Source organism: Triticum aestivum, chromosome 6B (genome assembly GCF_018294505.1).
Source record: "Triticum aestivum cultivar Chinese Spring chromosome 6B, IWGSC CS RefSeq v2.1, whole genome shotgun sequence".
NCBI classification, from domain to species: Eukaryota; Viridiplantae; Streptophyta; class Magnoliopsida; order Poales; family Poaceae; genus Triticum; species Triticum aestivum.
In genome coordinates this window covers 322,708,936-322,780,791 of record NC_057810.1, presented here as the reverse complement: position 1 = coordinate 322,780,791, position 71,856 = coordinate 322,708,936, and the positions used below count along the sequence as shown (strand labels likewise).

Here is a 71,856-nt window from a genome sequence, read left to right as displayed (position 1 = left end):
ATTTGGAGTTACGGTTAATTTTCTATGAATTTTAGAAGTTTATACAATTTTCTGGAATTTTCTGATTTATTTATAAATCCAGTAATTGAATTAATGCGCCAGCCTGACGTCATAGTGACGTCAGCAGGTCAACAGGGTGCCCCCAGGTCAAACCTGACCTGTGGGACCCATATGTCAGCGTCACAGGTTAACAGGGGGGGTTTATTTTAGTTTAATTAAGGATTAGGGCACTAGGGCCCACATGTCAGTGGCTCTGGGGTTAGATTAGGTGGTGATTAGCTTAAGCTAAGTACCTGATGGCGGGGGCCCACCTGTCAGTGTCAGCAGAGGGGGTGGTTAAAATAAAATAACTAACTAATTAGCAGGGGGGGGGCTGGCCCCACCTGTCATCGACCCAGGGGGGGTTACGCCGTGGTCAAGTGGTCAACCCCACCGGCGGCTTGACGCCGGCGAGGCCAGCCGCGGTGGCGAGCCTCGGGTTTTGCCCACAGGGCTCAGTTTGGCGCGCGGAGCACAGCTTCGGGATGCGGACGCTCGTCCGCATCCAACTGTGGTGGTGGCGCGGCCGGGGAGTGGCCGGAGTGGTGCCGGCGACGAGCTCGGCGGCGGCCGAAGCTCGGGTGCAAGTGGGGATGGGGCTGCGGTGCGTAAACGAGCGCGGCGAGGGTTCACGGAGGCTCTACGCGATGCGGGGAGCGCGTTGGGCGCATGCCCGGGACCAAATGGTCACCGGAGCTACGCCGACGTTGAGCTCAGGCGGCGGCGCGTTTCGGCCATAAAGGGGGCGACGGCTACGGCGATCAAATGAAGCGGGGAAGAGGGGAAAAGGGTGGAGGAGCTCACAGCGATCACGAAGAGGGGCTCGGCTTGCTCGGGAACGGCCGGAGTTCCACGAATTTGGGCGACGGCGACCGGCGGGTCTGAGGTAGGAGATGAGCTCGGGGAGGATGTTCGGGGCTTCTGGAGGGGCGTGGCTCGGTGGAAGAGGAGGAGGGGGTCGAGGCGAAGCTCGAGGGCGTGTCGGAGAGGCTGCGGGATGGCTGCGGCCGCGGTAGCGGCGTCGGCGGCGACGAGCTCCGCTCGGTCGCAGGAGGGAGAGGGAGCAGAGGAGAGGATGGGGACGAGAGAGTGAGCGACGGGTTCCAGGAGGAGTGCGTGGCGTCGCTAGAGAGGCCGGGGGGGGGGGGAAAGCAGGAGGTGGCCGGAAGCAGGAGGTGGCCGAGGCAGCGTCGGCGAGCGCCACGCCTCGCCTCTGCTCGTCCTCCTGGCAGAGGAGGAAGAGGACAAAGGAGGAGGAGGTGGGCTGGGCTGGGCCGCGGGAGAAGCTGGGCCAGGCAGGTAAGCAGGTAAGCGGCCCAGGTGGCCTCTCTCCCCTTTTTTTCTATTTTGTTTTATCTTTTCTATTTCTGTAGTTTTGTTTCTGATTTAGTTTATAGCCCAAATCATTTTAATAAATCCTGCAAATAATTGTGGCCATTAAATGAATTATTACAGAGGCCCTTAACTATTTTTAGAATTGTTGGAGCATTTAAAAATATTAATAGTATTTAAATGCCCCAATTCAAATACAATATGGATTATTCAAAAATCCATAATGGCCCAAAAATATTGGCATCATTTTTAGTAGAGGTTTTTCACCTTTGTCAAAAATCATGAACATTTTTTAAAGCCATTTGGACTTACTTGAAAGTATTTTAGGTGAACCTAGTGAGTTCCTTTAATGCTAGGGTTTGAGCAATCCCCATTTCAAATTTCTTTGGAATTTAAACATGATGGCATGATGAACAAGCAAAGTCAAGCAAGGGCTGAACTGGGCTGTGACAGTGAGATGCCAGTCCGCCATCCGGGGCCATCGTCGTCGCTGGCGGCAAGTAGGGATCCTTTGCGGTTAGCACGGCCCGCGTCCGACGCGTCCAAGCCCGGGCCTAAGTTGTGGCAGCTGCTCCCATGCCTATGTTCCCCTCAGTTCGAGCTCAGAGATGATTCACTGGTGAGATGCGGTCTGCCGTCTGAGGTCGTTGCCGTGGCCGGCAGCAAGGCGAGAGCTATTGCGGATAGCACCGCTTGCGTCTGGCGCGCCAAAGCCCGATCCTAAGTTGTGGCAGCTGCTCCATGCCGCCGTTCCCCGCCGAACAGCATCGCGTGCGGGGGCGGTCAGCTGGTACCCCAAGATACAGCACAAGCTCATGCAAACTCACTTGAAGTTTGGAGCTCGATGCAAGCTCAAAGGGAGAGGTGAGTGCTACCCCCATATACTACTTCATGTACCTATAATTTCCCTTTCCTGTAGCTCAAAGTAATGGAAACAGAGGATGGGCAGAGTGTATGCACATATGCGTGTACTCTAGTTTGATGTGCAGCTTCACCTTTCCATTCTTAGTTTTCAATCACACGAGCGCAAGACTACATTTAACTGGAAAACTAAATCATGAAGGAATAACCAGCAACTAATTTGTATTCATATATATCTTTATTTGAGCATAAAACTGTTGCTCGACTTCTGAAAAATCCATATACCATGTCAATGTTACTACACCACACCCTGAACCATGAGTATATATAAGCAAAAAAAGTCTAAAGAAATATGAGTTACACGTTCAGTTGTCCTCACTAAATAAAATTATTGGCATGAAGGATATGTCAAAGTCTGAGGATCACAACGAATGAAGCTATTGGTATCCTTCAAACCATGCCATGTTACAATCTCTGATGAAAATAATTATACACTAACTTGACACATCTTCAATGAAAAAAATCAAGTAATAAAAGCGTGCAAGAATATTAAAGTACATATGTGCCAAAAGTTCTAAATTTATGTCGTATCAACATATATTATTCATGAACTGAGAATTACAAATGACTGCAAGCACAATTAAGTAGCAAAAAGTGCTTATTTAGGCTTCAAAGTTAAAGCCAGAAAGAAGTAACCTGTCAATGTCTGTTATGAACTGAGGGCACCGATCAAATCTGATTCTATTCTAACCTAAATACTACATGAGTAAACATAGTAAAGAAATTCTAAAGCCGCCTGACTTGAAGTAGCCTCTGCAGGCTTGTCAGTGTGGATTGCACACAGAAAATGCCATGCTCTACTTGTCCAGTAATTAACCATCTGCTTGACAGGACAAAAGACCATATGCTTGACAAGACAAAAGGATGTGATAATTGTATTAGGTTAGTATTACTATAGCACCAATTGAATCAAATGGTCCCTAGTGCTGCACATCCGAACTACACTGGTGTGACGCCCGGATAATTAAGCTACAGTAACCCTCTGCTAATCATGCCATGTCACATCAATTACTGTTGCTAATCTCGCGTTAGTTTGAAACCGATTCGAATCCAAATTAAAAATCAAGCAAACAACAAAAGTTTTCAAACAATGAAACTAAAATGTTCGGGTCATGCGAGATAATGCATAGGTGATTATGGTAGTGAAACCAAACTTTTATGAAATGCTTAACTGCACTAAAATTGTTTAAGTAGTATAAAACCTAATTATTTAAATGCCTTTACTAATTAATAAAATATCAAACTAAATTATTTGGGGACTAGACTTTTTGTGACAGTGGCCTAAATTGAAATACTAAATTAGAAGCCAAGTATATATTTTACAAAAACTAAAACAATAGGAAACAAAGAGAAAATAGAAAAGAAAATAAATAAAAAGGAAAAGATAAAATGAAAAACAAAAGAACTGATCTACTGGGCCTTGGCCCAGCTAGCCACTCCCTGTCAGGCCAGTCCACCTGACCCAGGTTGCCCTCCCTTATTCCCCACCCCGATCGAACACTAGGGCAACCACCCCACTTCCCCCATCGATCCAGATCTGGATCGGGATCATCCCCGTTGCCCCGCACGAACCCCCCACTCCTCCCGCACGAACCCCGCTCCTCTTGACCGAGACCCCCATCCTCTCCCGTTCTCCAGCTTCGGCAAGCACCCCGCGCCCGACCCCCTTGCCGCGGTGGAGCTCCACCTCACCGGCGTTGTGACACCCGGATAATTAAGCTATAGTAACCCTCACCAAATGATGCCACGTCACCTCGATTACTGTTGTTAATCACGCATAGTTTAAAACCGATTCGAAATTCAAATTTAAAATAAAGTCAAACCAGTAAAATTTTCAAATGTCAGAACTAAAAGGTACAAACGGTGACAAATAAAGCATAGGTAATTATGGTGAAGAAACCACCCTTTTATAAAATGTTTGAATGCTCTAAAATGATTTAAGCAGTAGCTAAAACAACTAAATAAATGCCTTTTGTATTTTATAAAATACTAAACTATTTTATTTGGGGGTTAGACCTTTTTGTGGCCGAGGTATAACTAGTAATAATAATTTAGGTGCAACTTTTATGTTTTATAAAACTAAAATGATATAAATTCGTAGAAGAAAATAAATAAAAGAAAAGAGATAAAACAGAAAAACAAAAGACAAAAAAATAAAGGAGAGAAGGCCACCCCCCCCCACTGGGCCAGACGGCCCAGCCGGCCAGGCCCCCCCCCCAACCGGCCCAACTGGGCAAAGGCCCAGCCGGCCGCCCCCATTCCCCATACCCCCCACAACCCAAACCCTAACCCCCACCCCGTCACCCACTCCCCCACTTGCCCCCTCCCCCAGTCGCTCTTCCCCCCTCCTCTCGCCTCCCGATCCGATCTGGATCAGGGACGAACTGCCCCCCTCCCGCGACGCCAGCGCCCCACTTCCCCATCGCCTCGACCCCGACGCCGCGCCCCATCGCTCTCGTCTTCCGAAGCCCGCGCCGCCGCCTGGACCTCGCCTCCTCGACTCCGCCCCGCCTCCATCGCCGACGCCCGGCTCTCCGTCCTTCGGCGGCCGGCCTCGCCCCGAGTGGATCCGGTTCGGGGCAACCGACGCCCCGACCCGTCGCGCGCCATCGCCCCTCCACCTCGACGTCCTAGAGCAGCTTCGCCGGACCTCCTCGCCGGACTGCCGCCGCCTCGTCCTCTCCCTCGACGGACCTCCTCGAACCTCCCCGAGCCCTCTGCCTAGGCCCCACGCTCCCGCGGTGAGCTTCTGCGCCGAACGCGCCGACCCTTGTCCCCCTTTCGACCTCGTCGACCTAGTCGCCGCCGCCCCTGTAGTTCGTCCCGCGCCTCGGTGTTTCGCCCCCTGCCCGCGTGTCCCCGCGGCCGCGCCATGCCTCACTTCAGGGACGCGCTTGCCGCGCCCGCGACCTCCCGTGGCTGCGCCCGGAGTTCTGCTCCCCTGCGCCGGCTCCACTCCCTCCGCGCCCTAGCCGCACCACCGAAGCCCCCTGCTACCCGTCGCCTCCGGCTGCCGCGCGCACCACCGCGGCCTCGCCCCGCTCCGGCCATGGCCACGCCGTGGCCACCGGCCTCCCCTGTTCCCGTACCCTCCCGGGTCTGCCTGCACCTGGGCGTGCGCCCGTTCGGGTCGTGCGTTGCGCCCGCAACCACTAGCGTCCAGACCCGTTATGGCCCCTGGGGCCTATGACAGATGGGCCCCATGCCCCAAAACGTTTTATAAAAAAAGGAATTAAAATTAATAATAATAATAATAATAATTAATTAATTAATTAATTAAGTTAGTTAATCATAATTAGATTAATCAAATTAACTAATTAGTCTAATTAAACTATGATTAGTTTAGCTAAAACCTGATTAGCCTAAACAGGGTATGACAGGTGGGTCCCACTGGACCCACACGTCAGATTAACCAAGTCAACCCCTCTTGACTGCTGACATCATGCTGACGTCATCATGACGTCAGCAAACACTATTCTGGATAACGTTGAAATTAAATAGTTAAATAAATCCTGAAAATGATTTAAATCTTTTAAAAATTAATATAAAATAAACCGTAGCTCAGATGAAAATACTTTCTACATGAAAGTTGCTCAGAACGACGAGACGAATTCGGATACGCAGCCCGTTCGTCCACCACACCCCCCTAACCTATCAAACACGCAACTTTTCCCCTCCGGTTCATCTGTCCGAAAACGCGAAACACCGGGGATACTACCCGGATGTTTCCCCCCTTAACCGGTACCACCCCATACCACGTTAGGGCACACCTAGCACCGCTCATTGTCACGTCACGCATCGTCGTGTTTATGTTTGCATTGTATTCATTGTTTCTTCCCCCTCTTATCTCCGGTAGACTACGAGACCGACGCTGCTGCTGACCAGTTCGACTACGGAGTTGACGACCCCTCTCTCTTGCCAGAGCAACCAGGCAAGCCCCCCCCTTGATCACCAGATATCGCCTATTCTACTCTATACTGCTTGCATTAGAGTAGTGTAGCATGTTACTGCTTTCGTTAATCCTATTCTGATGCATAGCCTGACATTGTCGCTACATCTGTTGATACCTTACCTGCAATCCTATATGCTTAGTATAGGATGCTAGTTTATCATCATTGGCCCTACATTCTTGTCAGTCTGCCTTGCTATACTATCGGGCCGTGATCACTTGGGAGGTGATCACGGGTATATACTATACATACATACATACTTTACAGATGGTGACTAAAGTCGGGTCAGCTCATTGAGTACCCGCAAGTGATTCTGACGAGGGGGCTGAAAGGACAGGTGGCTCCATCCCGGTAGAGGTGGGCCTGGGTTCCCGACGGCCCTCGACTGTTACTTTGTGGCGGAGCGACAGGGCAGGTTGAGACCACCTAGGAGACAGGTGGGCCTGGCCCTGTTCGGCGTTCACGGATACTTAACACGCTTAACGAGATCTTGGTATTTGATCTGAGTCGGCTACGAGCCTATACGCACTAACCATCTACGTGGGAGTAGTTATGGGTATCCCGACATCGTGGTATCAGCCGAAGCACTTCAGACGTCAGCGACGGAGCGGCGCGCGCCGAATTGGACTGGAACGCCACTAGGCTAGGTCTGCTTTCGGCCGCCCACGCAACGTGCAGGTGTGCTCAGGGCGATGGGCCCAGACCCCTGCGCGCTGAGGTTTAGACCGGCGTGCTGGCCTCTCTGTTTTGCCTAGGTGGGGCTGCGACGTGTTGATCTTCCGCGGCCGGGCATGACCCAGGAAAGTGTGTCCGGCCAAATGGGATCGAGCGTGTTGGGTTATGTGGTGCACCCCTGCAGGGAAGTTAATCTATTCGAATAGCCGTGATCTTCGGTAACAGGACGACTTGGAGTTGTACCTTGACCTTATGACAACTAGAACCGGATACTTAATAAAACACACCCTTCCAAGTGCCAGATACAACCGGTGATCGCTCTCCCTCAGGGATACGAGGGGAGGATCGCCGGGTAGGATATGCTATGCGATGCTACTTGGAGGACTTCGACCTACCCTCTTCTGCCTGTTGCAAGACGAAGGTGACCAGAAGCGTAGTCTTCGATAGGACTAGCTATCCCCCTCTTATTCTGGCATTCTGCAATTCAGTCCACTGATATGGCCTTCTTACACATATACCCATGCATATGTAGTATAGTTCCTTGCTTGCGAGTACTTTGGATGAGTACTCACGGTTGCTTTCTCCCCCCTTTTTTCCCCTTTCCTTTCTTCCTGGTTGTCGCAACCAGATGCTGGAGCCCTGGAACCAGACGCCACCGTCGACGACGACTACTACATTGGAGGTGCCTACTACTACGTGCAGGCTGACGACGACGACCAGGAGTAGTTAGGAGGATCCCAGGCAGGAGGCCTGCGCCTCTTTCGATCTGTATCCCTGTTTGTGCTAGCCTTCTTAAGGCAAACTTGTTTAACTTATGTCTGTACTCAGATATTGTTGCTTCCGCTGACTCGTCTATGATCGAGCACTTGTATTCGAGCCCTCGAGGCCCCTGACTTGTATTATGATGCTTGTATGACTTATTTTATTTGTAGAGTTGTGTTGTGATATCTTCCCGTGAGTCCCTGATCTTGATCATACACATTTGCGTGCATGATTAGTGTACGATTGAATCGGGGGCGTCACGAGTTGGTATCAGAGCCGACTGCCTGTAGGAATCCCCCTTTCCAACTCCTTGGCCGAAGTCGAGTCTAGTCGTTGAAAAACTTTTACTAACATGGCTGTGTGGCCCATGGGCCCACGTCGCCATCGGGAGGTATTAGGATCTTTTACTCCTCGTCTATACTCTGGGACTCTGATCTCTCCTCTATTCGGGTTAAATGAAGTTTACTAAGTCTAACATTAGGATCTCGTTATCACTTTCACCCGGAGAGCCCCTTATTACTAATGATCGTCTGCTGCACCAGAAGACCCTGAAGATACTCTCCACTGTTAACCCGAGAACTTGTGTTCATCGCGTTTGCAATTCACCTTCCACCGCAAACCCTTATGGATAACTATTTGCATTTGTTATTCTTACATTCATCCCCAGTGGTCTTGTTATTACAAGATACCCTGAAAAACTCGTCGTTGTTTCAATAATCCCTTGAGCTTACTGCCTTGCTGTTCTTTGTCACTTGAATACCCCTATGGATAATTCTCGCACTTGTCGAGTATCCGCTTATCCCCAGTTGTTCATGTGATTCATAAAAGTCTTCAAAATAATATTCGATCTTCCGAAAATCCTCTGGAGCCTTTGGCTCTTGAAATTCTTGCTTGCTTGCATTATGGTTAATCCCATAAGTCTCGTAGTCTTAATGACATTCCTTGTCATTATCATTTTGAGTCTGTTGACTCAATATGTTTGCGAATACCCACAAACATCATTGATCCTTATAAATTACCTTTCCGGCTGAGCTGCCTTTCTTTTAACTGGAATTGGTTCTCGACCAATCCAATTGTCGTTGATTGTACCCTAAGGCTATTCAACTTATCCATCCCTAATCAGAGCATTGCTTCTGATCCCTTGATTTGGAAATCATAATTCCTTTGCATTTGACAATTGAGTTAGTCAGTTGTTTCTATAATTTGATCTCCTTGCACTCTTCTTCCTCTAGTTGAGTACCGATGCTCACGTCAGATCCCTTGTGGACCATCAGGCCCATTGTTGGATTTTATCCGTCAGCATCCTTCATATTCAATAACCTTGTGAGCCTTCCCTTGGATACATAATGCCCTTGGTAATTGTATCATCTACTTTCTCAACCTTGCTCTACTTTCGAGCTTGTGTTATTTACTCTTGAAACTCGTGGTATATGTTTCTAAGAAGCCCCTATGGGTTGAACATATGCCTTCTCTAAACCGTGTGAACCCGAAAGTTTTCACGAGTCATACTCTTCTGGTGCTTCACCAGATAAAATTTCAACACTGCAACATCATCGAACGTGAGAAGTGAATGAAAGGTTATGCATTGGAGAAGTGGGAGTCGACCTTGAACTTTGTGTTCATGCCCATGGACGCGATGTATATCCTATCATGGAAGCTTCTTGTAATAATAACTATTTCCTTGATAGCTAACATATGGTATCTGTGAATTGATCCCTTGCAACCGTGGTTCCGACCATGATTGTTCTTCTTTGATTCCATTTCTCGGACAAGTTAAAACAATTGTCTTCTATGGATCAATACACCAGTCCGACCTTTACTTTGATCTTGTGTTGAGTATTACCCCCCTGGTATCTCGAGATTATCATGGTACTGCATAACTTCTTATGAGTTCTTCATCAAGTGCTACCTTACCACCGATTCCAATTTTTCATGGACTCTTAGTTATTAAACACTCAAAGACACCGATAACTGACTCGAGTCCGCACCGCGATTAAACAACTCTTGGTAACCTTCATTACTTACGAGTATGTACTCGATCACGTCATTCCTAACCTGATTGGCTATATCATTATCGTGCTAAATTTTAATTGTGCTACCGGGTCCTTCCCGGAGCATAAATTTCGACGGTGAGCTAATCTTACAATCGATCTTCCTCGTCATATCGTTTGTCCTTGAACAACAACCTTGGTTTCGAGTTTGTGACATACCCATGGTTCCAATAACTTTTCGCTTCATCATTCGTTTGACTGATGTCATCACCGATCGATTACATCTTCATGAACTCTCGCGACAAAGGTGTCGTGATCATCAACATTCTGAGCTCATCCATGATATCAATTGAATTCATGATGAGAAATACCATCCTTGCCCTTGATGAATTGTATTATCATCGACCACTTTATGGCCTTCCCACCAACACAAGCTTGTTCATGCTTGGTGTTATACCTTGAGTTCCTTGCTACCCAGCATTTGATCTTCCTTACCTCGGAAGTATTACCATCTCTTTTTGTCAAGAATGTGGTGGGAATTTCACCACCTCTTAAGAATTCTTGATATCAAAATGCTTCTTGCCATCTTCGTTCATTTCTTGGTCCCCGTGTTAATTCCAACAAGTGAACGGTGTTGTTTGGATTCTTTCCTTCTAGCAACCCTAATTTTTTTTTAGTTAATGATCGAAAGTTCATTCTTAGGCTATTGACTATTGAATCACCATTCTGACATTGGTCGTGCAACCCAACCCATATTTCGGGTGCACCTTTCAACCAATGTTTAATTGTGTATGTTTTCCTCGAGCATACATCATTATACCAGTTGATCTGACAAATGTCATCTTCTTGTTCACATTATTGTGTAAATCCATCTTTTGAAAATCTCAATGAATTGTCGCTGAGTCAATCAGCCACCTCCTCACCTCTCCTTGGTTTAATGATGAACTATTGTTTCAGGGACCCGCTCCCATAGTTCATTTCCCGAGAGTCTTGCAATGCCATTTCAACGATTTGTGTTGCGTCTTTTCTTCTCGGACATCCTGAGTCTCAGGTATCCTGACACCAATTGGATCTGAATCTCGGTCAGATATGATGGTTGGGACAACTTTCCACGAGTTATGTTGTTTGTCCTTTGATGACCCGGTAACATGATGTCATGCCTAGCACCCCCCCCCCTGGCTGGAGGACCTATCATTATAGATTCCTTTTCAGCAAGGTTATCCGTTCATCCATGGGGAAATTGTAAGACTTATTCTACAAGTTATTCCTGATGGATCCTTCGTGTTTCCAAAGTTTGATCTTCACCTGAAGACCATGTCAATGCTACCTCGAAGCATGTCAATGGTACTCCGATTTTCAACAGGAACATTTGAAGCACGATGCTAAATTTTGTTTATCATTTATCCTAACACCGTTGTATGGGTAATATCATGAGATTCCTCCCCCCTTACCTAAATGGTTGTCTACCTTATATCCTGTTATGGATATCTTGTTCTGCTTGTCCTTGGGAAGGATATACCCCTGATATATGTGTTTAAACACATTTTCCTTTCCATTATTTGGTTTAACCTTTCTTGTGATCTATATAATCTAAGCAGTAATAATTCACTACGTAGGTAAAACACCTCGGTGTACAACTCTGACAGTGAGACCCTGTTTCTATTGTTGATGGCATTTCGGTAACCGCTGATGGATGAGAACTTTGCCTCTTGGCCCGCCTCGTTCAACGAGCAGGAAAATGGTTCTCTTCGTCCCTCGCCCTTGGTACCAACGTTGTTGCCGACATAGCTGACGTGGTGCTCACTGACATGCCTTGCTATCATGACCGTGCAAGATGTCACTGCTCCTATTATAAAAAAAACCACATGGTGGGCCCATAACCCACAGTTCCACAGGATCGAAACCTGACTCTCCTATACACCCTGTTGTCGAAGTTATTCCTCGCGCTTGGCTTCGTATTTAATTCACGGGCCACCTTCCTAATGCTCTATTCTGGTATCAGACGCAATACTTACTCTCGCTGCTCTGAAACCCTTTCTCACTCTGGTTCAGACTTCGAGCAACTATCTATCCACTTGGAACCTCTTATTGTACCTTCGTACCTTACTCTTGATGTATTTGATATGTTCAACTCGAGAGATAATCTTATGCTCATTCATGGGCTGACCCCCAGAAGATTTTCCCTTGTAACATCCTATCGTTGTAGAGCTGCCCCTTACCTATTCGTAAGTACGATGGAGATCCCGAAGAAAGGATGACAAATTGATCATGGTGACATGAAGCAGTGAAATGAAGACATCAACGAAAGGGATCAACCTTTTCGAAAGGGAAGCCAAGACCGAGAAGACTCGTTAGGTTTTTCGCTACCAACACCTTCGCCCCTTACTCCACCGCTTAAATCTCGGGACGAGATTTCTTGTAGTGGAGGAGAATTGTGACGCCCGGATAATTAAGCTATAGTAACCCTCACCAAATGATGCCACGTCACCTCGATTACTGTTGTTAATCACGCGTAGTTCAAAACCGATTCGAAATTCAAATTTAAAATAAAGTCAAACCAGTAAAATTTTCAAATGTCAGAACTAAAAGGTACAAACGGTGACAAATAAAGCATAGGTAATTATGGTGAAGAAACCACCCTTTTATAAAATGTTTGAATGCTCTAAAATGATTTAAGCAGTAGCTAAAACAACTAAATAAATGCCTTTTGTATTTTATAAAATACTAAACTATTTTATTTGGGGGTTAGACCTTTTTGTGGCCGAGGTATAACTAGTAATAATAATTTAGGTGCAACTTTTATGTTTTATAAAACTAAAATGATATAAATCCGTAGAAGAAAATAAATAAAAGAAAAGAGATAAAACAGAAAAACAAAAGACAAAAAAAATAAAGGAGAGAAGGCCACCCCCCCACTGGGCCAGACGGCCCAGCCGGCCAGCCCCCCCCCCCCCCCAACCGGCCCAACTGGGCAAAGGCCCAGCCGGCCGCCCCCATTCCCCATACCCCCCACAACCCAAACCCTAACCCCCACCCCGTCACCCACTCCCCCACTCGCCCCCTCCCTCCAGTCGCTCTTCCCCCCTCCTCTCGCCTCCCGATCCGATCTGGATCGGGGACGAACTGCCCCCCTCCCGCGACGCCAGCGCCCCACTTCCCCATCGCCTCGACCCCGACGCCGCGCCCCATCGCTCGTCGTCTTTCGAAGCCCGCGCCGCCGCCTGGACCTCGCCTCCTCGACCCCGCCCCGCCTCCATCGCCGACGCCCGGCTCTCCGTCCTTCGGCGGCCGGCCTCGCCCCGAGTGGATCTGGTTCGGGGCAACCGACGCCCCGACCCGTCGCGCGCCATCGCCCCTCCACCCCGACGTCCTAGAGCAGCTTCGCCGGACGTCCTCGCCGGACTGCCGCCGCCTCGTCCTCTCCCTCGACGGACCTCCTTGAACCTCCCCGAGCCCTCTGCCTAGGCCCCACGCTCCCGCGGTGAGCTTCTGCGCCGAACGCGCCGACCCTTGTCCCCCTTTCGACCTCGTCGACCTAGTCGCCGCCGCCCCTGTAGTTCGTCCCGCGCCTCGATGTTTCGCCCCCTGCCCGCGTGTCCCCGCGGCCCGCGCGCGCCGCGGCCGCGCCATGCCTCACTTCGGGGACGCGCTTGCCGCGCCCGCGACCTCCCGTGGCCGCGCCCGGAGTTCTGCTCCCCTGCGCCGGCTCCACTCCCTCCGCGCCCTAGCCGCACCACCGAAGCCCCCTGCTACCCGTCGCCTCCGGCTGCCGCGCGCACCACCGCGGCCTCGCCCCGCTCCGGCCATGGCCACGCCGTGGCCACCGGCCTCCCCTGTTCCCGTACCCTCCCGGGTCTGCCTGCACCTGGGCGTGCGCCCGTTCGGGTCGTGCGTTGCGCCCGCAACCACTAGCGACCAGACCCGTTATGGCCCCTGGGGCCTATGACAGATGGGCCCCATGCCCCAGAACGTTTTATAAAAAAAAGGAATTAAAATTAATAATAATAAAAATAATTAATTAATTAATTAATTAAGGAATTAATTAAGTTAGTTAATCATAATTAGATTAATCAAATTAACTAATTAGTCTAATTAAACTGTGATTAGTTTAGCTAAAACCTGATTAGCCTAAACAGGGTATGACAGGTGGGTCCCACTGGACCCACACGTCAGATTAACCAAGTCAACCCCTGTTGACTGCTGACGTCATGCTGACGTCATCATGACGTCAGCAAACACTATTCTGGATAATGTTGAAATTAAATAGTTAAATAAATCCTGAAAATGATTTAAATCTTTTAAAAATTAATATAAAATAAACCGTAGCTCAGATGAAAATACTTTCTACATGAAAGTTGCTCAGAACGACGAGACGAATTCGGATACGCAGCCCGTTCGTCCACCACACCCCCCTAACCTATCAAACACGCAACTTTTCCCCTCCGGTTCATCTGTCCGAAAACGCGAAACACCGGGGATACTACCCGGATGTTTCCCCCCTTAACCGGTACCACCCCATACCACGTTAGGGCACACCTAGCACCGCTCATTGTCACGTCACGCATCGTCGTGTTTATGTTTGCATTGTATTCATTGTTTCTTCCCCCTCTTATCTCCGGTAGACTACGAGACCGACGCTGCTGCTGACCAGTTCGACTACGGAGTTGACGACCCCTCTCTCTTGCCAGAGCAACCAGGCAAGCCCCCCCCTTGATCACCAGATATCGCCTATTCTACTCTATACTGCTTGCATTAGAGTAGTGTAGCATGTTACTGCTTTCGTTAATCCTATTCTGATGCATAGCCTGACATTGTCGCTACATCTGTTGATACCTTACCTGCAATCCTATATGCTTAGTATAGGATGCTAGTTTATCATCATTGGCCCTACATTCTTGTCAGTCTGCCTTGCTATACTATCGGGCCGTGATCACTTGGGAGGTGATCACGGGTATATACTATACATACATACATACTTTACAGATGGTGACTAAAGTCGGGTCAGCTCATTGAGTACCCGCAAGTGATTCTGACGAGGGGGCTGAAAGGACAGGTGGCTCCATCCCGGTAGAGGTGGGCCTGGGTTCCCGACGGCCCTCGACTGTTACTTTGTGGCGGAGCGACAGGGCAGGTTGAGACCACCTAGGAGACAGGTGGGCCTGGCCCTGTTCGGCGTTCGCGGATACTTAACACGCTTAACGAGATCTTGGTATTTGATCTGAGTCGGCTACGAGCCTATACGCACTAACCATCTACGTGGGAGTAGTTATGGGTATCCCGACGTCGTGGTATCAGCCGAAGCACTTCAGACGTCAGCGACGGAGCGGCGCGCGCCGAATTGGACTGGAACGCCACTAGGCTAGGTCTGCTTTCGGCCGCCCACGCAACGTGCAGGTGTGCTCAGGGCGATGGGCCCAGACCCCTGCACGCTTAGGTTTAGACCGGCGTGCTGGCCTCTCTGTTTTGCCTAGGTGGGGCTGCGACGTGTTGATCTTCCGCGGCCGGGCATGACCCAGGAAAGTGTGTCCGGCCAAATGGGATCGAGCGTGTTGGGTTATGTGGTGCACCCCTGCAGGGAAGTTAATCTATTCGAATAGTCGTGATCTTCGGTAACAGGACAACTTGGAGTTGTACCTTGACCTTATGACAACTAGAACCGGATACTTAATAAAACACACCCTTCCAAGTGCCAGATACAACCGGTGATCGCTCTCCCTCAGGGATACGAGGGGAGGATCGCCGGGTAGGATATGCTATGCGATGCTACTTGGAGGACTTCGACCTACCCTCTTCTGCCTGTTGCAAGACGAAGGTGACCAGAAGCGTAGTCTTCGATAGGACTAGCTATCCCCCTCTTATTCTGGCATTCTGCAGTTCAGTCCACTGATATGGCCTTCTTACACATATACCCATGCATATGTAGTATAGTTCCTTGCTTGCGAGTACTTTGGATGAGTACTCACGGTTGCTTTCTCCCCCCTTTTTCCCCCTTTCCTTTCTTCCTGGTTGTCGCAACCAGATGCTGGAGCCCTGGAGCCAGACGCCACCGTCGACGACGACTACTACATTGGAGGTGCCTACTACTACGTGAAGGCTGACGACGACGACCAGGAGTAGTTAGGAGGATCCCAGGCAGGAGGCCTGCGCCTCTTTCGATCTGTATCCCTGTTTGTGCTAGCCTTCTTAAGGCAAACTTGTTTAACTTATGTCTGTACTCAGATATTGTTGCTTCCGCTGACTCGTCTATGATCGAGCACTTGTATTCGAGCCCTCGAGGCCCCTGGCTTGTATTATGATGCTTGTATGACTTATTTTATTTGTAGAGTTGTGTTGTGATATCTTCCCGTGAGTCCCTGATCTTGATCGTACACATTTGCGTGCATGATTAGTGTACGATTGAATCGGGGGCGTCACAGGCGTGCCCGCGCCCGAGGAACCGCCACCTACCGCCTTCGCCCCTCCGCCCCTCAAGTCCAGGCGCCACCCCGCCTCGTCTACATTGTCGGCGTGAACCAGATCAAGCCGGAGCGCTCCAGAGCCGTCGCCCTCGATCCATCCCCTCCGACCACGTCGCCTGCGTCGCCGCTCGATCTGCACACTCTCGTCGCCCCCGACGCGTCTGAGCACGCCAACAGCTCCGGGGTGAGCTCCCGTGGCTACTCCCCCTCTTCCCCTCCTCTATTCACCATCATAGGTCGCCATACGCGCCGTCCGGTCTCCGGCCAGTGGGCTCGGTCACCGCGACCGTGACCGCGCCCAGCCTGCGTCGCCGTTACCCTGCCGCGTGCGCCCCGACGCCCTTGAACGCACCCACGACCGTGCCCGCCGGCGATGCTCTGCCTGCTGCTGCTCCCCGCCGTGTGCGTGCGCGCACGCGCCGCCCGCTGCCGTTTCCGTCCCGCGGTGGCCTTGCCACGGCCCGCTGACGCGCAGCCTTGCCCCCCTGTGCCACTGCTGTCGCTCATCGTTGTGGCCGCCGGCGCCCAGCGCCGTTCCCTCCCTGTCGACCTGGGCGGGTGCCCAGCGCCCGCTCCAGGCGCCCGCTAACACCGAACCCACTATGGCCCCTCGGGCCTATGACAGATGGGCCCCACACTCAGAACGTTTAAAATAAGGAATTTTAATAATATTAGTAATAACAATAATAAAAATATTAGTTAATTAGTTAATTAAAGAATTAGTTAACTTAATTAATCATAATTAGATCAATCTAATCAGTAATTAATCTAATTAACTGTTAGTTAACTAATCAGTCAATGACATGCGGGACCCCCCACGTCAGTTTGACCCAGTCAACGCTTTGTTGACTGGTGACGTCATGATGATGTCAGCATACACTATTCTGGATAATGTTAGTTTAAAATAATTAAGTAAATTCTAAAAATGATTTAAATCTTTTAAAATTAATATAAAATAAACCGTAGCACAGGTGAAAATGTTTTCTACATGAAAGTTGCTCAGAACGACGAGGCGAATCCGAATACGCAGCCCGTCCGTCCGCCATGCGTCCCTAGCATAGTGAACACGCAACTTTCCCTCTCCGGTTCATCTGTCCGAAAACGCGAAACACCGGGGATACTTTCCCGGATGTTTCCCCCCTTCACCCGTATCGCCTCCTACTGCGTTAGGTCACCTCTAGCACCGCGTATTGCCATGCTACGCTTTGTGATACTTTGATTGCTTTGTTATTTATTGTGTTCCCCCTCCGTTACTTCTTTCCGGTAGACCCCGAGGCTGCCGACGACCCCCCAGTTCGACTACGGAGTTGACGACCCCTCCTTCTTGCCAGAGCAACCAGGCAAGCCCCCCCTTGATCACCAGATATCGCCTATTCTTCTCTATATTGCTTGCATTAGAGTAGTGTAGCATGTTACTGTTTGGTTACTCCTATTCTGTTGCATAGCTTGTCATTGTTGCTACAGTCATTGATACCTTACCCGCAACCCTATATGCTTAGTATAGGATGCTAGTTTATCACCATTGGCCCTATATTCTTGTCAGTCTGCCTTGCTATACTATTGGGCCGTGATCACTCGGGAGGTGATCACGGGTATATACTATACATATATACATAATACAGATGATGACTAAAGTCGGGTCCGCTCGAAGAGTACCCGCGAGTGATTCACGGATTGGGGGCTGAAAGGACCTTTGTCCCGACGGCCCTCTGTGTGGATCTTTGTGGCGGAGCGACAGGGCAGGTTGAGACCACCTAGGCGAGAGGTGGGCCTGGCCCTGGTCGGCATCCGCGGTTGCTTCATAATAACACGCTTAACGAGATCTTGGTATTTGATCTGAGTCTGGCCATTTGGTCTATACGCACTAACCAACTACGTGGGAAAGATATGGGCACTCGACGTCGTGGTATCAGCCGAAGCCTTCTAGACGTCAGCGACTGAGCGGCGCGCGCCAGATTGGAACGTAAGCCTGCTCTTGTATTAAGGGGGCTAGTTCTGCTTTCGGCCGCCCACGCAACGTGCAGGTGTGCAATGGGCGATGGGCCCAGACCCCTGCGCCATAGGAGTTAGACCGGCGTGCTGACCTCTCTGTTAGGCCTAGGTGGGGCTGCGACGTGTTGATCTTCCGAGGCCGGGCATGACCCAGGAAAGTGTGTCCGGCCAAATAGGATCGAGCGTGTTGGGTTATGTGGTGCACCCCTCCAGGGAAGTTAATCTATTCGGATAGCCGTGATCTTCGGTAACAGGACGACTTGGAGTTGTACCTTGACCTTATGACAACTAGAACTGGATACTTAATAAAACACACCCTTCCAAGTGCCAGATACAACCCGGTGATCGCTCTCTAACAGGGCGACGAGGGGAGGATCGCCGGGTAGGATTATGCTATGCTATGCTACTTGGAGATGCTACTTGGAGGACTTCAGTCTACTCTCTTCTACATGCTGCAAGACGGAGGCTGCCAGAAGCGTAGTCTTCGACAGGACTAGCTATCCCCCTCTTATTCTGGCATTCTGCAGTTTAGTCCACCAATATGGCCCTTTACACATATACCCATGCATATGTAGTGTAGTTCCTTGCTTGCGAGTACTTTGGATGAGTACTCACGGTTGCTTTTCTCCCTCTTTTCCCCCTTTCCCTTCTACCTGGTTGTCGCAACCAGATGCTGGAGCCCAGGAGCCAGACGCCACCGTCGACGACGACTCTTACTACACTAGAGGTGCCTACTACTACGTGCAGGCCGCTGACGACGACCAAGAGTAGTTTAGGAGGATCCCAGGCAGGAGGCCTGCGCCTCTTTCGATCTGTATCCTAGTTTGTGCTAGCCATCTTATGGCAACTTGTTTAACTTATGTCTGTACTCAGATATTGTTGCTTCCGCTGACTCGTCTATGATCGAGCACTTGTATTCGAGCCCTCGAGGCCCCTGGCTTGTATTATGATGCTTGTATGACTTATTTTATTTGTAGAGTTGTGTTGTGATATCTTCCTGTGAGTCCCTGATCTTGATCGTACATGTTTGCGTGTATGATTAGTGTACGGTTGAATCGGGGACGTCACAAGTTGGTATCAGAGCCGACTGCCTGTAGGAATCCCCCTTCCACACTCCTTGGCCGAAGTCGAGTCTAGTCACTACAAAACTTTTACTAACTTGGCTGTGTGCCTTACGGGCCCACGTCGCCATTGGGTGGTATTAGGATCTTTTACTCCTCGATCTTTACTCTGGGACTCTGAGCTCTCTTCTATTCGGGTTAAATGATTTTGCTAAAAACAAAACTAACTTTAGGTTCTTGCAAGTACTTTCTCCCGGAGAGCCCCTCACTTCAGATGATCGCCTGCTGCATTAGAAGATTTCGAAGTTACTCTACGATGTTCCCTCGAGTCTTTGTGCCATCGCATTTGCGATTTCCTTCCACTGTCAACCCTTATGAAAACTGCATACACTTGCCATTCATACAATCATTCCCCGTTGATCTTGTTATTACAAGATGTCCCGAAATACTCTTTGTTGTCCCAAAAATCCTTTGAGCTCACTGCCTTGCAGTTCTTTACCACATGAATACCCATACGGATAATTCCTTGCACTTATCGAGTATCCGCTCCTTCTCAGTTGTTCATGTGTTTCACTAAAGTCTTCGAAATACCATTCAATCTTCCGAAAATCCTAAGCAGCCTATTGCTACTGAAGTTCTTACCTTGCTGCATTATGGTTAATTCTATATATCTAGTAATCTTCGTTGGCATCCTTTGTCATTATCATTTTGGGTCCGTTGATTCGAAAAGTTGCGAATGCCCAGAATCATCACTTGATCCTTATGAATTATCTTCCCGACTCAGACGTCATTCCGGACATGAGTTGGTTCTCGGCAATTCAAACCTTTATTGATTGTCCAACTAATTGTTTTCAACTTATCCATCCTTGATCAGGGCGTCTGCTTTTGATCCTTCATTTTGGAAACCATATTTTCCTTCTATTTAAGCGTTAGACTAATCAGGTGATTCTTGAATCTGATGCCTCTGTATTCTTTCTTTCTCTGATTGAGTACCGATACTCACATCAGCTCCGTTGTGGATCGCCCGATCCATTGTTGGATTTCATCCGACATCGTCCTTCATATTCAATAACCTTGTGAGCCTTTCCACGGGTATATAATGCCTTTGGTAAATTGTATCCTCTGCTTGGCCAACCATGCTCTGCTTTCGAGCTTATGTATTTACTTTTGAAACTTGTGGTATATGTTACTAAGATGCCCGATGGGTTGAACCTATCCCTTCCCCTAATCCCTGAGAACCCGAAAGTTTTCACAAGTCATACTCTTCTGGTGTTCTACTAGATAAAATTCCAACACCACAGTTATATCAAAGCGAGAGGTGAATGAAATGATATGCATTAAAGAAGTGGGAGTCGACCTTAAACTTTGTGTTCATGCCTAAGAAAATGATGCAGACCGTTTCGGAAGCTTCTTGCAAAATGATTATCCAGTTGTATGATTCTTTCGGTATTCTTGAAATTGATTCCTTACAATTATGGTTCCGACCATGCTGTCCTGATCTGATATATCTGATGGGAATCCATTCCAGTGCCTCGTCTAATTTTGGCAATGTTGAAGTATCTACTGTCATAGGTCAATGACCTGGTTCTACTTCTATCATGTTCTACCTTCGAGTATTACCCCCGGTATCTTGGAGATGTCTTGCCATTGGACCACATCTTACTAACTTTGTTGAAGTAATGTCTTTCCTTGTCGTAATCACTCTACGGGTTTTGGGTTGTTGTCAACCGAGGACACCGACTAGTGAAATTATTCTGCACTGCAAATCAAATACCCCTAGTATTTTTACTAGGAAATTCTGAACTCAATCTGGTCATTCCTAGACTATTGGCTGCATCCTGGTCTTGCTATCTTTGACTGTGCTACCTCGTCCTTCTCTGGTGCACGAATTCTTCAGTGTGTGAGCACGACTTACGTCGAGCTTTCAACATTTTGTTACTTGTCTTGAAGGGCAACCTTGGTTCCGAGCTTGCATCTTATATATTGATCCTATAAATTGCCACTTCGCCATTTCCTTGCTTGTTGCCATTGTTGTTTGATTGCATCCTCTTGAAACCTTCCGACAAATGTGTCAGATCACCTTCAACACTTTGACTTCTTCCGAGGTGTCAACTGTGCTCATGATGAGAAATACCCTCCTTGCCTCGATGATTTTTATTATCATCGACAACACCCTTGACTTCCTTTCATCGCGAACTTGTCCACATTATGAATACAACTTGCTCTCCAGCTAGTGTTGTGTTCTGCCTCGAAGTATTACTGTCTTTTCTGTCGAGAATGTTGTGGGGATTGCTCCACCTCTTAGAAATTCTCGGTATGATGATACTTCTCACCATCACAATTTTTTCTTGGTCCTCGTGTTGATTCCAACCGGGGTACCAACAATTGAACGGTGCTGTTTGGATTTTGCCCTTCTAGCAACCCTATTGCTTTGAAGCTAATGGTCGGCCATTCATTCTTAGACTATTGACTATTGAATCGTCATTCTGACATTGGTCGTGCAACCCAACCCATATTTCGGGTGCACCTTTCAACCAATGTTTAATTGTGTATGTTTTCCTCGAGCATACTTCATTATATCATTTGATCTAACAAATGTTATCTCCTTGTTCACATAATTGTGGAAATCTCGGTGAGTTGTCGTTTAGTTCATCAGCCATCTCCTCCTCCTCTCCTTGGCTTAATGATGAACTCTTGTTTCGGAACTCGCTTCCATAGTTCATTTCCCAAGAATCATATAATGACGTCTCTTCAATTGTGTTGCACCTCTTCTTCTCAGGCATACTAAGTCTGAGGTGTCCTGACACCAATCAGATTTGAAACTTGTCAGATATGATGGTTGGAACATTTCCCAAGAGTCATACCATTGATCTTTATATAACCCAGTAAGGTGATAACATGCCTAGCACACCTGGTCGGAGGCCCTATTGTTATAGTTTCCTTTTCAACAAGGTTATCCATTCTTCCATGAGGAAATTGTAAGACTTATTCTATAAGTTGTTCCTGATGAATCCTTCGTGTATCCAAAGTCTGACCTTTGTCTGAGGACCTTGCCAATGCTACCTCGAAGCATGTATGTGGTACTCCTATCATCAACAAGAACATTTGAAGCACAATGCTAAATTTTCTTTATCAATTATTCAAACACTGTTGTTTGGGTAATGTCATGAAATTTCTCTCCCCTTACCTAAATGGTTTTCTACCTCCTATCTTGCCGGGAATATCATGCTCTGCTTGTCCTTGGGAAGGATATACCCCTGAAATATGTGTTTAAACGCATTTTCCTCTCCATTGTTTTGTTTAACCTGATGATCACTTTTTCCTTTCCTTTGTATTGTTTAACCTTTCTCGTGGTTTATATGATCTAAGCAGTAATGATTCGCTGCCTATGTAAACACCCTGGTGTACGACCTTGTCAGTAAGACCGTGTTACTATTGTTGATGACATTCCGGTAACCACCGATGGGTGAGAACTTTGCCAATTGGTTCGCCTCGTTCAACAAGCATGAAAATTGCTCTCTTTGTTCCCCGTCCTTGGTACCGACATTGTTGCTGGCATAGCTGGCAAGCTATTCACTGACATGCCTCCCTGTCGCGGCTGTGCAAGATGTCACCACCCTTCCTACTTTCAACCCACATGGTGGCCCCATAACCCACAGGTCCCAGGATCGAAACCTGACTCTCCTTTACAACCCGGATTCTAATGTATCCTTTGCACCTAGCTTCGTATGTGATTCACGAGCTAAATTCTATACCATTATTTCATCTTGGAATCAAACACTTGTTAGTCTCATTATTCAAATCCCCATTCCAGCTTATGCCTAGTCATCAAATGATTGCCTATCCGTTTGAAACTTTGGTACCATCGTATATTGCACTCAACAAATTCATTGAAATACGACTCGTGGGGTACCTTGTGTATTTCCCATTGAGTTCACCGTCAGATGCCCAACTTTGTGGAGATGCGTTCTTCCGGAGTTTTCCCCCATGGTCACGTTCGTAGGACGATGGAGATCCCGAAGAAAAGATGACGACTTGATCATGGTGACTTGAAGCAGAGAAATGAAGACATCAACGAAAGGGATCAACCTCTTCAAAAGGGCAGCCAAAACCGAGAAGGCTCATTAGGTTTTTCGCTACCAGCACCTTCCCCCCTTGCCCCACCGCTTAAATCTCAGGACGAGATTTCTTGTAGTGGAGGAGAATTGTGACACCCGGATAATTAAGCTACAGTAACCCTCTGCTAATCATGCCACGTCACCTCAATTACTATTGCTAATCTCGCGTTAGTTTGAAACCGATTCGAATCCAAATTAAAAATCAGGCAAACAACAAAAGTTTTCAAACAATGAAACTAAAATGTTCGGGCCATGCCAGATAATGCATAGGTGATTATGGTAGTGAAACCAAACTTTTATGAAATGCTTAACTGCACTAAAATGGTTTAAGTAGTATAAAACCTAATTATTTAAATGCCTTTAGTAATTAATAAAATATCAAACTAAATTATTTGGGGACTAGACTTTTTGTGACAGTGGCTAAATTGAAATACTAAATTAGAAGCCAAGTATATATTTTACAAAAACTAAAACAATAGGAAACAAAGAGAAAACAGAAAAGAAAATAAATAAAAAGGAAAAGATAAAATGAAAAACAAAAGAACTGATCTACTGGGCCTTGGCCCAGCTAGCCACTCCCTGTCAGGCCAGTCCACGTGACCCAGGTTGCCCTCCCTTATTCCCCACCCCGATCGAACCCTAGGGCAACCACCCCCACTTCCCCATCGATCCAGATCTGGATCGGGATCATCCCCGTTGCCCCGCACGAACCCCCCACTCCTCCCGCACGAACCCCGCTCCTCTTGACCGAGACCCCATCCTCTCCCGTTCTCCAGCTTCACCAAGCACCCCGCGCCCGACCCCCTTGCCGCGGTGGAGCTCCACCTCACCGGCGTGCCCGCGCCCGAGGAACCGCCACCTACCGCCTTCGCCCCTCCGCCCCTCAAGTCCAGGCGCCACCCCACCTCGTCTACGTTGTCGGCGTGAACCAGGTCAAGCCGGAGCGCTCCGGAGCCGTCACCCTCGATCCATCCCCTCCGACCACGTCGCCTGCGTCGCCGCTCGATCTGCACACTGATCTGGTCGCCCCCGACGCGTCTGAGCACGCCAACAGCTCCGGGGTGAGCTCCCGTGGCTACTCTCCCTCTCCCCCTCCTCTATTCACCATCATAGGTCGCCATACGCGCCGTCCGGTCTCCGGCCAGTGGGCTCGGTCACCGCGACCGTGACCGCGCCCAGCCTGCTCGCCGTTACCCTGCCGCGTGCGCCCCGACGCCCTGGAACGCACCCACGACCGTGCCCGCCGGCGATGCTCTGCCTGCTGCTGCTCCCCGCCGTGTGCGTGCGCGCACGCGCCGCCCGCTGCCGTTTCCGTCCCGCGGTGGCCTTGCCGCGGCCCGCCGACGCGCAGCCTTGGCCCCCTGTGCCGCTGCTGTCGCTCGTCGCTGTGGCCGCCGGCGCCCAGCGCCGTTCCCTCCCAGTCGACCTGGGCGGGTGCCCAGCGCCCGCTCCAGGCGCCCGCTAACACCGAACCCACTATGGCCCCTCGGGCCTATGACAGATGGGCCCCACGCCCAGAACGTTTAAAAAAAGGAATATTAATAATATTAATAATAACAATAATAAAAATATTAATTAATTAGTTAATTAAAGAATTATTAACTTAATTAATCATAATTAGATCAATCTAATCAGTAATTAATCTAATTAACTGTTAGTTAACTAATCAGTCAATGACATGCGGGACCCCACGTCAGTTTGACCCAGTCAACGCTCTGTTGACTGCTGACGTCAGCATACACTATTGTGGATAATGTTGGTTTAAAATAATTAAGTAAATTCTAAAAATGATTTAAATCTTTTAAAATTAATATAAAATAAGCCGTAGCACAGATGAAAATGTTTTCTACATGAAAGTTGCTCAGAACGACGAGGCGAATCCGAATACGCAGCCCGTCCGTCCGCCACGCGTCCCTAGCATAGTGAACACGCTGCTTTCCCCCTCCGGTTCATCTGTCCGAAAACGCGAAACACCGGGGATACTTTCCCGGATGTTTCCCCCCTTTACCCGTATCGCCTCCTACTGTGTTAGGTCACCTCTAGCACCGCGTATTGTCATGCTACGCTTTGTGATACTTTGATTGCTCTGTTATTTATTGTATTCCCCCTCCGTTACTTCTTTCCGGTAGACCCCGAGGCTGTCGACGACCCCCCAGTTCGACTACGGAGTTGACGACCCCTCCTTCTTGCCAGAGCAACCAGGCAAGCCCCCCCCCCTTGATCACGAGATATCACCTATTCTTCTCTATATTGCTTGCATTAGAGTAGTGTAGCATGTTACTGTTTGGTTACTCCTATTCTGTTGCATAGTCTGTCATTGTTGCTACAGTCATTGATACCTTACCCGCAATCCTATATGCTTAGTATAGGATGCTAGTTTATCACCATTGGCCCTACATTCTTGTCAGTCTGCCTTGCTATACTATTGGTCCGTGATCACTTGGGAGGTGATCACGGGTATATACTATACATATATACATAATACAGATGGTGACTAAAGTCAGGTCCGCTCGAAGAGTACCCGCGAGTGATTCACGGATTGGGGGCTGAAAGGACCTTTGTCCCGACGGCCCTCTGTGTGGATCTTTGTGGCGGAGCGACAGGGCAGGTTGAGACCACCTAGGCGAGAGGTGGGCCTGGCCCTGGTCGGCGTCCGCGGTTGCTTCATAATAACACGCTTAACGAGATCTTGGTATTTGATCTGAGTCTGGCCATTTGGTCTATATGCACTAACCAACTACGTAGGAGAGATATGGGCACTCGACATTGTGGTATCAGCCGAAGCCTTCTAGACGTCAGCGACTGAGCGGCGCGCGCCAGATTGGAACGTAAGCCTGCTCTTGTATTAAGGGGCTAGTTCTGCTTTCGGCCGCCCACGCAACGTGCAGGTGTGCAATGGGCGATGGGCCCAGACCCCTGCGCCATAGGAGTTAGATCGGCGTGCTGACCTCTCTGTTAGGCCTAGGTGGGGCTGCGACGTGTTGATCTTCCGAGGCCGGGCATGACCCAGGAAAGTGTGTCCGGCCAAATGGGATCGAGCGTGTTGGGTTATGTGGTGCACCCCTGTAGGGAAGTTAATCTATTCGGATAGCCGTGATCTTCGGTTACAGGACGACTTGGAGTTGTACCTTGACCTTATGACAACTAGAACCGGATACTTAATAAAACACACCCTTCCAAGTGCCAGATACAACCCGGTGATCACTCTCTAACAGGGCGACGAGGGGAGGATCGCCGGGTAGGATTATGCTATGCTATGCTACTTGGAGATGCTACTTGGAGGACTTCAGTCTACTCTCTTCTACATGCTGCAAGACGGAGGCTGCCAGAAGCGTAGTCTTCGACAAGATTAGCTATCCCCCTCTTATTCTGGCATTCTGCAGTTCAGTCCACCAATATGGCCCTTTACACATATACCCATGCATATGTAGTGTAGTTCCTTGCTTGCGAGTACTTTGGATGAGTACTCACGGTTGCTTTTCTCCCTCTTTTCCCTCTTTCCCTTCTACCTGGTTGTCGCAACCAGATGCTGGAGCCCAGGAGCCAAACGCCACCGTCGACGACGACTCTTACTACACTGGAGGTGCCTACTACTACGTGCAGGCCGCTGACGACGACCAAGAGTAGTTTAGGAGGATCCCAGGCAGGAGGCTTGCGCCTCTTTCGATCTGTATCCCAGTTTGTGCTAGCCATCTTATGGCAACTTGTTTAACTTATGTCTGTACTCAGATATTGTTGCTTCCGCTGACTCGTCTATGATCGAGCACTTGTATTCGAGCCCTCGATGCCCCTGACTTGTATTATGATGCTTGTATGACTTATTTTATTTGTAGAGTTATGTTGTGATATCTTCCCGTGAGTCCCTGATCTTGATCGTACACGTTTGCGTGTATGATTAGTGTACGGTTGAATCGGGGGCGTCACAACTGGTTAATTGTAGCCTATGATTAATTGATAGATAGATCAATAAAGCAATTCAATTACAGTCCGCGAGTGGTCTAGGGGAATTGTGGTAGCCTGTTAGTTGGGCCTTGGAACTGTTCTCCTCGGAGCTGAGTTGCGCCCCCATGGTGGCGGATAGGCCTTCCACACGCTTGGATACCACACTGCCATCCAACAACAAGTGGTGCAGTAGATGCATGTGAGATCTGCACACGCACACGCGTCTGCTGGGTCCAGTGCTAAGGGAGCTTGACCTAACCAACAAAGAACTTGCCAAAGACGTTCTAATCTGCCAGCTAATCTACAATGAAATTCTAGAATCAACCAAGAATTCTACCCTGCACTCAAATCTGTTGTTAACCAAAAGATGTCTACCTAATATACTAATCCCAAATCCAAAGGATTTTTTTAACAAATAAGAGGTATATTTAATGCAACACCAGGAAGAATGATATTGTTGCACCTTGAGGGCATGCTTCATGGAAATCAATTTCTACATCAGCAAGGGACAAACGCATTGAACGACATCACTTTGATATAGAATAATGAAGAGCGAACATGAGACAACTAAACAATAAAACATGAACTTATGTTTATTTGGCATGCAAGAAAATTGAAGCATACATGATAAAGATGAAAAATCAGTAAAGATGTATCTACAGAACCTCTGAGCAGCAATACATATACTTTACACCGCTGATGTTCTATAGCTAGGATCTCCAGTTTAACCAAATATCACTACCAAAGAAATGGAAATAAATAGTTCACAACCTTGAGCTCAGTAAAAAAATCCTAGAGCATGAATGCGCAATCGTCCTCTAAAGGAGAGACGCAATGACTTGTAATATTTTTTCATTTTAGTTTCCATAAGAGCTTATTCAATTTTTTATCCAAATTGATCTGCCTAAATAGTCAAGCTGATACTTAGAAGGCACAAAGTTGAAAGACAGTTGCAGAACCTACCATTGCATTTGACTAAGAAATTCACAGAATTTTAAGATGAGACAGAAACAACAACGTTATATAACCAAGGAGCACCAGTCAAATCATGCATCGTGTAGTTCTTAATGAAAACAAAACTGTATATAATAACTTTAGTTATCTATCTTCAGGATGAAAATCATGGGAAAGAAGTGAACCAGAATCAATAAGTTCAGTGAGAATCTACCACTCATGATCGCTGTCAATATACATGTGAACACTTCTGTAGATTTCTTCAAGGTCAATCATTTTCTTTAAGACAAGCTCTTTCATTTTGCTAGCTTTCGAATGCTTCAGTCTCTTGACCTCAACCTCTACCTAAACAACGGGGGGAAGGAATTTCACATGACAATTAGTATAATTTAAAGAAATTAGCTTGATGAAAATACAAAGAAAATAATTAAATAAATAGACAATCAAGAATCAACTGTAACCTTCTTAATAAGGTCATGTGCAAGGCATCCTTGAGGCATCACTGTATTTTGTGAGACTGAAATCAAAGAAGTAACATGATCAAAGCATTTCTGTTCATCTAATGGTGTGTCCGTTAGACTCCATAACTCAATGAGTGTGCCTCCAAGATCTTGTAGCTGCAATAGATAATGCAAATTTCAACAGTGTGGATCTTTGATACAAAGAAATATGGAACAATATTTAGCAGAAGTTGAAAGGTAAGCATGCTAAAGTGCACAAGTCAGTAAACCATACACTGGTCAGGAATAAAACTGAATTAGGATGGCAAACCATGTCATGTATAGTGTATGTAAATCATAATGGAATGGCATAAACCAAATAAGTCGAACTACAAAAGGTTTACAAACATTCATGATATGCTTTGCTAAGCTGAATCGCATTATAAAAAGTCTCAAATTCAATGACTGCCTTACTGGAGGTCAAATAGTAAAACAATATATGCCAAGGTGAAAGCATTGAAGTAAGATAGATGCATGCTCCTGCTTTTATTAAATGTACAGGTACATTGAACCATAAGAGTGACAAGCAAGACAACATATTCGACAGTTCAGAAAAATAGATCATGATATGATTTGCTAAGCTGAATCATATTATCAGGCAACTACTCAAACACAATGACAGGCCCATACTGGAGGTCAATAGTAAAACATATAGACTAAGGTGAATACGTTCAAGATACACACGGACCTATACTTTTGTTAAATGACTAACATGAACAGCAAACACCAGGACCTTCCGAAGCCTCTGTTTCTTTTCTTGATTTAGTGCATGAACTTTTCCTGCAAGCCTATCAAGTGTGCTATCACTTACACTCATGGATTTGATTCTTTCCAATTCAACAAAGCTGGGATGAACTTCATATAATGTCTTCTTAAGATCAAGAGACATCATGTTGCACATTTCATTAATACACTTGATCTGACCATCAATCTTTTGCAGTATGAGATTCTGAAAACACATCAGGACAAACAATTTAAGCGTTAGAGTTGAAAGATTAAAGAAATGATAAGCTTATACCAGGTGCCTAACCTTTTCTGTCTGGAGCTCATCACTGTCCCTTTCTCCCTCACCTCCCTATCTCCTTTCTGTCCAGGAGCCGCCATGGATTTCTGTCCAGGAGCCGCCATGGAGCCGAGCGGGAAGCGCGCTCCGGCCTTCCTCCGCGTCACCAGCGACACCCCTCCTCCTCCCCAAAATCGCCACGTACGGATCCGGGCCCTGCAAGCTCCGTCCGCTGCCTTTCTGCATCGAACGCGAGCCCTCCCGGGCGGCGCACAGTGACGAGCTCGGGAGCGTGGAGGAGAGGGGGATCTGAGGCTTAACGGTGGTTCCTGGTGCTGTGCTCGCCGGCGCCGACCGGCGGGCGTCCCGGCACCGGATGGAGCATCGCCGGGGTCGGTCGCCTCCTGGCGGCTGGGATAGAGAGGTGAGGGAGAGCCCGCCGCGGGGCTGGCTGGAGGTGGCCGCGGCGGCAGGGGCGGGCGGCGCGGGGCGGGGCGGGCTGGAGGTGGCGGCAGCGGGGTCGCCGACGCGCGGCGGCGGCGTGGGGCAGGAGGTGGCGGCAGGCTGGGCTCGAGATGGGATCGAGGAGGCTGGGCTATTATTATTTTTCTTTTCTCTCATGCATACCGGTTCGTGCTGACTTATACCGAGGACTGCGGGTTAATTTTTATAAATCTAGGGGCTTTTATGCAAAATCGCGCGCGACGCCGTACGGCAGAAACCCAATTCTCTTTATTATTAGGTAAAAATAAAGATAAAGATAAAAATGATACACTGCTAAGCGTATTCACCAAAAATAAAAGGACTAAATGAATTCGCATCTTCTTCTAAAAAAATCGCATCTCGGCGCGAGCATACAAAGTGTGCCCTCGATGAATAGGTTCTACGTAGATAGATCTAAGCGGCCCATAGCCCGACACCAGCTGCCATGGCAGGAGGAAGTGGAGGAGCTGGGGGAGGAACAGGGGGAGGGGACTCGTTGGCTCGCAGGGCCTGGAGGCAGTACCTGCTCCAGCTGCAGCGCCACCCACTCCGCACCAAGGTCTTCGCCTTCTGTTGCAGTTTTCACTGGATTTGATTGATTGGTTTGAGGAATTTTCTAAGCCTGGGTTAAGTTGGCTAGTGCAGATGATCACTGCAGGGTGCCTCGCAGGCGTCAGTGACTCCGTGGCGCAGAAGCTCTCTGGATATCAGAAGATTGAGAAGCGCCGCCTCCTGCTCAAGATGGTGAGGTTGCTGAACGATTTCTTGTTTCTTTTTCTTGATTATTGCTGGTGTAGATGTGAGGCGTCCTCATGTTTGTGGATACTAGATTGATTCTGTACATGGAGTTGCGTTTCATCCTCTTAGTAGGGTAGAGGCTTTAGTTGTAGGAGGACCATGTGAGTGGGAGTACTCCATAAGTGATGTATAATTGGAACAATGTTTCTTGGGATTCAAATGAACAATGACTTGACGTTACGTAGCCCATGATTTCACACTTCAGAGCTCGTTGTAGGTCTGAGGCAATTTGGATCAGTGTATTAGAAGGAATAGAGAGGGATTGGTGTAATGCATTGTTGTATTGCTTGAGCCTCATGGGCATATATATAGGAGTACATGGTCAACTTGGAGTACAAGATGATTCCTAGTCTATCCTATGTTTCCTAATTAATCACGATACTCAACATCCCCCCCGCAGTCACAACGGTAGCGACACAGACGGTGAGACTGGAGAAGAATCCCAAGGTAAGCCGACTGACATCCCCCCGTAGTCGTAATGGTCGATGCACCGCGGGAGTTGTGGCTGGAGTGAAAACCAACGAGGTTGCTCAAGCAAGGGGGGTCGGGGCGACTGATCAGGTCGGTGGCGTGACGCGGATGGAGCGGATCGCGGGCTTGCGGGTGATCAATCCGACTGCACACGCGGTTGGGGACGCTGCTCGGTGATGATGATGGCGGCGCGGACAGTGAAGCGAGGTGGTCGAGCAGACCTAGGCGACGACGGCCGTTGGGGAACGGCGTACGGACGAGCGGATAGCGCCTGGCGCCCGAGCGGTTAAGCCCGAGCGAGCAGCACAACACCGAGGCCCGAGCGGCGAACACAGCGCCATGCATGAGACGGCCATACGGCGGCGGAGGAGACGGTAGGTGATGCAGGAGTCCGTTCGGAGCAGGGCGGCGACGGCAGGCACAAAGCGACCAGCGGGCTGACACGCGAAGGACAGCCGTGAAGGCCGCTGCGTCGCGCGAGGCCGTCGGGTCGGAGAAGAGGCCGGGTGGTTGCACCGATGTCGGAGTAGAGGCGGCGACGGCCGGTGTAGACCGACGAGCAACTGACGACGGCCATGACAGGCCGGCATGACGCGCGAGGCCGCCGGGGGGTCGCGCCGATATCGGAGTAGAGGCGCGCGGGGGTCGACGGCGGCAGTGGGCGACATAATCCGATGTATGATCGGTGAACCAAAAAAGAAAATACCTGCGAAAACGACCGGCAGAGAGAAAACCTTATCAAGAGATCGGAAAAACTCACCAGGCCAGCCCATCAAGAATCAGCGGACGAACCTTGCTATGGGTCGCGCGGCCCCCAGTGGAGGTCATGGAGATCGACCTCCCCAGGGGCGGCGCGTTGCAGAAGCGTGCGGTGGCTAGGTCTAATAACTTGTGGCTGATACCATGTTAGAAAGAGGGATTGGTGTAATGCATTGTTGTATTGCTTGAGCCTCATGGGCATATATATAGGAGTACATGATCAACTTGGAGTACAAGACGAGATGGAATAATTCCTAGTCTATCCTATGTTTCCTAATTAATCACGATACTCAACACAGTGGATGCGATGTGCCGCGTTGGTTGTTATTCTTGTGTGATTTGAGTGCCACACATAGAAATTAGTGGGAACATTAGTTGCTAGTGCTCATTGCAGACTTATTGGTGGCTAGGTATCCTGTACAGATTTGTCACATCTGACCTCATCTCAGAATGATGATTCACATTATCTTTGTTTTGGTTCTTACTTGCTTCTCTGACGTAGAGCTACTTCCCGTTGCCTTGTTATGCTTCACTTGTTCATATATATGTTGGTGAATTGTTATGGTGTGATATACAATTGCGTCAAAGAGGAATGTATGGCATAATGTACAGTTGTGTTAAGGACAGTATGCATCCACACTATCTGTGGAAATCTGTTAAAGATATCTTGTCCTTGGCTTTTGGGCAGAGGGCTTCTCTATTTCGTCTATTGTCTTGACTAATACTATGTTATTGGATTTCATGAGGCATCATAACCTAAACTCACAGCAAGTTGTGTAGTTGTGTCATATTAAAGTAGATGAAATTGAAGACTGACGCTTCTAAGACTTTAGATTAGACAAGAACATTGATTTGAACCCTGTGTTTCACCTGTTACTTCTCTAATGGACCAAAGATATTGACATCTGATGCACTTCAGATAGTACTGCACAAATTGTCAACAAAATTTATCCTCTCTGATGTTGCTAACTTGTAAGAACATAATTGTAGATGTCCATTTGTGTTATATGCTTCCCTTGTGTTGTTTATGATGCTTTCTTGCATGCATTTGCGTGTTCTAATGTAACAGTGTGCTGATTTTTTGCTGCAGATATTTGGGTTTGCATATGGTGGCCCATTTGGGCATTTCCTGCATAAAGTGTTGGATTATATCTTTAAAGGGAAGAAGGATACCAAAACTGTAGCTAAGAAGGTATAACTTTGACCATCTTAGAGCATCTGCAACCGGACCCCCAACTTTCCCCCTATATGTCCGGGGAGACAGCCCGGTCATGAGAGAGAAGGAAAAAAGTCACCCAACCGGACCCCTCAAATTGTCCTCATGTGTCCGGGTTGTCCACGAACCCTCATATCCAGCCCATATGCGGGGAGGATATGAGGGCGCTCAGGCGTGTCCGGGCAGTCCACCACGCTGGATTTGGCCCACCACGTTCCACTTTCTCTCTTTGTTTATTCTTTCTTTTCTGACGCGTCCGCGGAAGTATAGGGGGTCAAATTAGCTCAGTCCGGTTGTAGATGCTCTTATAATCAACACCATTGTTCACTTCTTTCTTGTGGTGGCCATGTATAAAAAGTTCTGCTGCCAATGATAGTGCACATATAAGTGAAGCACAGTACATCCTGGTATTGCAAAGGTTTGACTTAGGTTCCCGCAAAAAAAGTGTGAATTTACCATACTAGTAAAGCATCAGCAACTTAGTTAGTCTATGATATCTGTTGCCAGCAAATTTTCCCACATCATGATTGAAGTCAAACAAGCACTGGTGGACAATCTATACTTGATGGTATGTCAGAATGCTTTGAGATGTTTCATACTATTTTCAGGTGTTGCTGGAGCAGATCACTTCCTCTCCCTGGAACAATTTACTCTTCTTATTCTATTATGGATATGTTGTTGAGAGTAAGTCTGTAAGTGTCAAATAGTTTGATTTTGTACCAATCGGAAGAGTTCCCTTGGCATCATACCATGCCAACTGCCAATGATGATTTGAAATTTTACTTGCCATCTTTCGAGTATGTTACTTTGATATAGCAGGAGGTATTAGCATAGTAGAGTTTAGGAAACCGTTTACTGAACAAAACATAAGAACCAGGCTTTTCTGTACTTTTCTCAGCTTGTTGGTCCAGAATATCCCTTTGAGTTTCTTTCCTCCTTCTAGTCATGACGTTTGAAACATACAGCAAACCTTATTAAACATACTCCCCTTAATATTGGAGGTCATATAGATCTAGGGTCCAAAGACCAATCACTTATATCTCTGTGTGACCGAGATATCTGTAAACTGGGGGAATCAGTTTAATCCTACCAGTTGCCTGAATCATGTAATAGTGTTGTGTGTTCCAGTAAGATGGTTGCCTTTAAATCGAATGGAAGTACTGAATCTATAGATATTTTGTCTGGTTAGTCTACTCCACTACGTATTATTTTTTGGGGGGAGGTCTACTCCACAGCTACTCATGGGTTATTGACAAGTCGGAATGCAGAGAGGCCTTTGAAGGAGGTGAAGACTAGGGTGAAGAAACAATATTTGTCAGTGCAATTGTCTGCTTGGATGGTATGTAATTTGCTCTCAGTATTGCTACTTGCCTTACAATTTGTCGTTACAATAGATCCTCTCAATGCACAGTTTTGGCCAGTAGTTGGTTGGATAAACCATCAGTACGTGCCTTTGCAGTTTCGGGTGATTGTCCACAGCTTTGTTGCATGTTGCTGGTAATGTTCTTTTGCCTTTGGTAGCTTCTTTCCCAACTGAAAAGGCTTGCTCTTATGTGGTCATCTTTTTGTTTCATGAAGGGGGATATTTCTCAACCTTCGCGCCAGAGCCATGTCTTTGAAGCAGTCATAGACAGATTTAGTGGGGGTATAACACTGCTCCATCATGGTTCAAACTGGCCGGAGAACAAAGGATGCTGATTGCTATGTAATATACCGTTGATTGTCCTAGGGTATTTAAATAGTGGGATTTCGATACTTGTTTGGCATCAAGTTGCAGATTTGTTCGTCAGCGCATGCGAGGCCGCTTATCTGATTCTCTGTTGGTAGTACTGTTTAAGCTTTATGACTGAAACGTAATTGAATTATATTAGCTATGGATATACTTGGTCTACTTTTGAGAGCAAATAATTGTTTTTTTCCATGAGTGGAAGTTCTGGTCGTTCCAAGTTTATGTTCTAAGTTCTGGCATGTAAATCTCATGTTTGACTACATGTACTTCGTTGGTCAATGCATAGATGGTTAAGGCTTTACTATTCCAGGTACCACATGCTCCAAGGAACCGTTATCCTTTCTTTTTGGAAAAAAACTTTTGATCTTTTCATCTTCAATCATCGTAGTACAACAAAAAGTATAAATAATAAAAATTGCATCCACATCCGTAGACCGCCTAGCGACGACTATCAGCACCGAAGCGAGTCGAAGGCGCACCGCTGTCATCGCCCCTCGCCGCAGCCGGACAAATCTTATTTTTGTAGATAGTCGGGGAGTCGTCGTGCTAAGGTCCCATATGACCAACGCATCAGAACAACCGTTGTTGATGGAGTAGCTTAGGGCAACTTCAATGCATGACCCCAAATGGTCCGGCCGCATCAGTATAGGGGTAAACGGACAGAAAACACGACCCAATGCGTGGGAGCAAACGGACCAGCGTCTATATTTGGTCCGCTTTCGACCCATTCCCGATCCAACATGGGCCGAGTTTGGATCGCCACGTTTGGATCGAAACGGACGCGCGGGGCGTGTGCCCTTGTCCTCCCCTGGCCTACCCGTCGCTGGCACAAACGCCCCTTTTCTCTTCCACTGCCTTCCCTCTGCCCTCCGCCCCCGCCATCGCTGCCGCCACCCCCCTTCCCGGCCGCGTCGCCTTCCACCAAGGCCGTCCAAACCACGACCACGCCATGCCATAACCGTCCCATGCTTGCGTTCTGGAAAGCTTTTGCCAGTGTTCGTGTTTCCTTGTTGCCAGTGGGAGAGAAGCTACGGCCGCCAGAGTCGCCCGTCGACCCTTACAACTTCCGGTGGACGCTGCATTGCCGTAGGGCGCCAATGACCAGCACCGACCCCAACCTTGCTTTGTTGCCTGTGAGGGGAGCTCGACGTGCTCTTTCCGGCCGCGTCTCCACCACGACCGCAAGGTGTTCGACGCTTTGCTCACAAGGTACAATGGATAGCGGGGATGAGTATTTCTTTCACAACTTCATTTGCTCATCGGATGATTCATCCTTGGATCATGAAGAGTTTGTGGTGGATGTATTGGTCGCCCATGACCACATTAGTAGGAAGCGGCCTCGGTTGGGGGATCAATCCCCGGCCATGCTCCGGCCTTGAACCGCGTAGGGAGAAAGGCCATACCCTTCTCCATGCCGATTACTTCGAGAATGCCACACTCTTCAAACCGCATCAATTTCGTCGCCGATTCTAAATGGGGAGACATGTGTTCATTCATATTCGGGAGGGAGTGGTAGGATATGCCCCATACTTTGAGTGCAAAGAGGATGCCCTTGGCAAGCTTGGCTTCTCTTCTTACCAGAAATGCACTACGGCTATCTGCATGCTTGCATATGGAATTCCTGGTAATCTTGTGGATGAGTATGTTCGTATGAGTGAGTCCACATGTCTCCTCTCAATATATAGTTTTTGCAAGGCCGTGGTGGCAGTGTTCGACCTTGAGTACCCGAGAGAGCCAACTGCCGCTGATACAGAGAGGTTGTTGGCGATTAATGCCGATAGGGGCTTTCCGAGCATGCTTGGTAGTATAGATTGTATGCACTGGAAGTGAAAGTACTGTCTATTAGCTTGGCAGGGGCAGTACAAGGGGCATGTGAAAGGTGCCTCTTTCATACTTGAGGCGGTGGCTTCACAAGATCTATGGCATTCTTTCTTGGGCATGGCTTGTTCTTACAATGATATCATCGTACTTCAACGTTCTCTAGTGTTTGCAAGGCTCGCAGAAGGTCACTCCCCATAGGTCAACTTTGAGATCAATGGCCACCATTACAACAAGGGATATTACCTAGCTGATGGTATCTATCCCCAGTGGTCAACTCTTGTGAAGACTGATAGTGCTAGTTATTGACTAGAGGGGGGGTGAATAGGCGATTTTTATGAAAGTCTTCAAAACACAGTTGCTTTGAAGACAAACAGGTAAACTAAACCTATATAGTAAGCAGCGGAATGAAGACTACACTAGGCAAGCATTAGTCAAGCATACATATAGTAAAAGCATGAAGACTATCTGCAACTAGGTAGACATGATCAATATGGAAGATAGTACGAAGCTAAACAGATGTAAGTCTTCACATAATGATGTCAAACGAATCAGGCAGGCAAGCAATGACTTCACGAAGACAAACTGTAAAGTAAGGAGAGTACGGGATAGAACCAGTTGCTTGGTGAAGATAAGGATTTGGTAGACCAGTTCCAGTTGTTGTGACAACTGTATGTCTGGTTAGGGAGGCTAAGATTGAACTCAGAAGACTGTGTCTTCACCTTATTTCCCTTGAGCTAAGGACACCCAGTCCTCGCCCAATCACTCTGGTAAGTCTTCGAGGTAGACTTCCAAACCTTCACAGACTTCGTTCACCGGCAATCCACAATGACTCTTGGATGCTTAGAACGCGACGCCTAACCGGCTGGAGGATTCACAGTCCTCAAGTGTAATAAGTTTTCGGATCACGCAGACAGAAAGACTTAGTGATGCCTAACACTCTTTGGCTCTGGGTGTTTTGGGCTTTGTCCTCGCAAGGATCTCTCTCTCAAATGCTTTGGAGGTGGGTTGCTCTCAAACGACAAAAGTTGTGCACTAACTTTGAGTAGCCTCCAATTTATGATGTAGGGGGTGGGCTATTTATAGCAAGGAGGCAACCCGACCTGATTTGTCCCAAATGACCCTGGGTCACTAAGGAACTGACACGTGCCCAACGGTCAGATTTCAAACACACGTGGCAGCTTGGCTTGGGCTACAAGCAAAGCTGACTCATCCAGCTCTGGATAAGGTTTGCTCTCATTGTCTTCACTCGAAGACATAGGATTTGGTTGAGCATCACTTCAGTCACTCTGACTTTGTTCACTTGGACCCCACTTAACAGTACGGTGGTTCCTATGACTCAATAAAGAAGAAAGGAAACTACGAAACAACTATGTCTTCGCACTCCATAGTCTTCAAGTGAATATATTCACGTGTCATAATCTTCGTCGTGAATGTCTTCACGAACCACCATTGTCTTCAATGTCTTCACACATTTTTAGGGGTCATCTCTGGTAGGTAAACCGAATCAATGAGGGACTACTACCTGTGTTATCCTGCAACTCTCACAAACACATTAGTCCCTCGACCACGTTTCTCGTCAATACTCCAAAACCAACTAGGGGTGGCACTAGATGCACTTACAATCTCCCCCTTTTTGGTGATTGATGACAAACTGGTTGAAGTTTTTAACAGGGAAAACTGTATGCGAAAGTTCAGTTTTGTGAGCATTGTCTTCATACATAAAAATAGCCCCCCCTGAAGATGTGCATATAAGTAGCTTGCTTTTGAATGCAAATGCACATGGCAGGTTTTGCTTTGTGGAGGCCATCTTCAAAGTGTGAAGACAATTCGTCATGCATATAAAAAGGTAATGAAGATAATGATATGTATAATGGAAAATGGACATCTGCAGTATGACTTCATGCAGAGTTTATCATCGCATCACAAAGTGGAAGCAAGAGTAGCAGACGACCATCGAGTTTAAGTGTTACAACTCAAAAGCCAAAAGTTTCAGAACGTGAGTTGTAAGAACTTAGCAAAAATTAAGCAACCACCCATATGGACCCGCTTGAAGACTATCAACTCATATGCTTCTCCCCCTTTTGTCAGTAATGACCAAAATGGTTTGAAGACATAGAGTCTCTACTCGTTCCCAGCTGGAGTAGAGGATGGAGCAGGGTCGACATTGGAGTTTGGTGGTGCAGACGGGCCTGGCGCAGCATCGTGATGCAGTGAAGTTAAAGCTGGATAAGTGGCGTCATCTTATTCATCGACGACTCTCGCAACAACAGTTGCAGCCGAAGATGAGCACTCAGAATCTTCAATGGAGGGTGTGCGACCCAACTTGCATTTTGAGGAGGCCTAGAGTCAAACTTGAAACTCTCAGTGAAGCCATCCGCGCGAAGATCATCTTCAGCGCAGAGCAAGGTGAGACTCTTCCAGGACCGCCGATAGGCTTCATGTGCTACAAATGAGTTCTTGGTGGCCAAGTTGCGAGTGCGATTGATATCCACCAAGGAACTTTGCATCTGACGCTTCAGCCAGTCATGATGTCTGTCCTGCTTTTGATGTAGAGCCACCAGAAGCTCACGGTCATTGAGAACACGATGTCACATCCCTAGCTTCTGGTTCTGCCTGGTGTTGCATAATGCTTGCATCATGTTTAACTTCACGGAAATTTGAAATGGGGGTAATCAAACTCTAGCACTTTGAAATCCAAATAGGTCCAGCTTAAATAAGTTGCATTCAAGAATCCAAAATGCTCTTATTTTATGTTTAATATTTTTGGCAATGGTTTTGATCCATACCAAAAATAATGAACATTTTCTTATGAACAATTTGGGCACTGAATTTAAGTCATAAAGTATTTGAATTGGGGCATTTAATTGCTATAAATATTATTAAATGCTCCAACAATTCTGAAAATAGCTAAGGGCCTCTGAGATAATTCAGTTATTGCCCATAATTAATTTCAGGATTTATAGAAATGATTTGGTGTTTTTACTAAATCAAAAACAAAGTTGTAAAATAGAAAACAAAAGGAAAATAGAAAAAGGGCACAAAACCCACCCGGGCCACCTACCTGCAGCCGGCCCAGCTCGCTGGCCCAGCCCACCTGGCGCCCCTTGTCATCTTCCTCCCCGAGCCAGTAGGCAAAGCGCGTGCTCTCCACACGCACACACACGCCCGTGCCACCTCCTACCTGGCTGCCTGCGTCCCCGACGCCCTGGACGCCTCCAACGTTGCCACGCTACCCCCCGGACCCCTCTCACTCTCCCCCGTCCTCACCCTCTCCCCTGGATCTCTCTCTCTCACTCACCCGAATGGGTTCGTCGCCGCCGTTCGTCACCACCGCAGCCACCGGCCAGCACTAGACCCATGGACCAGCCCCGAGCTCCGCCGTGCCACCCTCGTCCTCTCCGTCAGCTCACGTGGCCGGAAGAGCCCCAGAGCACCGTCCCCGACCTCTTCTTCATCGTCGGCCGGATCTCCTTCGTCGACTCACCGCCGTCCGAGCTTCCCCGAGCATGCTGGCCATCCCTACGGCACCGCAGTGAGCCCCCGAGCATTTTCCCCCTCTTCCCGCGGTCAATCGCTTCCTCCTCTACCGGAGCCAAGACGCTCCGCCGCACGAGCTCGACGCCGGCGTCCTTCCGGTGACCATTTGGTCCTGCGCATATGTCCGTTGGCCTCGTGCGCACGCGAAGAACCCGTAGGTACTAACTGCTAGCCTCTCCGCGCGCTGCGTCGTCAGTTTCGTCGACATCCGAGCTCCGGCCGTTGCCATAGCTCGTCGCCGGGCACGATTCTGGTGACCCCGCTACCTCCCACTAGGCCCTCTGGATGCGCAAGATCAAGGGCTACTCCCTGGTGCCCCCAGCGCGCTAAGCCGACGCCTCTAGCGCAAGTCCGGCGTGCCCCGCCGTGTCCTGTGGTCGCCGCCGGCTGGTGTCCGACGTGATGGTGTGGCACCATCATTAGGGACTAATCACCCTGCTAATTAGCCCTCGCTCTCACTGACATATGGGCCCACGCCCTTAACTAACCGCAGCTTAAACTTCTGTCTAGTTTAGGTTAATGACAGTGGCCCCACCCGTCGGCGTTGACCTCACTGACGTGGCCGTTGACCGGAACCACAAGTCATTGACCCTGGGCAGCACTGTATCACTGACCAGTGGACCCCACTGGTCAGGTTTGACCTGGAGCTGCCTAGTTGACCTGCTGACATCACCATGACGCAGTGCTGACGCAATAAACCCCTTTTCTGGATTATTTCTATTTTAGAAATATCTGAAAATTCCAGAAAATGCTACAAACTTCAAAAATTCATAGAAATTCAACCATAACTCCAAATGAAATAAATTATATATGAAAAATGATCAAAAAAATCCAATCTATCCATCTGTACCATTTACATGCATGTTAGAACAACTTATAGCTGCTGTTTAGGACAAATCATATGAATGGCATTTGAATATCCACATATGGAGTTTGAATTTGAATCTTGGATTCAAACCAACTCCATTTAATCTGTTGCTAGCTGCATTAGCTCAAATCACAGCATATTGACATGTCATGATCATGCATCATATTGTGCATTGCATTGATTGTGTTTCCTTCTGTGATGCCGGTATTTGTCCCCTCTCGATAAACGTGATACCGACGATGAGATCGATGACACCGATGAAGATATATACTTTCTTCAGAAGTGCCAGGCAAGCAAAACCCCCTTGTTCATTCAGATACAATCCCACTCTCTCGCTCTTGCTCTCTTTTACTGCATTAGGACAACAACGATTTATTTGTTAGTTGCTGCGGTAGTTGAACCCCTTTATCGTCTGCATGACCTGTCATTGCCATAGTAAATAGATGAAACCCACTAGCATGAGTAGGAGTTGTTTGAGCCCTGATGTGCCTACTCATTCATGCTTGTTTGTCATGCCTACTACTGCTTAGAGTTGAGTCAGGTCTGATTCATCGGGGATGAATCAGAGGTGTGTAAACATGTCCTACTGTGTTGAGGATATAACTACTGAGTGTAAACCGCCCAGGAGGGGCCGGTTCACACTCAACTATACTAAAGCCCGTGAAGACAAGAAGATGATGTTTTACTAATAAAGCTTAGAGGCCCAAAGCCCAGAGGCAGATTAGGGCCCATAGTGGTAAACCGTCATAGTTGTATAACTTGTATTGTAAGATAGGGAAAAGGAGAGATCGAGCCGAACACTTGTATGAGTCGGCCTCGGGACTCTGTAAACTGGCCGGGCGTCAACCTGTGTATATAAAGGGATGACCCGGTGGCGGTTCAGGGACAACAGACAACAACTCGAGACACAGACAAAGCGTATTTGCTCCCTGGTCATCGAAACCCCAATAATTCCATCACAACTAGACGTAGGCTTTTACCTTCATCGAAGGGGCCAAACTAGTATAAACTCTCATGTCCCTTGTCCGGTTTAACCCCTTCAGGCTAATCTCGTTGCGATGGCTCCACGACTAAGTCCTTCCACTAGGACATCTGACGTGATATTTCCACGACAGTTGGCGCCCACCGTGGGGCTATCACATGATGGTTTCGAGTTCTTGAAGGGCAGCTTTGAAGGACTCAAGGGGTACGTGGTTGGCCGGATGACCAAGAGTCATCGCGGCAAGCTCTACATCGACGACGCAGGATGGGGCCCCGAGGCCGACTCAATTGAGTACGGGTACCGGGTCCCCTTTGGTGGAATTCACGTTTTCATTGGCAAGATCGGCGAACCGGGCCCTGAGCCGGACATCTCCACCGACCTCGTCGAGGCTCAGCATGCAAGTCCTGCCCGGGTTTAGCCTGCCATGAAGCGTGCGTTGTAGGATTCATCCATGGAGCGGAATCTGAACCGGTGTCCGATGGTGAGATAGCCGTCTACTCAGATGGTGAATCGTCCACAGGCGAAACCGAGTCGCTATACCAACTGCACGATGGCCGGTTTGAGGGATACTCCGATGGCGACAGTATTCCGGGTCCCCTTGAACTGCCAAACCGGGTTGCGATCTTCATGGCCAGTACGCAGCCCACCGTGCAATCTTCATCTACAACAGCAATGGTCTCTGGATCGGCAGTCGCGGCAGGAGGCCCCGCACGCCGGCCGGCTCAAGTTCTTACCGGTTTACTGGACGATTTGACAACATTGTTGACCACAGCGGTGACTCCAGAGACTCAAGTTCAGCATAATGCAGATGTCACGAAGTTAAGGGATCAGATAACTCAGGCCAAAGCAGTCTTGGCGGCTGAGGAGGCCAGGATGGATGAAGAGCGGGCCGCTTTAGATGCCTAGTCACAACTGATCTAGGCACAGAATTACCGGCTTATGTTGGATCAGAACGCATCAAACGACGTTATGAGAAGGAAGTACCGGTCTTGACTGCCACAAATTTATGAGGGTCTGAATCTCTTCAGTACACCAGGAGCTGGGCCTAGCAATCCAGCAGGAGTAAACCAGACCGAAGCACCTGGGGCAGCGCCGGATCAGCCACGGACGATGGACCCACCTCGATGGACGGACAACCCGCCGCAATATGTAGCAACACCACCGGGTCACTTTTCCAGTCCTTTAGACAACATGATTGCGGCAGCATCGCGTTTGGCAGCGATTCCGATGGAGGGCGACTCACTCGCGGCGGTTGAAACACGACGAGCCAGAGATCTTCTTCAAACCGCCGTGGTACAGCAACAGGCTTATTCTTACAGCCGAGACACGATACATTCAACCCCTCGTCCGAGCAAGAGTTATAGCAGGCGCATAGACGAACGGGCCGTATCAAGCAGTGCACGGCGTCATGTTGCCCCTCGAGGGCCTAATCCGGCGAACGGCGGTTTGAATGCTCAGGATGTGGTGGATAATGGCAGAGCGCGAAGGGAGGCCGCATTAGCAGCGCAACACGCGGGTCGTCATCAACCCGCCCCGGTTCAGCCAGCGTTGTCAGTAGAGCGAGGGACAGGGCTTGCCTTCAGCTCTTGGGGAGTGTCGTGTCTCATCCCGGCTCTCTGTAATGTGCGGTTGCCCAAGGATTTCAAAGGGCCACGCAAGGTGCCTAATTATACCACTGATCAGCCCCCTGAGGCGTGGGTTGAGAGCAATGGAGATGCTAGATGTGGATGAAGCTGCGTGTGCAAAGTACTTCACCATGATGCTAGAAGGAACGGCTCGCACCTGGTTGAAGAGCCTACCTGCTAACTCGATCAATTCATGGGATGAGTTGAAGGCCAAGTTCATAGCAAATTTCAAAGCTACATGCAAGCAACCTATGTCCATTGTAGATCTGGTAGCTTGTGTGCAAGGAGAGAATGAATCAACAACCCATTGGGTGCGCCGAGTTTTAGAAATTTTGCATTCATCCGGCCGCATTGTCACACCCTGTATTTTGTAACATTTCATTTGCATTATTAAAGCATGAAAATTTGGACCAACAAAAACTTTTGCATTAGCTGGCTTTTATTTGGAGTTGGTTTTCTCTCTGTGATTCTTTTTAAGTGCTCTTTAAAGTCAACACAACTCCACCTTATATACTTCATCTCCTTGCCCCAAACTTCTGCCCAATGATCATGCCATGTGTATAGAGCAATATAGTATTTTCTTACAAAAAATAATTTGGCCAAATAGTATTTTCAAAAAATAGTTTTCCAAAAACCCCTAAATTGAGGTTTGCACTGCAAGTACTTGATTTGGGGTATGAAAAATATTTCAAAAAGATTATTTGAGACCTATTAGATATAGGACTCCCATAAACCACAAAAATATAATTTTAAAAGCTATTTTCCTATTTTATTTAAAAGCTTTTTCTTAAGGCCAGAAATGGTCTTTAATAGGGAAAAATTATTTTATTGTTTCAAAAATATTTGACAAAAATCAGGGAAACTCAGTGGACATATATTTTCCATATATACGAGTTTCAACACATGGTCATGTTCAAAATATTGGACAAAACCTCCCAAAACCATTTCTGCCCATTTCAAGGATTTGAAATATTTCTACAGGAAATATTTTCAAAAACATCCAAGGAAAATCCAGCAAGTCACAAATGCATATTGTGATCACCTTGCAAAGCCTCATGTCAATTAAAGTCACTTTGGTTCACCAAAATGCCCCAAAACCCTCTCTGACCAGAATCATATTTGAACAAGTTTGTACTACCAACTTTCTCTCCTTGAACCCAACTTTTGTAAGCATGTTCACATGACCAAATGAGTCCACTACACCAAGTGGTGCATCAAGGAGAAGTGATTTTCTCAACTAGATCTACACAAGTTCATTTCTGCTAATTTCTAGGGTTTGCCAAAGTTTCATTAGCAAACTCTTCCAAATGAGCTCATCTTCCTTTTTCCCTATCATTTTGTCATGACAAACACCCCTGCCAAGTGCCACAAGAAGTAAATTAGTGCAAGTACCCCAAAACCATATCAAACACCTTCTGCATGTTTACTAAAAACCCTGTTTGGGGCTCTTCCACTAATCTGCATGAGCTCCACTTTTTACCACAACCCCTCCTAGTCCCCTTTCACCCCCAGTAACAATGGCAAACCCACAGCGCAATTCTTGGATGGGTAAAACCCCACTTTCTCTCTTTGGACATCCCATTTCTCCCTCTTCTTCTACCTCTCTCTCCTCCTACTGGCCACCCAGGGCATCCAAGGCCATCTCCTACTTCTTTACTCCCTCCTAGAGCTACCAGACACCTTTGGCCGTGACCACATGCATAGAAAATGGCCATGCCAGCCATTTGGGCGCTCTAGAGCGCCCTACAGTGCGCTCCCGCACTGTAGCCGCCCCCTTCCAACCGCCTCCGGCCACCTCGGGCCTCCCCAGCACACCCGACGATGCACCTCGACGTCTGCGTCACGTCACGCCGCTGTCCCCCTCCTCCCTCTCCCTCCTCTCGCCCCTGCTCGCACGCGCGCCGGCCGCCCGAGAGCTCCAATGAGCGGCCTCACATGCGTGACGTCTCTGACCCCGCCCCGCTCTCTCCCTTAGCTCCCCTCGGCGTAGTCCCCGCCCAACAACACCCCAGACACGGCGCCAGCTCCTCCTGAGCCTTGTGGCAACGAGCAGGAGCTCGCCGGCGCACGGGTCCATGGCACCCCACCGTTCGCCTATTTAAGGGCCTCCCCGAGCCCTCCTCTCCTCACCACTCGCTATACCACTCCCCAAAACATCCCCTTGCACCCCCAGTTCGTCTCCAGAGCTGCCCGAGCTCGAGATCGGGCTCGAGCTCCGCCGCTTCGGCTCGCCGGAGTTCGCGAGGTACAGGTCGTCCCCGACCCTCCTTCCTCTCGATCTGGAACCCCCTGCAGCCCTCTGATCCTTTCCCCCTTGTTTCCCCTCTCTGTAGCAGCTGGAAACGGCCGGAACCGTCGACGCCCAAAGCCCCTCCGCCGCGTGAGCTCGTCACCGGCGAACCAGGCTACCCCGACAACCGCAACCACCACCACCCGAACGGCGAGATGACGCTTAGCCCAGCCGTGCCCTCGCCCGACCTCGTCGTGCCCTGCATCGTCGCCGGTGAGCACGCCGGGCATCTGGACTCGGGGTTAGGATGACAAGCGGGCCCCGCCTGTCAGCCTCTCCCCTCCATCGCCCCTCTCTCTCTCTCGCTGACGCCTGGGCCCCACCCGTGAGGTTTAAACCTGGCGCGCGCATGTGCACCAGTGCGCTGGGCCGCCTCTCTCGCTCGGCCTGCTGCGCTGCGGCTATTCTGGCCCAGCAGGCACAGAGCCTTTTTCCTTTTTCTTTTTCTGTCACCTTTCGAAAAATCCCTCAGGATAAAATATTTATCCAAATGAAATAATTCCAGTTCCTAAATTCTTGTAAAAATCCCACCTATTTAATGGTGCAACTTCCATTCAAATCCCACAACCTTTTCTTCACTGTAAATATTTAAATGTGATTTTAAGCATTTAAATATACCTTTGTAAATCCATTTCTCCTATTCTGCTACTCCAAATCCAAAACTAGAAATTTTCCCCTTCTTAGTTTTCACCCTAGTATTTAACAAAAATGAGTTGACATTTTTCTGAGCACTTTGGTTTTTCTGTTTTATTATTGCCTTATTTTTCTCGTTATTATTTTTGCGACCATAGATTGCGTTGCTGACGAAGGAGTTGGACCAGAAGACTTTGAAAACCCAGAAGACTTTGTTGAGCCAGGCAAGCAGCCATTTGACCATGTCTATGAAACCCTTTTTATGCATGTCATATAGCACCATATTGTTGTTGCAACGGAATCATGATGAGGTGGTAACCACTTTGATGGTTTGCCACCGTACTTCCTCGTTGATACTTGCATTGTGCATGACCCTACCTTCTTATGAGGGTTATGCTGGTGGGAGTAGATAGGATGCTAAAGTAGATGCTACGCAAAAAGGGACGGGTATATGCATGGTGAAGGAGACAAAGTATTTTCAAAAGACTTTTCGAAAACCTCGTCGGGTGCCACTTATGCCCGAGGGAGATGATGAGATGGGTAACCACTTGATGACGAAGTGGTGTACCGAGGCAAGTGTGTGTGTTGTTTTCGAAAATGGATTAGATTTAATATTTGTCGACTGTCCCAACCTTACATGCGCAACCACTCTACCCTTATATGGGAAAGGGCATTATTGATTACCTAGACCGATACTAGCTTGGAGCCCGCATTACTAGTGATGGGAGAGTTGTTGGTGCGCTCTCTCGTGACGGGGTCGTGCCAGGTAGGGCGGCCAAGAACATTTTTATGGGGCACCGGACACACCGTTGGTACCCCGTGCCAGTATGTGATGAATACGGGAGTGATGCTCCACAATTTTAAGATGTGAAATTTTGGGCACGGGGGTTACTACCAATCGAGTGGACTCCATGTTAGTGTCGTCTAGGGAAAGATAGTGATCGGGTGCTTACCCCGGGTACTTGAGGTATCGCGGGTTGTGGACGACACAGAAGTTCCTCGGATCTTGTGGGTAAAGTGTGCAACCTCTGCAGAGTGTAAAACTATTCGAATAACCGTGTCCACGGTCAAGGACAGTTGGGCGGTGCTGCTTAAACTATGTCCAGAGTTTACAAACCAGTGTGTGTTTGGATAACTACTTGGGTCAAGTCAAAGGACTTGACGTGATTGAGATGGGTTGGTGCCCACTCTATTTATGTTGATACCTGTAACCTGTCCTCATGGTTACTTGGATTCTCTTGATGCATGTCTTACAAGTTGTTGAACATGTCATTGCACTCAAAACTAGCTTTCTGCAAAAAATACCTATATCATGCATTGTTACATCTTGGACCAAAACATGGGTTGCTTGCGAGTACATTCAAAGTACTCATTAGCTTGCCACTGGTTATTTAATTGACCAGGCATGGAAGAACCAGAGTTCGAAGAAGAGTTCTTTGGAGACGAACATGCGAACTAGGACGTTTCCCAGTCAGAATGCCTGTAGGGTTAAGGCAGATGGCATGGGTTCTACTTATCGACGAAGATTTCCGCTGCTTGTGTTTCATTTGATATTCAGCCCTTAAAGCTTTATCAATGTAAGATTTGACCATAATGGTCATAATTTGTGTAAGACGGTATGTATGGATGTAAGACTCTTGTTATTCAGCTTCTGTGTGTTCAGTGAGCATTGATCTCTGGGATCACTGTACACGTGCATTCGGTGATCTCGACTTATGAGTCGGGGTCCCCACAGAGCTGGTATCAGAGCCATCCTGACTGTAGGAAGCCTTAGTTAGCATGGACGTTAGTTAGCTTGAGACCATCTAAACTTCTCTTCTTTTCTGAAGCTTACCCAACCCAAAATATATTTCCCTTATTGACCTCTCCCATTCAACCTTTGTAGATGGCTGCCGTACCCGAAGACTTCTTGACCACCGGATTTCCCGTGCTTCTCGAGGATAGCCTCAAGAAGTGTCAGTTTCACCGAGCCCCCATTTTCACCTACCATGAGCATTGGATCAATGACACCGAGACGGAGTATCATGTGGAAGTGATCGTGAAGGCTAATGACTCTCCAACAAGCTGGTTCTTCGAGGGACCCCAGATGGCAACTCTGGTTCTTGCCGTCGAGACGGCAACCCTCAAGGCACTCACCCGCCTCCGAGACCTTCTTCCAGAGATGGCAGACGAGTTGGCAACCCGCTTCTTGCCTTATCGGAAGGAAGGTGAGGATGAGAGCAGTGCACCAGCTCCACCATTAGAAGAAGGACTTCCACTCCGATTCCAGACCTACTTCAGCCTTTGTGCCGATAGTTTGGCACAACACTTGGCCTCGGAATCAATGGAGCTCCGAAAGGAACTTCATGAGACCAAGGCACTTCTTCTCCAAGCTCAAGTGAAGACGGATAGGATCAAGAAAGAAGGTGCTCCCCCTGGACAGCCCGCAATCGCATACAGAGGCGGAAGACCCCCAAAGGATGGAGAACCACCACAGCAACACCGCATGAGCGCAAGGGATTACCGCAAGCTCTTCACCCCACCAGCAAAGCAACGCCGTGTTGAGCTCCTCCACTCCCCCACCCCTTCAAGTGAAGAGGAAAGTCAGGATGCTGATGATGAGGAGGAAGACCCAGAAGAGCCAGACTACACGACCGAGCATTCCACCACTTAGGCATCATTCACAACTTGGATATGCCCGTTAGTAACCCCTACGGTAGGATAGGTCGTGTACCCCTATGCGAAGTCGAGTCCTTGTAATGGTTCATATGAAACCATGTAGTGTTGTGTTTGCTTTTGATGTGTTTGATGGACGTCGTGCTTTCCTTCGGGAACTTGTAAACGACTACATCACCCATTTGGACTTTAATGAATGTGTTTGGCCCTTTGGCCCTTGCATGAAAACAATTAGTGTCATACCAACCCCCTTACTAGGCATCCCATCTATATTGCTTTCCCCATCTTTCCCAATCATGAGACCTTGACCGCTCCAACAGGATGCCTGTTGTAACATGTACTGGTACCTCTACCCAGCAGCAAGAAGCCGGAGGTTCTGCTGAAGCAGGAGTCAGCCAGGACCAAGCCCGAGGACAAACTCCACCACCACCACCTCCTCCAAACATGGACATGGCTCAGCTTCTCCAAGCCTTCCGAGAGGAACGCCATGCCAACACTGCAGCCCTCCAGATGATTGCTCAAGCTGTCAATCGCTAGCCGGCGGGACACGACAATGGACGTTCCATGTTGGTGGAGTTCAAGAAGCATGCACCACCCACATTCATCGAGACTGCTGAACCCCTGGATGCAGACGACTGGGTCCGCACCATCGAGGACTTGTTGGAACTAGTCGGCTGCACTGAAGACCGTGAGAGGGTGGCATATGCTGCCCACTGTCTCGGAGGAACTGCCAGAGCTTGGTGGGATGGATTCAAGGCCATGCATGCTGAGCAAAACATCACTTGGAATGACTTCAAGGCAGAATTCCGCAAGGCCCACATTCCTTCCGGAATCATGGCCATCAAGAAGCGTGAGTTCCGAAGCAAGGAAGTAGCACTGTCAAGGAGTACATGCAGAAGTTCAGTGTTCTCTCAAGGTATGCTCCTGAGGATGTCAGCACTGATGCTGCCAAAAAGGAGCGCTTCATGGAAGGCCTTAACCAGACTCTGCAGTACTCGCTTGTTGTGTGTGACTGCCCGACCTTTCCTGATCTGGTGAACAAGGCACTCATGCTTGAGGACAAGCGACGTGCTTTGGATGATACCCGTAAGCGCAAGATGATCAGCAAGGGTAGCTCCAGCAACCAGAAGCCTCGCCCGTGGCAGCCAGCCCCGGTCAAGCCAACCTATCAGCAGCCAAGAGCTCCTGCACCCCGCACCAACTATCCACCTCAGCAGTATGCCAACCCCAGGCCAGCTTACAACAACCTCAATAACAATGCCGGCAAGAGCAGCAACCCCAACCAAGTCACTTGCTTTGGATGTGGTCAGCCAGGACACTACTCCAAGTATTGCCCCAACAAGAAGCCCGACGCCCCGCGCCCCAATGCGCAGAACCCAGGACAAGGCCGTGGAATGCCACCAAGGAACCAAGCTCCCCGCAACCCGCCCAACAACAGCAAGGGACGTGTGAATCATGTCACTGCAGAAGAAGCCCAGGAAGACCCGGACGTCGTGCTGGGTACGTTCCTTGTCAATTCAGCACCTGCAACTGTCTTGTTTGATTCTGGAGCCACGCATTCATTTGTCACCCAAAAGTTTGCATTAAAAAGTGGCATGACCCCTACACCCCTGAAAAACCCTATGGTGGTACAAACCCCCGGAGCAGAGATGAGAGCCAAGATAGGATGTAAAGGAGTCGGGATTTTCATTAATGGGGTAGACTTCCTAGCAGACCTTATCATCTTAAGATCGCAAGGCTTGGATGTGATCTTAGGAATGAATTGACTCATCAAGCACCAAGGCTTGTTATATTGCGCCAACTGGACTGTCACTATGACCAATGAGCAAGGAGTCGAAGGTAAATTTGCCTCCAACCCCTCCTCTGCTCAAGCCAACCAAGTCAACTGTCTGACTGAAGTTGGATTGGAGCAAGTGCCGGTAGTATGCGAATACCTCGATGTTTTTCCTGATGAGCTACCGGGAATGCCTCCTGACCGAGACATTGAGTTCATCATCGAGCTCATGCCCGGAGCAGGACCCATCTATAAGAAGCCTTATAGAATGGGATCGAAGGAGTTAGCAAAATTGAAGAAGCAACTGGAAGAGCAGTTGAGGAAGGGATTTATCCGCCCTAGTGCCTCCCCTTGGGGATCACCTGTTCTGTTTGTGGCAAAGAAGGACGGTACCATCCGCTTGTGCATTGACTACTGCTCCCTTAATGAAGTTACAATCAAGAACAAGTATCCACTTCCCAAGATTGAAGATCTGTTTGACCAACTCAATGGGGCCAAGGTGTTCTCCAAGATCGACCTCAGATCTGGGTACTACCAGCTGAAAATCAGACCTCAGGATATTCCGAAGACGGCATTTGTAACCAGATATGGCCTGTATGAGTGCACGATCATGTCCTTTGGATTGACCAATGCCCCAGCTTACTTCATGTATCTCATGAATAAGGTCTTCATGGAATATTTGGACAAGTTTGTCGTTGTCTTCATTGATGACATTCTTGTCTTCTCGAAGACGGAAGAAGAGCACGAGCAACACTTGAGGATGGTCCTAGACAAGCTTCGAGAGCACCAACTGTATGCCAAGTTCAGCAAGTGCGAATTTTGGCTACGTGAAGTTGGATTCTTGGGTCATGTTTTGACCGAAGAAGGATTGTCGGTCGATCCCGCTAAGATTGAAGCCGTGACTGAATGGCAATCCCCAAGCAATGTGAAGGAAGTCAGAAGCTTCCTCGGACTCGCAGGATATTACCGCAAGTTCGTTGAAGGATTCTCAAGCATTGCCCGACCCATGACTCAGCTCTTGAAGAAGGACAAGAAGTTTGAATGGACGCCGAAGTGCGAAGAGAGCTTCCAGGAGCTGAAGAAGAGACTGACCACCGCCCCAGTTCTGGCCACACCAGATATACACAAGGAGTTTGTGATATATTGTGATGCGTCAAGAACCGGACTGGGAGGTGTTCTGATGCAAGAAGGGCAGAGTCGTAGCTTACCTTTCAAGGCAACTACGGCCTCATGAAGAGAACTATGCTACTCATGATCTTGAGTTAGCAGCAGTGGTTCATGCCCTGAAGACATGGCGACATTACCTCCTAGGGAAGCGGTGTGAGATATACACGGATCACAAAAGTCTGAAGTATATTTTCACTCAAAAGGAATTGAACATGAGGCAGAGAAGATGGCTAGAGTTGATCAAGGATTATGACCTCAGTGTTCAATACCACCCTGGGAAGGCTAATGTGGTAGCAGATGCATTAAGCAGAAAGGCTTGTTCCTTGAATGCTATGCTTAAGGACAAGCTACCCGCCTTGTATGAAGAACTTGAAAGCTTCGGGTTGGAACTGGTTGCACCAGGATTCTTGGCCAACCTCGAAGTTAGGCCTACCTTGATGGATGATGTTAAGGAAGCTCAGAAGGGACACGAGAGTATTGAAGGCATCAAGAGGAAGATCAAGGCAGGCAAAGCCCCAAGTTTCTCAGAGGATGAGCAAGGAGTTGTGTGGTTTGGGAATCGCATTTGTGTGCCCAACAAGGTTGAGCTCAAGAACTTGATCTTGCAAGAAGCTCATGACACCCTGTATTCCATCCATCCTGGAGGAACCAAGATGTATCAAGACCTGAAGGAAAGATTTTGGTGGCACGGGATGAAAAGGGAGATTGCCACCTATGTTGCAAAGTGTGATGTATGCCAAAGAGTCAAGGATGAATATCAGCGACCTGCTAGATTGCTCCAACCACTCAAGGTTCCCGAGTGGAAATGGGATAAAGTCGGAATAGATTTCATCACTGGACTACCTAGGTCAAACAAGGGACATGACTCCATCTGGGTCATAGTCGATCATTTGACCAAAGTAGCCCATTTCATTCCTATTAAGACTACCTATGATGGCAACCAGCTAGCAACTCTATACATCAACAGGATCGTAAGCCTTCATGGTGTTCCCAAGGAGATCGTGTCAGATCGAGGAACCCAGTTTATCTCAAGGTTCTGGAAGAAGTTCCAAGAAGCCATGGGGACCAAGTTGTCCTTCAGCACTACTTTCCACCCACAGACCGGAGGTCAGACAGAACGAGTGAATCAGATACTCGAAGACATGCTCCGAGCCTGTGTCCTAGCATATGGAGCTAGGTGGGAAAATTGCCTCCCTTTTGCCGAGTTCTCCTAGAACAACAGTTATCAGTCGAGCCTTCAGATGGCACCATTTGAGGTGTTATACGGACGGAAGTGCTGCACACCCCTCAATTGGTCAGAAACCAGAGAAGGACTAGTATTTGGGCCCGATATCCTCCGTGAAGCAGAAGAGCAAGTCCAGCTTGTCAGAGAGCGTTTGAAGACCTCCAAGTCAAGGCAGAAGAGCTACACTGACTCACGTCGTAGAGACATGAACTTCTGAGTTGGAGACCATGTCTATCTCCGGGTCACACCTATCAAGGGAACCCAGCGTTTCCATGTTAAAGGGAAGCTTGCACCAAGATACATCGGCCCCTTCAAGATCACTGAACGACGAGGAGAAGTGGCTTACCAGTTGGAACTGCCACCTGAACTATCCGATGTGCACAACGTATTCCACGTGTCATAACTCCGAAAGTGCCTCCAAGTTTCAGTCAAGCCTGATCTCTACAAGGACGTCAATCACCAAGCATTGACCTTCAGCCTGATTTGACCTACCGTGAGAGGCCCATCTGCATTTTGGATGAGGCTGAGCGACACACTCGAATCCACACCATCAAGTACTTCAAGGTCCAGTGGAGCAACCACACCGAAGCAGAAGCAATTTGGGAACGTGAAGACTACCTTAGATCTGAGTTTCCGTATCTCTTTAAAGCCTAGTTTAGGAATCTCGGGGACGAGATTCTTGTAAGGGGGGGTAGGTCTGTCACACCCTGCATTTTGTAACATTTCATTTGCATTATTAAAGCATGAAAATTTGGACCAACAAAAACTTTTGCATTAGCTGGCTTTTATTTGGAGTTGGTTTTCTCTCTGTGATTCTTTTTAAGTGCTCTTTAAAGTCAACACAACTCCACCTTATATACTTCATCTCCTTGCCCCAAACTTCTGCCCAATGATCATGCCATGTGTATAGAGCAATATAGTATTTTCTTACAAAAAATTAATTTGGCCAAATAGTATTTTCAAAAAATAGTTTTCCAAAAACCCCTAAATTGAGGTTTGCACTGCAAGTACTTGATTTGGGGTATAAAAAATATTTCAAAAAGTATATTTGACACCTATTAGATATAGGACTCCCATAAACCACAAAAATATAATTTTAAAAGCTATTTTCCTATTTTATTTAAAAGCTTTTTCTTAAGGCCAGAAATGGTCTTTAATAGGGAAAAATTATTTTATTGTTTCAAAAATATTTGACAAAAATCAGGGAAACTCAGTGGACATATATTTTCCATATATAAGAGTTTCAACACATGGTCATGTTCAAAATATTGGACAAAACCTCCCAAAACCATTTCTGCCCATTTCAAGGATTCGAAATATTTCTACAGGAAATATTTTCAAAAAAATCCAAGGAAAATCCACAAAGTCACAAATGCATATTGTGATCACCTTGCAAAGCCTCATGTCAATTAAAGTCATTTTGGTTCACCAAAATGCCCCAAAACCCTCTCTAACCAGAATCATATTTGAACAAGTTTGTACTACCAACTTTCTATCCTTGACCCCAACTTTTGTGAGCATGTTCACATGACCAAATGAGGCCACTACACCAAGTGGTGCATCAAGGAGAAGTGATTTGCTCAACTAGATCTACACAAGTTCATTTCTGCTAATTTCTAGGGTTTGCCAAAGTTTCATTAGCAAACTCTTCCAAATGAGCTCATCTTCCTTTTCCCTATCTTTTTGTCATGACAAACACCCCTGCCAAGTGCCACAAGAAGTAAATTAGTGCAAGTACCCCAAAACCATATCAAACACCTTCGGCATGTTTACTAAAAACACTGTTTGGGGCTCTTCCACTAATCTCCATGAGCTCCACTTTTTACCGCAACCCCTCCTAGTCCCCTTTCACCCCCAATAACAATGGCAAACCCAAAACTCAATTATTGGATGGGTAAAACCCCACTTTCTCTCTCTGGACATCCCATTTCTCCCTCTTCTTCTACCTCTCTCTCCTCCTACTGGCCACCCAGGGCATCCAAGGCCATCTCCTACTTATTTACTCCCTCCTAGAGCTACCAGACACCTTTGGCCGTGACCACACGCATAGAAAATGGCCATGCCGGCCATTTGGGCGCTCTGGAGCGTGCTACAGTGCGCTCCCGCACTGTAGCCGCCCCCTTCCAACCGCCTCCGGCCACCTCGGGCCTCCCCAGCACGCCCGACGATGCACCTCGACGTCTGCGTCACGCCACGCCTCTGTCCTCCTCCTCCCTCTCCCTCCTCTCGCCCCTGCTCGCACGCGCGCTGGCCGCCCGAGAGCTCCAATGAGGGGCCTCACATGTGCGGCGTCTCTGACCCCTCCCCGCTCTCTCCCTTAGCTTCCTTCGGCGTAGTCCACGCCCAGCAACACCCCAGACACGGCGTCAGCTCCTCCCGAGCCTTGTGGCAACGAGCAGGAGCTCGCCGGCGCCCGGGTCCACGACACCCCACCGTTCGCCTATTTAAGGGCCTCCCCGAGCCCTCCTCTCCTCACCACTTGCTATACCACTCCCCAAAACATCCCCTTGCACCCCTAGTTCGTCTCCAGAGCTGCCCGAGCTTGAGATCAGGCTCGAGCTCCGCCGCTTCGGCTCTCCAGAGTTCGCAAGGTACAGGTTGTCCCCGGCCCTCCTTCCTCTCGATCTGGAACCCCTGCAGCCCTCTGATCCTTTCCCCCTTGTTTCCCCTCTCTGTAGCAGCCGGAAACGACCGGAACCGTGGACGCCCGAAGCCCCTCCGCCGCGTGACCTCGTCGCCGGCGAACCAGGCTACCCCGGCGACCGCAACCACCACCACCCGAACGGCGAGACGACGCTGAGCCCAGCCGTGCCCTCGCCCGACCTCGCCGTGCCCTGCATCGTCACCGGTGAGCACGCCGGCCGTCTGGACTCGGGGTTAGGGATGACAGGCGGGCCCCGCCTCTCAGCCTCTCCCCTCCATCGCCCCTCTCTAAGTCGCTGACGCCTGGGCCCCGCCTCTCAGCCTCTCCCCTCCATCGCCCCTCTCTAAGTCGCTGACGCCTGGGCCCCGCCCATCAGGTTTAAACCTGGCGCGCGTGCGTGGACCAGTGCGCTGGGCCGCCTCTCTGGCTCGGCCTGCTGCGCTGCGGCTATTCTGGCCCAGCAGGCACAGAGCCTTTTTCCTTTTTCTTTTTCTGTCACCTTTCCAAAAATCCCTCAGGATAAAATATTTATCCAAATGAAATAATTCCAGTTCCTAAATTCTTGTAAAAATCTCACCTATTTAATGGTGCAACTTCCATTCAAATCCCACAATCTTTTCTTCACTGTAAATATTTAAATGTGATTTTAAGCATTTAAATATACCTTTGTAAATCCATTTCTCCTATTCTGCTACTCCAAATCCAAAACTAGAAATTTTCCCCTTCTTAGTTTTCACCCTAGTATTTAACAAAAATGAGTTGACATTTTTCTGAGCACTTTGGTTTTTCTGTTTTATTATTGCCTTATTTTTCTTGTTATTATTTTTGCGACGATAGATTGCGTTGCTGACGAAGGACTTGGACCAGAAGACTTTGAAGACCCAGAAGACTTTATTGAGCCAGGCAAGCAGCCCTTTGACCATGTCTATGAAACCATTTTTTATGCATGTCATATAGCACCATATTGTTGTTGCAACGGAATCATGATGGGGTGGTAACCACTTTGATGGTTTGCCACCGTACTTCCTCGTTGATACTTGCATTGTGCATGACCCTACCTTCTTATGAGGGTTATGCCGGTGGGAGTAGATAGGATGCTAAAGTAGATGCTACACAAAAAGGGACGAGTATATGCATGGTGAAGGAGACAAAGTATTTTCAAAAGACTTTTCGAAAACCTCGTCGGGTGCCACTTATGCCCGAGGGAGATGATGAGATGGGTAACCACTTGATGACGAAGTGGTGTACCGAGGCAAGTGTGTGTGTTCACTACAAGAAATATGTCAACTTATGACCTTCTGTCAGTGACCCTGGAAGAATTGGTCATAGATTTATGACCATTTGAGACCAATTGGTCAAAAGCTGTTCGAGGGGCTCCAAACCCTAAACCATTGCGACCATTTTGGTCAGAAAGGTCATAATTTCCTTACATGAAATGGTCATAAAGCTAACAGCGCTAGTCCGCTGCCTTATTTCTAGTTGTTAACGACCAATATAGATGGTCATAGCCTTGTAAATTGTGGTGGGTTGCTATGACTAGGCGCCACCTCATCAGTTTTGCCTATGTGTCATGTCCATGTGGCAGTTTTTGCCCTAGGTTGTGAAGCAACCTATATTTCTGTCGTTCCCAAAATTCCCAAAAAAATCTCATAAATTCTTTGGGTCATATCTTCGTCAAATATGTAAAAACCTTCCTTGCCTAGTTCAAAAATAATTCAAAAATATTCATTTTCCTATTCTGTTCAAAGTAACAGTTTGTGAAGGAAGTACCACTTTGGCATGTCCAAATAGTATCCATTTTCTACAGTACTTTCCTATGCCCAAATAACCATCCTTCACCAAATGCCAGCTCAATCCATTCATTATTTTGAGCCGAGCTTCAACATTCGTATTTATGTCCAGTGTGGTGGTTTGCAAAGCAAGTACCACCTAGGGTCCTCCTTTTGAGCTAAAAATTTGTGAAGATGGTCTTCTTAGTAACTGATCATCCTCAGCCAAAACTCATGCCCATTAGCCATGTACATTTGCCGTACCGCTAATCAAACACTTAGCCGCTAATTCATGTTTGAGCATCGATCGGTCTCCTCGTGAGAATCTTATGTTGTAATTTTGTTCCTAGCACCTACCTGGGGAGTGCTCAACCCACTAGACATGCCTAGGCTGCCCAGAACACATGGCAACGCCACGGTCACGCGGTGACCACGCGACGGGCATGCGAGTTTACGCGCTCTAGAGTTGGGGCCCTCGGCCACCGCCCAAACCTCGACGTATCACCACCAAACAATGTATTTATGATTAAATAGGTACTTATGTAACTAGAAATGATTTTTGGAAAAAATAAATAGCAAACTATGAGGCAGCTGCAGTTCAAATTTGACCCGCTTCCAACTGAATCGGCGGGAATTTGTCTTTTTCACCAGAGGTGGATCAAAACTTTTGACACTCAACCATTTTGTCAATTGTGCATTAAATATGTCCTAATATTTTATAAAAATGGTTTGGTACAATTTTGCAACAAATATATGGTAGGTCCTTCACAAAAAAACCTCATTTCGGGCACTCGAAAAATGGAAAATGAGTTTTCCGCGCAAAGAAAATGAAAACTCCCTTTGGCAACATTGTTTGGAATTCCAAGATGCACCCTTGTGCACAATATGAGATCATTTGAACAAACTATGCCATGAATGTGACCATGAGATTGAGCGTTTGGGTTGAAATCCATGAATCTTCACACATGATAGCTCATTTATGAGAACACTTTTCTAAAATAATTTTTGTATTACAAGATTATTATTTTTCCTGGAAACTTGGTCACACATAATGACACAATGCGAAGGTTTTCCAATTTTTTGATTTTTTTTTTGAATTTTTTATGCCCGTTTGAAAATGCGGTCAAAACGGCGGGCTTGACCGTTCCTAGCTAGTGGTTGAATCTTGGAAAACTTTTGATGTTTCTCTGATTAAATAGGTACTTATGTACCTAGAAATGATTTTTGGAAAAAATAAATAGCAAACTATGAGGTAGCTGCAGTTCAAATTTGACACGCTTCCAACTGAATCAGCGGGAATTTGTCTTTTTCACCAGAGGTGGATCAAAACTTTTGACACCCAACCATTTTGTCAATTGTGCATTAAATATGTCCTAATATTTTATAAAAATGATTTGGTACAATTTTGCAACAAATATATGGTAGGTCCTTCACAAAAAAAACCTCATTTCGGGCACTCGAAAAATGGAAAATGAATTTTCTGTGCAAAGAAAATGAAAACTCCCTTTGGCAACATTGTTTGGAATTCCAAGATGCACCCTTGTGCATAATATGAGATCATTTGAACAAACTATGCCATGAATGTGACCATGAGATTGAGCGTTTGGGTTGAAATCCATGAATCTTCATACATGATAGCTCATTTATGAGAACACTTTTCTAAAATAATTTCTGTATTACAAGATTATTATTTTTCCTGGAAACTTGGTCACACATAATGACACAATGCGAAGGTTTTCCAATTTTTGATTTTTTTTGAATTTTTTATGCCCGTTTGAAAATGCGGTCAAAACGGAGGGCTTGACCGTTCCTAGCTAGTGGTTGAATCTTGGAAAACTTATATGTTTCTCTGATTAAATAGATACTTATGTACCTAGAAATGATTTTTGGAAAAAATAAATAGCAAACTATGAGGGAGCTGCAGTTCAAATTTGACCCGCTTCCAGCTGAATCGGCGGGAATTTGTCTTTTTCACGAGAGGTGGATCAAAAATTTTTACACCCAACCATTTTGTCAATTGTGCATTAAATATGGCCTAGTATTTTATAAAAATGATTTGGTCCAATTTTGCAACAATTATTTGGTAGTTCCTTCACAAAAAAACCTCCTTTCGGGCACTCGAAAAATGGAAAATGGTTTTTCCGTCCAACGAAAATGAAAACTTCCTTAGGCAACATTGTTTGCCATTCCAATATGCACCCTTGTGCACAATATGAGATCATTTGAACAAACTATGCCATGAATGTGGCCATAAGATTGATCATTTGGCTTGAAAGCCATTGATCTCCACACATGATAGCTCGTTTCTGAGAACACATTTTTAAAATAATTGCCGTATTACAAGTTTGTTATTTTTCCTAGGAACTTGGCCACATATGATGACACAATGCGAAGGTTTTCCAATTTTTTGATTTTTTTGAATTTTTTATGCCCGTTTTAAAATGCGGCCAAAACAGCGGGCTTGACCGTTCGTAGCTAGTGGTTGAATCTTGGAAAACTTTTGATGTTTCTCTGATTAAGTAGATACTTATGTACCTAGAAATGATTTTTGGAAAAAATAAATAGCAAACTATGAGGCAGCTGCAGTTCAAATTTGACCCGCTTCCAGCTGAATCGGCGGGAATTTGTCTTTTTCACGAGAGGTGGATCAAAAAAAATTACACCCAACAATTTTGTCAATTTTGCATTAAATATGGCCTAGTATTTTATAAAAATGATTTGGTCCAATTTTGCAACAATTATTTGGTAGTTCCTTCACAAAAAAACCTCCTTTCGGGCACTCGAAAAATGGAAAATGGTTTTTTCGTCCAACGAAAATGAAAACTTCCTTAGGCAACATTGTTTGCCATTCCAATATGCACCCTTGTGCACAATATGAGATCATTTGAACAAACTATGCCATGAATGTGGCCATAAGATTGATCATTTGGCTTGAAAGCCATTGATCTCCACACATGATAGCTCGTTTCTGAGAACACTTTTTTAAAATAATTGCCGTATTACAAGTTTGTTATTTTTCCTAGGAACTTGGCCACATATGATGACACAATGCGAAGGTTTCCCAATTTTTTGATTTTTTTTGAATTTTTTATGCCCGTTTTAAAATGCGGTCAAAACGGCGGGAATGACCGTTCCTAGCTAGTGGTTGAATCTTGGAATTTTTTTTGTGTTTCTCTGATTAAATAGATACTTATGTACCTAGGAATGATTTTTGGAAAAAATAAAGAGCAAACTATAATGCAGCTACAGTTCAAATTTGACCCGCTTCCAGCTAAATCGGCGGAAAGTTGTCTTTTTCACGAGAGGTGGATAAAAGCTTTTGACACCCAACCATTTGGTCAATTATGTATTAAATATGTCCTAGTATTTTAGAAAATTGATTTGGTCCAATTTTGCAACAAATATATGGCAGGTCCTTCACAAAAAAACTCTTTTTGGGCACTCCAAAAATGGAAAATTGATTTTTCGTTATTCAAGGAATAACACTACTAATTATTTGAAAACTTAACTAGCATTGTCATAAAAAGAGAAGGAAACTTACCATCGGGCATCGTGGTGCTGCGTTGGAGCTCACGCTGCAATGGAGTTTCGCCGGGCGCTGTGGTGCTGTGTTGGTAGCGCCTATTGTTAATCAATTACGACAATTTTAGATGGTCATAAGCCCGCACTTCGTTCTGATTGGTGTATGGGCATGTCACGCGGATCAAGCATTACAGACCGTCGGATACTGCCAGATCCAACGGCCCACACCCTCATCCTCTCGCCACCCACACCCGCCCGAAAGCAGCTCCCCTCACCTACACCACACGTCGTTGAGGACACTGACATGTGGGCCTAATTCCTCGCGGGCCCACCTATCAGTGGACGAATGCCACCACTCACCCACCGCACACCACTCACCCCCTCTCCCCCGCACACCACTCCCCCCCCCCACGATCCGCAGCCCAAACCCTAACCCCTCTCCCTCTCCCTCCATTGGACCGCCGCCGCCACCTACGGCGGCCGATCCCGCCGCGACCTCCCCTCCCACCTCAAGCCGCTCCTCCTCGCCTTCGTGGACGACCACCTGCTCCCACCGTTCGCGCCCGCGCTGCTCGTCATTGCCTCGCTCCTCGCCCGCGGATCGCAGAGCATCTCATGGCGTCCCCGACGCGGCCAGCCTCCGTCTCCGGCCCCTTCGGCTCCGCCGCCGACCTCGCCATCTTCTCCACTCTGACCACGACGCGGCGGGCGGATCCAGGCCGTGCGAGTGAGACGGCGGCCAGATCCTCGATGGCGAGGACACGCAGCGGTCCCCGCCGGCCAAATCAGGTCCGTCTCCTCCCGCAGCTGAATCGTTTTACTGGCGATTTGCCTCGCATGGCCACGACCTCTGACCCCTTCTCATTGATTTGCTCGGGCGGCCGCCTCTCCCACCATCGACGGTGCATGCTCAACGCAGAGATCCGCGCGCCAACGCCAAGCTCCTCAAGGAGGATCCACCCAAGCTACACACCAGCCACAGCCCCCTCCCCATGCAGCAGCTGTCGCCACCGTGTACCTCGACAGATCTGCCGCCCTCGACAGCGTCAAACGAAGGCGGGGCCTCCACCGCTGCAGGCACAGTCGCCTCTGCCGCTGCGGTCCTCAACCGACCCTGCCGCCCTCGTCCAAGGCATCCTCGTGTGCAACACTAGCTCGATTAGGTGAGCTCGCATGGCCTTGTTCACTCAGTTTTCTACATGCGCCTGATCCATGCAGGTCAGGGATCAGTGATTGAATTGTTTAGACACCTTTTTTGGATAAAACTTGTTTATCTGTGTCGTCATTAAAGAAGGATGAAGATTTGCACCTTTGCATTAGTGAATTATAAAGAGAAGTGAACATATAAATATAGGTCAATTTGCTAGCATTCTGGTGCTTATCAACACTCGAAATCCGCTTATCTAGCTTCAACCTATCTTGCTTTGCTATGAATATTCCTTTGGGATGACTAAAACTGGAGCTATACTAGCCTATCTCTGCTATGTTCCATCCACTGTATCTATTTAACCAACCTGATCCTCCAAACATAAAATCTCAAGTGTGTACTGAATCATGTGTTATTTAGTTAGCTGAGCAGTATCTTTAGTTTTCTAATGATTGCTCAACTCTCAATTCTGAATAAATAAGTAGCTGACCCTATTGGTTCTTTCTTTCTTCAGGGCTATGAATTGATGGCCATGCTGCTGTTTTGCCCTACTTGATAATTCTTTTACTGTCCGGTCTGCTCTGCTCTGCATAGTTTCCAGTTGCTTATAAAATGATAAAACTATGGTGATGTGAGGTCCGCCAATCGTTTGTAATTTTGGTTTCATCCCCAACCTCTCTAGCTAGATTCTTCTTCACATCATATCATATTTGCACCTGCTGCTGCATCATGGATTGGATGGTCACCTACTAGCTAAGTAGATTAGCTTGTATTGCCATCGAATTAGTCAATATTGTTTCACTTGGCTTGTTTCTTGTACTAGGTCTGTCAATTACAGCATAAACAAACAAATTGCTTAGCTCTCAACTATGAATACATAGCTAGCTGAACATGTTCTTTCTTTCTCTCTAAAGAGCTATGACTTACATGGGTCAAGCTGCTGTTTTTCTGTGCTCGATGATACTATTGCTGCCTGTATACTGATACATGTGGTGATATTTACCCGAACTGAAGTTGTGAATGTACCATTATTTTCCTGCTCACAAGCATTTGATCTCTACTAGAATATTAGTGTTTTTTATGGGAGGAATATCACGATAGTAGTGCATTTTCCTGCTGTTTTATGGGAAGCCTCCTCCCATTATCACAATATCACAATACTGTAGCCATTAAAGTTTGTTCATCCAGAAATTTTACATTACATACATTGTGCTATATATAGTGGCCATTCAAACTTGTTAAACAACCTTCTGTTGTTGTTCCTGTAATCTCTGATTTGTAGCATTGTTGGTTTTGCTCTTTTTTTTGTCTTAAAACTTGATGGGCCAAAGATCCTTTGTTTGTATGTTATCATCACTATGATCTTCAGTTTTCCATACATTGTATCTTAAGTTTTTCATTGCATGTTTTTTCTGCAGTTTGCTTGGTGTGTGGACAGGGCCAAAGGACAAGATGCTTCAATCCGGCGAGAACAGAGCCAAATGACCAAAGTTTGTTCATCTGTTGCCAAGGTGACCCCTCTCCGCCTCCTCTCTATTTTTTGTTCATTTTCTCATATGATCTGATGCGTGCTCTCTTGCTTGGTGTGTGTGAAGTTTGGTACCATCCCGTGGGGAGGGCCAGGGACAAGCTGCTCCGATCCGGCGAGGATGCCCACCATCTATTGTTAAGGTGATCTCTCTCTCTCTACATATATATATACATATCCTGTTATGATGATTCTCAGCCCCGCCCCACCTTTAAGCTATGCATTCAGAAGAAACATTATATAGTAAAGTATGGGGTTGTTGATTAAACTGCTGTTGTGTTCACTTCAATGAGAAAAAGTGTAGTTAATTCAGGTTGTGAACATTTCTTAGGAGTTATATTAAGACACATACTGTATGAGAAAAACTGCTGCTGTTGTGTTCACTTCAATGAGAAAAACTGCTGCTGTGTTCACTTCAATGAGAAAAACTGCTGCTGTGTTCACTTCAATGAGAAAAACTTCTGCTGTGTTCACTTCAACTGAGTTACTCCTTTTTTGAATGGAATGTTCATAATATATTGTCTCCAGTTTTTCTAATTTTTATCAGCTGATTCATGTAACAGGGCGTCCGTGGAAGGCCCAGTCCTGACTCTCCAGTGAGCCGGCATTTGATCGCTATTAAAGGAGCTACATGTAGAAGAAGAAAATACTTGTAGAGCTTGTAACTGATTCCCATAGTTGTAGAGCTTGTATCAGCTAAGCTTGTATTACGTGTAACTTGTAGAACTTGTAAATGCTACAGCTTGTAGGACTTGTCATTTGTAGAGCTTGTAAATAAGCTTGTATATGCTACAGCTTGTAGGACGTGTCATTTGTAGAGCTTGTATTGAATCTGGCTATTGTTATTTTAAGTATCTTGTGTGTTTTTCCTTGCCAATTTAACTACTAGTTATTTTCTTATTGTCAAATTGAAATATGAAGAATCTGGGCCTAATAGCTAGGACCCACTTATCAGAACCTGACAAGTGGGATCTGTTTGACTAGTGGACCCATTTTATAAAAAAAAACTAAAACTGTTGCACAAAAAGGCCATGACCCATAAAATAAAAAGGCCAAATTGTTGGGCTAGGCCCATGTAGCTAGAGAAAATTAATAGAGAAAATATACAGTAAAAAGGCTGAATTGTTGGGCTCGGCCCATGTAGAAAATCAAATTGGACCGGGCTGAATCTTGTGCCACATCAGCTTGCCACGCTGGATGCCTACGTGGCCTGGGGGAGGTTGCTAGTGACCAAAACGCCACAGTAGGAATATTTTGGTCATAAACGTCTTTGACCATTCCAGAAGAAAGGTCGTTATAGTCAGTTTATGACGGCCAGCTTTTGACCTTCTGTTTTTGGTCACAAAAAGGTCGTAAATGGAAATTTGTGACCTTTCAGTGACCAATAGTGGTGGTCACAAGTTGACATATTTCTTGTAATGGTTGTTTTCGAAAATGGATTAGATTTAAGATTTGTCGACTGTCCCAACCTTACATGCGCAACCACTCTACCCTTATATGGGAAAGGGCATTATTGATTACCTAGACCAATACTAGCTTGGAGCCCGCATTACTAGTGACGGGAGAGTTGTTGGTGCGCTCTCTCGAGACGGGGTCGTGCCAGGTAGGGTGGCCAAGAACATTTTTATGGGGCACCGGACACACCGTTGGTACCCCGTGCCAGTATGTGATGAATATGGGAGCGATGCTCCACAATTTTAAGATGTGAAATGTTGGGCACAGGGGTTACTACCAATCGAGTGGACTCCATGTTAGTGTCGTCTAGGGAAAGATAGTGATCGGGTGCTTACCCCGGATACTTGAGGTATCGCGGGTCGTGGATGACACGGAAGTTCCTCGAATCTTGTGGGTAAAGTGTGCAACCTCTGCAGAGTGTAAAACTATTCGAATAGCTGTGTCCATGGTCAAGGACAGTTGGGCGGTGCTGCTTAAACTATGTCCAGAGTTTACAAACCAGTGTGTGTGTTTGGATAACTACTTGGGTCAAGTCAAAGGACTTGACGTGATTGAGATGGGTTGGTGCCCACTCTATTTATGTTGATACCTGTAACCTGTCCTCATGGTTACTTGAATTCTCTTGATGCATGTCTTACAAGTTGTTGAACATGTCATTGCACTCAAAACTAGCTTTCTGCAAAAACTTACCTATATCATGTATTGTTACATCTTGGACCAAAACATGGGTTGCTTGCGAGTACATTCAAAGTACTCATTAGCTTGCCACTGGTTATTTAATTGACCAGGCATGGAAGAACCGGAGTTCGAAGAAGAGTTCTTTGGAGACGAACATGTGAACTAGGACGTTTCCCAGTCAGAATGCCTGTAGGGTTAAGGCAAATGGCATGGGTTCTACTTATCGACGAAGATTTCCGCTGCTTGTGTTTCATTTGATATTCAGCCCTTAAGGCTTTATCAATGTAAGACTTGACCATAATGGTCATAATTTGTGTAAGACGGTATGTATGGATGTAAGAGTCTTGTTATTCAGCTTCTGTGTGTTCAGTGAGCATTGATCTCTGGGATCACTGTACACGTGCATTCGGTGATCTCGACTTATGAGTCGGGGTCCCCACACGCATCAATCCGGATACAGCAATTGTGACGTTGGAGGGCAATTGCCGGTTTAAGTCACTAAAGATGAAGTTGGGACGACTCAAGCGTCACTGAAATGATATGGGAACACTCATGGCGGCTCTGGTTAAGTATGCTAATTCTGATAATACCAAGGACCCTGACTCTGATGAAGAGAAACAGGAGAAGGGAAAGAAGAATGCCCCTTCAAAGGGACAGCATAACCAGGCGGGCCACGAAAATAATGGTAAGCGTAAAGCGGACAATTCCGATTTTGTGGCTAACACCAGTATGCAGGGTAATATGCAGCACCATAAGGGTAAACCAGCGCGGTGGAGGAGTGAATCTGGAATGCCTGTTAAACCAGCCTTGCCCAAAGGACGGGACAAAGGAGGTTCCGGCCACACACCTTTGGAAGGATTGCCACATCATGAGGGAATTCAAAAACTTTGATCTTTTCCGGTATGATCAGGGTCCATCTGGTGGTTCCGGTCCAGGATTTCATGGGCCGGGTTACGGAGGTGGCTGTTCAAAATCAGGGTTTCAGAATAATCAGGGCAATCAGAATAACCAAGGTGGTAAGCATCAACAGGGTAATCAGGGGAATTAGCAGCAGTCGGGTTATCAGAGCAACCCAAAGCAGTTAAACGGTGGATAGTATCTTGTCTTCACTACTAGCTTGTGCAAGCGCGATCAGAAACTCCATAAAAGGGTAGTAAACTCCGTTGAACCGGTGGTGCCCTGTTATCTACACTGGTTTGAGCAGCCTATTGTCTGGAGCAGGGAGGATCATCCGCCCCGGGTTGACAACCTGAGTCACCTAGCTTTGGTGGTTGCACCATAGGTGGGAGGTTATAATTTTACCAAGGTACTCATGGACGGAGGGAGCAGTATCAATATCTTGTACTATGAAACCTTCCGGCATATGGGGTTGACAGATAAGAATCTTAGACCGTCAAACACCATTTTTCACGGAGTGGTGCCTGGCAAATTGGCTTACCTAGTTGGTAAGATAGCTCTGGAGGTAGTTTTTGGAGATGATCATGATTCAAGGTCCAAGACGCTGACCTTTGAATTTGTCAAGATCAGAAGTCCGTACCACGCTTTGTTTGGATGACCGGTTTATGCTAAATTCATGGCAAGGCCGTGTTATGTTTATCTGCAGCTCAAGATGCCGGGTCACAAAGGAACCATCATGGTTCATGGTAGCCGTAAGATTGCTCTTGAGTGTGAGGAAGGTGAGCGGCCTACGCCGAATCGGTTTGTTCAACAAAAGAGTTGAAGTTTTATAAGGACAATGTTGATCCGGCAGACATGACTTCCTTAAAGAAGCCCACCACAGAGCATGATCCGGCTTTGAAGTTTAAATCGGCTGATGAAACCAAATTGGTTGATTTTGTTCCTGGCGATTCATCCAAGCAGTTCAGCATCAGCGTCAACTTGGATCCCAAATAGGAAAGCGCGCTCATCGAGTTCATCCATGAGAACCGGGACATCTTTGCATGGAAACCTTCTGACATGCCAGGTGTACCGAGGGAACTCGCTGAGCACACTCTTAATATTGATCCAAAGTTCAAATCGGTCAAACAGATTCTTCGCCGCTTTAATGAGGAGCGGCGTAAGGCCATTGGGAAGAGGTAGCCCGGCTACTGGCAGCAGGGTTTATCGTGGAAGTATTTCACCTAGAGTGGTTGGCTAATCTGGTGTTGGTACTTAAGAAAAACGGAACTTGGCATATGTGTGTGGATTACACAGATTTGAACAAAGCTTGCCCAGCTGATCCCTTTGCCCTCCCTCGTATTGATCAAATCATTGATGCTACGGCGGGTTGTGAGCGTTTGAGTTTTTTGGATGCTTATTCTGGCTATCATCAGATCAAGATGGCAGTTAAGGACCAGGAGAAGACAACTTTCATTACTCCCTTTGGAGCCTTCTGCTATGTATCTATGACTTTTGGGCTCAAGAGTGCCCAGGCAACTTATCAATGTTGTGTGCAGAATTGTCTTCATACTTAGATTGGGCGCAACGTTCATGCCTATGTGGACGATATTGTGGTCAAGACTAGGAAAGCAGAGACGCTCATATCTGATTTGCAAGAAACCTTTGATAATCTGAGAGTTCATAAAATGATGCTCAATCTGGCTAAGTGTGTTTTTGGTGTACCGACTGGCAAGCTCTTGGGTTTTCTGGTGTCCAATCGGGGTATTGAGGCTAATCCGGAAAAGATCAAGGCTATCACATCTTTGGCTAAACCGGCATGTATCAATGATGTTCAACGTCTGGCGGGTCGTATTGCGGCTTTGAGCCAGTTTATCAGCAGGTTGGGAGAAAAGGCGATCCCTCTGTACCAGATGTTGAAGAAGACAGACAATTTTGTCTGGAGCGAGGCTGCTGATGCGGCGTTTGAAGATTTGAAGAAGCAGTTGGCTGAACCGCTGGTTCTTGCCGCTCCAGTTGATAAGGAGCCACTGCTGTTATATGTGGCTGCTAATGCCCGAGCTGTCAATGTTGCCATTGTGGTGGAGCGCAAGGAGGCTGGGAAGGAATACCCGGTTCAAAGGCCGGTTTACTATATCAGCGAAGTGCTCATTGAGTCAAAACAAAGATATCCGCATTGGTAGAAGCTGGTGTATGGGGTTTTTGTGGCAAGTCGGAAGCTTAAACAGTACCTTCAAGGTCATCCCATCACAGTGGCCAGTTCTGCTCCTTTGGGGGATATAATCCAGAACAGGGAAGCAACTGGCCAGGTTGCTAAGTGGGCTATTGAGCTTGGGCCGCACGGTTTGAAGTATATGCCTCGAACAGCGATCAAATCCCAAGCCCTTGTGGATTTCATCAATGATTGGACAGAGTTGCAGATACCGGAGGACAAACTGGACAGTACATACTAGACTATTCACTTTGACGGGTCCAGGCAATTGGACGGCTCGGGGGCTGGAGTTGTCCTTATTTCACCTTGAGGTGATAAAATTCATTATGTTCTTTGCTTAATGTTCCCTTGTACTAACAATGCAGCTGAGTATGAAGCTTTACTCCATGGTCTTCGAGTGGCTAAGGAAATGAACTTAAGCCGCGTACGATGCTTTGGAGACTCAGACCTGGTAGCCCAGCAAGTTTCATGTACTTGGGATTCCAAGGATCCACTCATGGCGGCTTACCGACGCGAGGTGGATATTGTTGCTGGTCACTTTAAAGGTTATCAGGTGGAGCACATTGATCGGCGCAAAAACGAAGCAGCTGATGCTTTAAGCCGGCTGGGATCTCAGCGTAAACCGGTGCCACCCAATACATTTCTTGATGTTTTGCATAACCCGTCGGTTTAACTGCCTACAGAGGAGGACCTCGCTATTCCTGATCCGCATGCATAGTTGGTGGCAGCTTTACATATCACTCCGGATTGGACGGTTCCATACTTGGCATATATGAACCGGGGCGAGTTACCAGATGATGAAATTTTGTCAAGGCAGATAATCCGGCGGTCCAAGTCCATGGTTGTTCACAACGGCGAGTTACACCATTGCAGTGTTTCTGGTGCGTTCCAACGTTGTGTTTCTCCTGAAGAAGGCCGTGAGATTCTACGCGAGATCCACGAAGGAGACTGTGGTCATCACGCCGGTTCAAAATACTTGGTGGCTAAAGCTTTTTGTCGTGGCTTCTATTGGCTGACGGCTCACGCTGATGCTGAGGACTTGGTAAGACGGTGTGACGGCTGTCAAAAATTCGCACGACGAGCTCATGTTCCGGCTCAGGAGCTACGGATGATTCCTATCACCTGGCCGTTTGCCACTTGGGGGCTTGACATGGTGGGGCCTTTCAAGCGATCCAAAGATAAGAAGACCCACCTGTTGGTGGCAGTGGACAAATTTACTAAATGGGTTGAAGCGGAGCCAGTAAGCAAGTGTGACGCAACCATGGCGGTTCAGTTCATCAAAAAGGTGATCTTCCATTTCGGTTTTCCACATAGCATTATCACAAATAATGGCACGAACCTCTCTAAGGGCGAGATGGAGGACTTTTGTCAACGAGAGCACATCTGGCTTGATGTGGCATTTGTGGCTCACCCCCAATCTAATGGTCAAGCTGAGCGAGCTAATCAGGAAATTTTGAAGGGTATAAAACCCCGGCTTATGGTTCCTTTGAAGCGCCGGGTTGTTGGGTGGAAGAATTACCATCTGTGTTATGGAGCATAAATACCACCCCAAACCGATCTACGGGCAATACACCTTTTTTCATGGTTTACGGGGCAGAGGCAGTCCTCCCAAGTGATATTCGTCATGATTCACCCCGGGTTGCCAATTATGTTGAAGCGTACAATGAGCAAGCTTGCCAGGAGGCGCTAGACCTGTTAGATGAAAAGCGGGACATGGCTTTGGCTCGTTCAGCGGTTTATCAGTAAGACCTGCGGCGTTATCACAGCCGCCGGGTTAAAACAAGAACCTTTCAAGAAGGCGATTTAGTGCTCCAGCTCATCCAGGATCAGACCGATATGCACAAGTTATCCCCACCTGGGAAGAGCCCTTTATGGTCAGCAAGAATCTGCACAATGGATCATACTACCTCATTGACGTTCGAGAAGACTCACGCAGTTCTGAGGAGGAGACCCGGCGGCCGTGGAACATAGCTCTCCTTCGGCCTTACTACACCTGAGCTATAGGCTCTTCTTATGTACATATTTCGACAATGTATATATTATGCTCAATATAATAAACCGACGTCCTTGCTACAAGCAGGGCCTCTGCCTTTTTTCCAATATTTCTTGGTTACAAGGGGGCTTCTGCTTCCAAAGCGATGACCCGTTTTGTCCATTAAACTGGCTATCATGCCATCATACAGCTTGGGAGCTTCACACCCAAGGGGCCAAAGAGAGTTCTGTTGCTAAAAGCACGACTCAAACATAGGCACCCATTGAGCACAGCTCACCAAGTTACTTGGGGGCTCTTTGTG

At 47.4% G+C, this 71,856-nt stretch overlaps 2 protein-coding genes across 5 annotated transcripts; one reads left to right on the top strand and one right to left on the bottom strand.

Annotated features, from left to right (window-relative positions):
* Nucleotides 1-27,233: 27,233 nt before the first annotated feature.
* Nucleotides 27,234-30,315, bottom strand: LOC123137078 (65-kDa microtubule-associated protein 1). Of its 3 annotated transcripts, none has more exons than XM_044556646.1 (5): nt 29,726-30,315; nt 29,408-29,644; nt 28,657-28,812; nt 28,410-28,540; nt 27,234-27,979 (listed from the first exon to the last, which is right to left on the bottom strand). In XM_044556646.1, the coding sequence occupies exons 2-5, from the start codon at nt 29,594-29,596 to the stop codon at nt 27,952-27,954; spliced, it is 504 nt and encodes a 167-aa protein (XP_044412581.1). In that variant the 5' UTR covers nt 29,597-29,644; nt 29,726-30,315; the 3' UTR covers nt 27,234-27,951. The 3 variants fall into 3 exon arrangements, 2 of the variants coding, with proteins under 2 accessions (XP_044412581.1, XP_044412582.1); XM_044556647.1 differs by having other exon boundaries at nt 29,507-29,644; nt 29,726-30,311; XR_006467725.1 differs by lacking the exon at nt 27,234-27,979 and having other exon boundaries at nt 28,242-28,540; nt 29,384-29,644; nt 29,726-30,312.
* Nucleotides 30,316-30,441: 126 nt separating this feature from the next.
* On the top strand, nt 30,442-35,346 carry LOC123137077 (peroxisomal membrane protein PMP22). 2 transcript variants are annotated; one of them, XM_044556645.1, is made up of 7 exons: nt 30,442-30,740; nt 30,827-30,925; nt 33,300-33,401; nt 34,034-34,109; nt 34,694-34,764; nt 34,885-34,922; nt 35,004-35,346. In XM_044556645.1, the coding sequence occupies exons 1-7, from the start codon at nt 30,627-30,629 to the stop codon at nt 35,053-35,055; spliced, it is 552 nt and encodes a 183-aa protein (XP_044412580.1). In that variant the 5' UTR covers nt 30,442-30,626; the 3' UTR covers nt 35,056-35,346. The 2 variants fall into 2 exon arrangements, with proteins under 2 accessions (XP_044412580.1, XP_044412579.1); XM_044556644.1 differs by having other exon boundaries at nt 30,443-30,740; nt 34,837-34,922.
* The last annotated feature ends 36,510 nt before the right edge of the window (nt 35,347-71,856 follow it).

Coding starts and splice junctions, on each gene's coding strand:
- LOC123137078 (XM_044556646.1), bottom strand. CDS start 29,596: ATGTGCAACATGATGTCTCTTGATCTTAAGAAGACATTATATGAAGTT. Junction 28,813..29,407: donor TCCTGGTGTTTGCTGTTCAT/GTTAGTCATTTA, acceptor TATCTATTGCAG/CTACAAGATCTTGGAGGCAC. Junction 28,541..28,656: donor CACATGACCTTATTAAGAAG/GTTACAGTTGAT, acceptor CCCGTTGTTTAG/GTAGAGGTTGAGGTCAAGAG.
- LOC123137077 (XM_044556644.1), top strand. CDS start 30,627: ATGGCAGGAGGAAGTGGAGGAGCTGGGGGAGGAACAGGGGGAGGGGAC. Junction 30,926..33,299: donor GCCGCCTCCTGCTCAAGATG/GTGAGGTTGCTG, acceptor TTTTTGCTGCAG/ATATTTGGGTTTGCATATGG. Junction 34,110..34,693: donor TTATGGATATGTTGTTGAGA/GTAAGTCTGTAA, acceptor GTCGGAATGCAG/AGAGGCCTTTGAAGGAGGTG.